Raw genomic sequence first — 72,072 nt, forward strand, 5'->3', positions numbered from 1 at the left:
GGCTCAGCTCCAAACCTTTGATATGCCAGAACATGGCACTTTCCCTGGTGCTTCTGTCCTCCACTGCGCCTGAGAGAGAGGCCAGAGGAAAGGTCTCTCTGTGTGACTTCGTGAGCCTGGGTGGCAAGAGGAAGGAGAATGGGAGAAGGATGCTTGCAGGGCTTTTCTTCTACCCTCTTTCTCAAACACTGGACAGCTAAGAACTGGAATAGGCACCAGGCTGGCTCTGAGCTAATATTTGCCCTCCTGGAATCAGAAGAAGGTATGATTTGCGTCTTGATCTGAGAATCAGAACTCTCCGGATTGAAGACAGCTTCGTCTCAGAATACAGCTGCAAAATCTGCCACATAGATTTCAACGATTACGACAAAGAAATGGATCCCAGATCAGCCACTGCTACTGCTCAAATCTAATGAAATGAATACAGAAACATGACTTCCACGTCCAGGGTAGATAGGATGGAGTGATGGAAGGAAATTAACCCACTGACACCCCACTCATCCAACCAGCGGTGGGCACACATTTATTAGCTATGGGCTGTAACCAAACTATCTGTGCCAGACAGACCCGGGGACTTGTAGGGAACATACTCATTTGTTGTCTCTCTTGTGACATTTTTAAAGCCACTGAGAAAATGCAGCCTTCCAAGAAACCCGGGGAGGACATTAAACATTCCAAGAGAAGCAAAGTAGGCCTTTGAGAATTTGAATAATATCTCAGGTATACGTAAACCCGGATGCAGAAAGGTGTCTTTCTTCCCTGTTCAGTACATTGCGCGGCACTGCAGTGCAGTCGTCTCTTTTACAAAACCTGGGCAACGAGAGGAAATCATTTACAGCTCTCTTTTGCATTGGGGAGAAGAAGCAAGAACGAACAAAATTCATCCAAACGCTGGTGGGAAGAGTCTAAAAAGCAGACAGGGAACAAAGCTAGCCTGTACCGCACAAGCGCTGTGCTTTCCTGGTCCAAGTACAAGACCTCCCCAGCCAGGAGAAAAGCAGGTACTCCAGGGTATCCTTTGGAGTTTTCTGTGAACTGTCCTCAGCCAGCACAGAGTCCTGAGGGGGAGTAGATGTGGCCCTCGTCCTTGGTGTGCTCCACCAACGCAGGAGAGCGCCGCCCCCTAGCGACCAAAATGGGAGACGCCTTTCAGATTGAGCCTCTCAGGAGCTGCGTGGAGGCAGGAACTGAGACGGTTGAAAAGGATGGGCGATCCTTTGCAAATGACTTGTTTGACTGGGAAAGCCTTGAGACCCTTTATGAACTCTCGAACTGTTTGTGATATCTTCCTAGGACGAGGGAGATAGGTACAAGCCATGGATGGATTAAAAGGGATGTGAGACAAACTGATAATAGATCCAAAGGAGAGAGATGCCAGGTAGTTAGTTAAAACAGCTCGTGAGACCAGACAGGTTAAAAGATTTCGCCCATTATTCCATATGATTCTGTCTTAAGCACCGTCCCTCCTCTCTCATGTGCCGACATAATAGCATGTTACCTCAACTGCCGTTTGACAAATAGAAAAAGACCTAAGATCTAAGCTTCCTGAATAATGGCCATCTACAGACCGGGGAAGTGAGGGAGTGGGCTGTTCTGCAAGCCCCAGTCAGCCTCATCTTCTGCATTCCGGTGGACAAGATGTGCAAGACCCAAAACAAGGCGTCCAGGACAGCGTTCCTCATTATTCCCTCCACACCAAACTCCTGACACACTGACATCACACCTCCCTGACCCCCGCCCCAACTTACTCATCAAACACCCCCCCCAAAAAAAAAAAACTAAAGCCACCCGGTGCAGCACACTGGCGACAGAAAGTCCTGAACCTAGAAGTCAGCCCAGAAAGCCCAGATTGATCCCTTTTGTGGTCCCCGGATAACACGCTTCCCAAAACCTGATTTTTGTTGGCTTTGTTTTGTTTTTACGGTTTCTTTTTGTTGGGGGGGGGCTGTTTTGTTTTGTTTTCTGTTACTGAGGTATTGCTTCTGTGGCCGGAGATCTCACTGATCTAAGGGAGAAAGTTTAGGATCCCCAGAAAGTTTCGAATATTGATTTCCATAATCATTAACTGGGTGCCTACTGTGCGCCCGACGCTGTTAGACAGCAAGAAAACAGAGGCAGATGGGTGAAAAATTAGGACGTCCCTGCAGAGCTCTTGGAGAAGGAGGTGGGGGGAAGGGGCAGCTTCACTGAATCCGAGGGTGTCCAGCTTCTCACCGGAACCCAAGTCCATCTGCCCTTTCAAACACCCCCGCCCACGGTGCCACCGAAGTGATTCATGCAGGGAACGCAGTTTCCCCTCCTTGTCCTCCCCAGAGTTCCTGACTGCGCGGTGGGGGGGACCTCCGGCGCCCACTCGCACCCGCCACCCTCGGGGGCCGCGTGCTGCGAGGACGTCCCCTCCCGCCAGGCGTCGGCGCGGGCTGGCGTAGGGCGTGCGTCAGCTGCAGCCCGCTGGCGATTGGGGCGCGGGCGACTCCTTCGGTTTGGGGCTAATTATAAAGTGGCTGTGGTCGCTGCCAGCCTCGGGACAGCAAGGCAAGCGCTCAGAGCCCCGCAGCCCAGCGACACCGAGGACCGCGACGGTGAGGTCCCGATCTGCCAGCCGCCTTGCCCAGCTCCCAAACGCGCCCGCCTCACACTTGCCTTCTTCTCTCTTCTTTGCAGGGTAGCATCTGGGACCCGCTCCTCCAGCAGCCTGCTCCATCCGTACAGCGGCAGCGTGAGTGCCTTAGCCCCCAAGACTCCTGCGCCGTGGCGACCGTCGCCTGTCCCCCTCATTGCATGCCTTCGCCCAACTTTCTCGGGATTCCTCTTTGCCATGGGGGTCCGTGTCCTATTTCCCAAGCGCCCGCTCCCGAGCTGCGATCTCCAGTGTTTGCTCCAGAATCTTGCCCTGGGCAACAGACGCCCGGGAAAACGGGACGCCCTCGGAAGAACAGGTTGCCATCGGGAGGACAGGACGCCCCCGGGAAAATAGCGTGACCCCTGGAAAACGGAATACTCTTCCCTGGAAAGACAGAATCCCCCCAGGAAGGCAGGATGCCTTTGGGGGAAGCCCCAGAACAGCCGGAGCCCCTCTGGCTGAGCTATCCCTCAGTCACCCGGGAAGATGTTGGGCTGTGGGCGGGGTCCAGGAAAGGGTGTCTCTGCGGGTCTTGCTCCACAACCTCCCACCCAGCATGGTTCCCTCCTAGGGAACCTTGAGACAGGACAGGTCCCCATGTGCGCATCCTTCTCTCCTACAGCCCATGGCGCGGATCCTGAGACTTTGCACCTGGCTGCTGGCGCTTGGGTCCTGCCTCCTGGCTACAGTGCAGGCAGAATGCAGCCAGGACTGCGCCAAGTGCAGCTACCGCCTGGTACGCCCCGGAGACATCAACTTCCTGGTGAGTTGAATTCTCGGTGAGGGGATATCCTTGGCCATGTTCGTGTGGCCAGCCTTGCAGACATCTACCGGTCACTCGCGCTGGGAGGTGCATGACAGGAGGCTTGGGTGACCTGGGTGACCCTGGCACTTCCAAAACGTTGATCCCGATATACTCTGTCTCCCAATTTGGAACCAGTCTATCTGGGACCCTTAAGAGCTGAGGTATCTATCTACACACAAACCAATTTCGTTTTGACCTTGGGGATATGGAACCCCTAGATGTGTTCTCTCAGTACCTCGGATGACACTTCATCTAGGCTGTCAGAAAGAAGTGGGCACCCCAACTTTAGAACCCAAGTAGGGAGCCCTTCAAACAAACATCCCGCAAAGAAGGTAATTTTAAAAAATGAGAATGCCCCCCCTCCGGTTACTCTTCTTAAGCTTCCTTAGCCTTGAGACCCTCCTCTCTGGATAGGGAAGGGATTAGGGGAGAGGTAGGAAAATACCAGAAGAGGCAGGGAAGAACTCCCTAAGAGTCCCACGAACAAGAGAATTCCCCCTTGCCTGGTCTTGACTGCACTTTTGTAATAACGGCTAAAATGACAGTTTGATTTGGCTGGGAGAAGAGCACAGAAGACAGTCAGCGCCCAAGGAGCTGGAATCAGTCCAAAGACAGCCTGCCCCACACAGGAGCTAGGGGAGACAAGATGGCTGTTCTCTTCTTCGTAGGTGACAGGCTTTCCAATCACAAGGGCAGTCCACTGGGTCTGAATCTGTATACATGAGTTTCCAGAGGCTTCATTTTTTTTAATCTACTCTCTAGGTGATCAACTGTCCTGTCTTTGAAAATTCCTTGATAGTTCAGAAGAGAGGGACATGTTAGTCCAAACTGCCTCAGCTCATGCTTGAGCCTTTGAGGGGAGCTTCACGCTGGAATGTTTTGATCGCATGGTCTATTTCAGTTGATGGAGACTAACTTGGCCTTAGAGAGGAATTGTGAGGGGAACATTGTCTCATCTCAGCCTTCTTCCTTCTCCCATAGTCATGAGCTCGTGAGGTTTAACCTTGTGAGGAATGGACTTTAAATGCAGGAGATTAAAACCATACTGTACTGAAGGTCACTGTCTGACCCCTGAATTCTGGGACACAGCCACGGGTATTTGTTGAGAGTCACTGACATTTTAGCTCTACCCTCTGTTTGTCGAGCAGAGTCCGAACCTAGGAACTCAACACGTAGCTTAAGGTTCTCTGCCAGCTATATAATGATGCTGTGAATTCTAGAAGAGTATGAGAGCCAGTAATCTGACCTCTAACGGTGGCAGACTTACTACATCATATGGCTTGGGAACTCAAAGATCACTGACGTTTAACAATCCCTGTCCGAGAAGATGTCACTCAACTGCTCACTTCACCGAGCTCGGAAATGATGCTCATCTTCCTTTTCCATCGCTGAAGAACATGAACAGAGGTCCTTGCATGACAAGTAGCTGCCAGACAGCAGAGAAACTTCTGGTTTCTCTGTTTCTTCTCAGCTGCCACTCATCACTGACAGCATTGCTGGTGGCAGGGCAGGTAGAGGGGTACATTGTATCCTTGTTACTGTAGCTCTCTGTCCTCTTACCAGTGGTGCAGATGAGGAAGGGCGCATGCAGTAGGAACAGGTTAGGGAACACTCACTATCCATTAAAACACCTTTTAGGAAGCCTTTGATGGAGTGATTTGTTTTCTCTTCGGTGTACATTTAATGTTGCTGTTTTCTCATTGGCAGGGAATTAGTTAATGGTCAAATGTTGCTAAAATTACGGCTGTTCTGGAATTTAAGCTAGAACTCATAGGCAAAATGAGGTTGCCTAGCCAAAGGTACAGAGTAAGTCAGTAAATATTTACCAGGTTCCCACAAGATAAGGTAATGGGCACCAAGATGAGAAGTTGCCCTGACGGTTGCTAGAGGTTGCCCTTTAGTGTGCCCTAGACCAGAGCGCTCAGTGTGCTTCTAAAATGACATCAGTGACATTCATTTTTGGCCACAAAATCATGGAAATACAGCTTTAGAATGGAAATCTTATTGCCTCTTGTACAGCTTAGCCTTTTAATGATGTTTTGGGTCTTTAATCATATATTTTCGAGAATGAAATGGCTTATTTTAATTATCTCCTCTTTATCTTTTACATGCTCTTGTATATTTAATTTTCTTCAACACAAAATTAAAATAACCATTATAAGTTGGTTAACTATGTTTCCAGAATATTTTATTGTTTCACGAATAAAGGCTTTTATTGTGAAAATGGAAATGAAACTTATCCATTTTAAAATGCCAAGAGCAGACCTAGATTTTCTGTCTAAATCAAGGGCTGTAGCCTGGTGTCGGTAAGGTCTTTTCAGAAGGCCATGAAGCCCCCCCCAGAAAAAAAAAAGCTTAGGAACATAATAGGATTTTTGCAATGTTATCTAAAATTCATGTTATTTTCATTATAGGCAGGCAATTGAATTGAAAAATTGTTTGAATGAGGTCATTTAAGATATATAGCCTAAAGCTGACTATAGCTTGAGTTTAATTTCTCTATAATAAGAAAGCATAATTACATGCTGCTAATTCCTCCTTTATTAAAGAATATGACTGAATTAGAAAAGACTTGTTTTGTACACCAATGACTTAATCTTAAAAAAAAGTAATATGAATAACCTGTGCATTTGCATCAGGTAATTAATAGTGTTTGGTTCAAAATGATGAAATCTATTTTAATCATCCTTGAAGGGGATCAAAACATCTCATTTTTCAGCTGATCAAACAATTCATATCAAATAAGTGTGGTATAGTGTTTTGAATGGCTTTCTCGGTAAACTTGTTTTGGAATTGCAGATTTTTTTCTTTAAAGGTTGAAAGTATGGAGGGGATATTTAGGGAATGTCCCTAGTCAGGTAAAGAGAAATTCCTCCCTTGGGACTCAAAAAGTCTCAAACCAAATTGCATCTCTAGTAGGAAGCAATGCGGCCAGATTGGGTTCTGGAGACAGCCATTTGAGTCACAGTTGAAGATCCCTCGAAACGATGGTATGAGGCAGCATCCACAGCAAGTCCACTAACAAGACTTTAGGACGCATTGGCTCCCTTTTTCCAGAGCTCTCTGGTTCACTGTTTGTTCAGTTTGAGAGTAGAAATAAACAGTGTGTGACATAGATAACTACGGTCCATCTTGAGCCCCAAAGGGTCTCTTTTGGTCATGCATCTCCTTATCTTCCCAGGCTTGCACTCTGGAGTGCGAAGGACAGCTGCCTTCTCTCAAAATCTGGGAGACCTGCAAGGACCTCCTGCAGGTGTCCAAGCCTGAGCTCCCTTGGGATAGCCCCGACATGCTCAAAGACAGCAGCAAACAGGACGAGAGCCATTTACTAGCCAAGAAATATGGAGGATTCATGAAAAGGTATGGGGGGTTCATGAAGAAGATGGACGAGCTTTATCCTGTGGAACCTGAAGAAGAAGCCAACGGAGGCGAGATCCTTGCCAAGAGGTATGGCGGCTTCATGAAGAAGGATGCGGATGAGGGCGACACCCTGGCAAACTCCTCCGACCTGCTGAGAGAGCTCCTGGGAACAGGAGACAACCGTGGGAAAGAGAGCCACCCCCAGGAGGGCACTGACAACGTGGAGGACGACAACGTGAGCAAGAGGTATGGGGGCTTCATGAGAGGCCTCAAAAGAAGCCCCCAGCTGGACGACGAAGCCAAGGAGCTACAGAAGCGCTACGGGGGCTTCATGAGAAGGGTGGGTCGCCCCGAGTGGTGGATGGACTACCAGAAGAGGTACGGGGGATTCCTGAAGCGTTTTGCTGAGTCTCTGCCCTCCGACGAAGAAGGGGAAAGTTACTCTAAAGAAGTTCCTGAGATAGAAAAAAGATACGGAGGATTTATGCGATTTTAAAGCCCTTTCCCCACAGTGACCCCAGGCGCCCACCAGCCTGCTCCACCCCCCAGTGAGCAACTGTCTCATCAATGGTGTTTGTTGTCATTTGCTGCTTGAGCTGTATAGTTGCCCCTGTGGTCTGGATAACTACACTGCCTGAAAGCTGTGTTGTGTGGGGTCTGTATTCTTTGGAGTCTTGAAACTCAGTACTGGTCAGTTGCAGCTAATCTCGTTATCACGCTGTAATAGCTTCCGTTACCTCATCCCTTGCGTATTTGACGAGATGTCAATAAATGCTTACTTGTACATAAATATAATAAACCCATTACCCCAACTGCACAATGTTCTTGCGAGAAGTGGCTGTCATTTGTCTGTGGGTTTTCGCAGTAAAGGCTCGGCTTGCAACAGTACCCTCAACTGCTGTCATAGCAGGATAATCAGGTCTCTCTCTCCTGATCCAGGCGACAAAACCTTTCTTATTTAACAATTTGTCTGCAAACTTTTTCATTTAACCATTTGTCTGCAAACTCTTAAAGAAATAAACGCAATGGAAAAAAGTTTATATGCAAGACAATTTACCCTGTTTTATACAGACAGAAAGTGGAGGCCACAGTGGTTAAGTACTTGGTCTAAATTTGCTCAGGAGTTGAAGCAGGAGTGAGATTAAAGCCCTACACTGTTCCCAGTCACTAACTCTATGCCCATTTCCTCTCCTCCCACCCAGATCTCCAGGAAGAATGTGGGAATGTATCTTGTTCACCATTGCACACCCTTCCCCATGACCATAGTAGAGCTTCTAATAGTTGATGAATGAATGAATAAATGAATGAATGAATGAGTGATGTGGAGAAATGAATGCATTCGACAACCAGACAATCCAGAAGGGGACTGTGGCCGGTTCAGGATACTAAGTCTCAAAACACAAGGGGCTGATGAATATTTCACATTAACAAAGGGATTTGAGGCATGTTTTCAGATATCAAAAATACAATAATCTTTCACTTTTCTAGTTGAAACTACAGGCAACACCACGCATCCACTCACCTTCCCAGAACCCTCACCAGCCCTCTCACCCTGTGTCCTTCAGGTAACCAGGTCCTATTGGTCTGCAGGGTCCCCACTCAGCATTCTCTGCTCCAGCCTGGGAGATGCACCTGACAAGGCAGTTCCACTGACCCTGGAAGCCCATTCCAAAGTCTAGCCCTGTGGAGACATGGGGACATCCTACTTCCCCCGACTAGCTCAAGGTATCACAGGTTCCCAGTCTCAAGGATTACTTTCCCCAAAGACCTTCTGAGCAAGAGCCTATTTCTTCCCGGAAGAGCCCTGAGAACTCTGCATTTTGAGTGAGAGGCAAGTAATAGCCACGAAACCCAGGAGAGGGCAAGTGGGAAAGAGCTGCCGGCCCTGGAGTTCTGCATCAGGGACCAAGGCTGCTCTGCTCTGGGGTTTGCAGCAGGTGCCCCCAGGAGCTGCCACCTCCCTCGGAAAAGCCAACTCCACACTGGCAGCTGTTTCCAATGAGATGTTAAACTTAGGTGTTTGTCTTTTTCTGTTCATTACTGGTAATCGGGCCCATTTAAAACAGTACATGCCCAGCATGTGTGTCGACACACACCTGTAATCCTAACCCTCCTGAGGCCGAGACAAGAGCAACACGTGTTGATGGCAGTTTGGGCCACGTGGCAAATTCCAGGTCAGTCTGAGGTAACAGCTGCATGAAGATAAGGTGTAAATCAAAGTAAAAACATCAAGTCAAATGAAACACAGCTTTAGATTCGAAAGACATGGAAGCTAATATTTGAGGGGGGGTGAGTCAATTAATTCTCTCCCCTGGAGCAAAGCATTTGAACCCTTGGAAGCAAGAATCCAACCTCCACTCTCTGGAGTGGCGGGTACGCCCTTCCTCCTTCCTCACAATACATCAGCCTAGGAGAATACAATATGTATGTCTGCGTGCATCGTGATCTGTCTGAGAAGCCAGCACAGGGCTAGGAGGCCAGGTTATTCTGCACCCACATCCAAGCAATCTTTCTTTCCTTTCTAGGGGTCCTGTGAAAATGGGGCACAAATGCTATTAATATACAGCAATGGACGGCTATCAGCTGCTCCATTCCACCTCCTGTCTCCTGAGTCAAGAACTACACACACAATGTCTACAATGGAATAGTCTCACACAATGGTAGAGAACCAGGAACTCAAAAAATCCTCTGAAGCTGCTGGGGGGAGGAATTAACAGAGCAGAGGGACAGGAAAAGGCGGTGGAAGGAAAAGGGTTTTTCTTTTTACGTCTAGATTTGTGGGACTCCGAGACCGGGGGAAACATCCCATGGTGCATACTCCTACCTAGAACAGATGACTCCAAGGTGCCTTGTAGGCCTGCCTTGGTACCCAGATACCCCCTGCTTCCCACCCTCCAACCTACAGTTTCATCGCTAGAATTTTACTTTAACTCTTAAAGACCTGGATATTTTCAAGAATGCTCTGTTTAAATTCTGAGGCGCTGTTGTCTAAGGCCCCCTTGGACACTCCAGTCGGTGCAGACACCTGGGCCCTGACTGTCGTCTGGGTGTGTGTTCAGCAATAAGCACTAGAGGTAGGATTTAAAATGAACATACGCCTCTGCTGCCTTTAGAGGGCTCAGAGAAGTGTAGGTGAAGAGGCATGAAGACCACATCACCTGCAGAGGGCGCTGCTGCTCTATTCTGTTCCTTTGCCGGGCTGTTTCTTCCCTTATTGCAAGGCACCTGCGTTTTCACAACCCCATCCTGCAGCTTTGGGGTTCCTTCTGAAAGTTAGCAAGTGTGAGCGCTCAGACCAGCTGGCCTGCATGGAAATTCCAGCTACAGCACTGAAGCTCTCCTGCCTAACTTTCTCCCTCGTCCTTCATTAGGTTTTCAGTAGTGCACTGTCAAAGAAATCGAAGCCCTTAAGCCTGGGCCCGCCGGCCTGCCGGCTCTTGGGCTGACAGGGGTGGTCCTGTTCCTTAGCCTTCCATTTCTTTAGGTGGATCTCGGATTCTCCACCATATACCCAGTCGAGCTTTGTTCTTTCAGAGATGTAGTGATGTCTGAGCTCAGAGTTGAACTCTTTTCTAAAGGATGTGTCCAGGTGACAGTTGCTGCTTGCAGAGCCCTCTAAATCCTTATTCATTGTTCCCCGTGTTCATCACACAACTGGGTAGACCTCGTGATCAGCTACTCAAACGTCACCATGCCTCTGTGTAAACCACAGAAGGACCAAACCAAGAGTGAACCTCAGTGTATACTGGGCACTGGGTGATTGGGCACCGCTTCGGGCTTCTTGACTGTGAAAAGCAGGCCATGTGGCTGGGGTGTGATGTGCAGCGGCAGTGTCTGTACTTTCCACTACATTTTACCGTGAACCCAAAACTGCTCTAAGACTTTATCCAAAGAGGGGCATGAAGAGTCTGAGCCTGGTGCTTGCATGGGCTTGGAGAAGAGGGCAACAGCCCTGTGATTCCAATGTTTGCATTTGCCATTTTCCCCAAACTTTATATAGCACCCACATAAATCAATTTATGTTTTCAATGGCCAAATGGATGAAGCCCCCTGCACAGTTATCTGGTGAGAGAGAGTTCCAGGACAAAAAGAAGAGGATGTGTAATGCCAGATGCAACAAAGAGCGCGGCTTGGAGTTCGTTCATACTTTGGCCCCATCACTTCTGGCCTCTAGAGAGGCCAAACATCATGGAGGGAACACATAGGGAAGAGAACTTGTCAGTCAGGATGCAGAAAGAGAGACCAGAGTCCTCTGGTCCCCATTAATGGCCTGACTCTAATGATGTAAAGACCTCCTACCGATCCTACCCACTCCCAGTAGAGTGGTGGGATCAAGGCTGGGCATCTGGGTGATGAACTCAATGCTGGGCATCTGAGTGGTGGCATCAATGCTGGGTATCTGGGAGGCGGGATCAATGCTGAGGACCTGCATGATGGACTCAATGCTTGGCATCTGGGTGGTGGAAGCAACAGGTGCAGGTAAAGATGCAGGCTCACCCTCCTACCCATGGGCTGCATGCACCCTGGGATGGCTATAAGTGGGACACCTTACTTAAAACATTATAAGCTGAATATTTTGTGATTTTTTTAAAATTATATTCTGTGGTTCTCAAGTGTGACCTCTGTAGATGACAACACTGTTGCAACATGGAAAGGCTGGACATGACTGCAGGCCAAGCCACCTAAGAGTTCTGGCCCTAGGTTTTGGCAATTGTATCAACAGTATTATGGAACCAGCCCCAAGCAGGCAATGTAAATGCTGTTTCTGGGCCACAACTGCGAACTATTTAAGGAATAACAGGAGGGAGAAGTGTGGAGATCAATTGTTGGTTTCCCAACCGCCCAGACCAGTAAGGTTCCCTGGCATCTTAGTCCTTCTGTGGCTACATTGTGTCTCTCTGACTCCTCCTACTCTCTCTATACATCTCTTTCATCCTAACTATATTCTGTCCTGTTATAGGCCCAAATCAGCTTCTTTATTAACCAATGGTATTCACAGCATACTGAGGGGAAGCCCACATCAGAGAGGCAAAAGCTGCTTCATACAAGCAACACTGTGAAATGCCCAAGCACATAAGAACAAATGCCGGGAAAGACAGGCAAAAACATGGAATGGCTTGACTCCTGAAGACAGTCAAGCACAAAACATGATTTTCCATATTTTCAAAGACATAAAGACAGGAATGTCTTCTGTTTAAAGAGGGAATGAGAAATTATGAAATATTCAGCCTATTTGAGCATAACTGGTGGCTTGTGTGTATAATTAATGCATGAATTCTATTTCATATCCTCTACTGCCTGTTACCCAGATCCCGGTATGCATTTTACTTGCTCATCATGAGGCTTACAGGCAAGGTGTGGCCAGTAATGCATTCTACTGCACTGCTCCATAGCTTGTCTTCCAGCCTGCAGCCTTCCCTCCGAGACCAGAGGAGCTTTAGCAAATAATGTATTTTTCAAATATGAAGAGAAGTGTTAGTGATAAATGAGGTGTACAGATATTAGAGAATCTGGTTAAACAGGATGCTATTTATTTATTATGAGTGTACATGTGTGTGGGTAACAGTGCCAGTTGGGGCGTGTAGAGGGCAAAAGGCAAGTTTGTGAGTTCTGTTCCCTCCGTGGATTAACCTCCGGTCATCAGGCCTGTGCAGCACACACTTTTAACCATTGAACCACACCACCGCCCCCTAAACAGCACAGATTTTATCTAGACACAGTTAATGATTTTCTGCATTTATTTCAAGTTGATGATAAACCAATTGAATATAAAACAAAGATTTTATCAAGGAAAAGTTATGCTTATGATAGTCCAACAAACACAAAATGAAAGCAAGCAAGTGCCTGTAAACCAGCAAGCAGGTAAATGAATTGCAGCATATCCAAAAATGTAAAATCACTCGCCAGTGAAAGGAGGGGCTGCCGAATGCAGGCTGCAACAGGAATGAACCTTGAATATGCTCTGCACATAAGTGACGCACAAAAGTCATATGATTTATGACTCCATCTCTTTAAAATTCTACTTTCTTTGTTATTACTCAATAAGTCAACTATTCACTAGAGTAGGTAACTCCATATGCCAAAAGCAGGTTAGTGTTTGCAGACATTGGTAGACCAAAAGATGGAGAATAATCACTAATGGTGGTACAATGTTTGTTGGGAGTGATCATTATTGACTACACGGCATTTATGTGTGTGACGGAGGGGGGTGATCAGTTTCTTCAGTTGCCTGCTAGTGGCGACAGCTGCACACGTTGGCACACACACTCCAAATACTGAATACGCCGTATTTTAAAAGAATGGATGTTACAGTATGCCAGCGATATCTTAATAAAGTTTTATTTTAAAAAAATAGCTTCTGAAGATTCTTTGGTACTGAAGACAGAATTAATTCAAAGATAACAAACATAAAAATGTTACCAAGCTGCTTAGATTAGTAAATCAACATCTGAACTAACACCATTAGCAAACATAAAATCTGAAAACAGTACCTGTAAGTGATAAATTGCCTGTGCTGAAGTAAAACTTGGACAGACTGCAAGATCTGTACCAGGTGTAACATGGGATAGAAGGCTCTGGAAGCTGCCTTTTAAGGATGGGGGCAAACGAGGAAGGGGTGGCCAGTCAAAACAAAATCATATAGTCACATAAACACTAGTACGTGACAGTCTAGAATGGACACACTTTTGAGCAGCACAAATATTTAAAACATAAATCCGCTTTGGAAGACTTAGTAAATCAAAAATTCAGCACAAGACCTGTGACTGGAGAAAAAAAAGGGGGGGTAAGAGAAAGGACGTAAGATAAGTCCGGAAGCGGGAAAACAAACAGCAAAAAATTACAATCAGCGTAAGACTCTAGAATATATCTTTTCCAAGAAGCACCAATATAAATGTTCACTAACTTTTAAAAAATATGCTTATTTTAAAACAAAATTCTGTATAAAAATAATAAGGGAAGTAGTATTTGGTGGGTGCCAGAGGCGAGACTGTTTTTAAGAACCAGCAAGGGTGAGAAGCGAGATTTTTCTTTATGAGGCTAGTGAAAATTAGAGCCGCTTTACTGGGGTGAGACTGTTAAGTGATAAAGACTTACAGGATGACAATTTTGATGAGTTTTTAGTGTTTTCAACTGCGTAGCAACCACAACCAAGCTAGTAAACTTAATTATAGGAAGTTTTCTAATGACATTTAATAAATGCAACCTTCCTTTCCCAGCCTTGCCTTCCCACACCAGACATTAGTCTTCATTTATAGAATTCAATGTAAATGGGATCATGTGGAAGATAAAAATCCTTCTACCTATCCCTTTTCAACCAGCATAAAAGTACAGAACTTCATCCATAATGCTGCAAGTATCAATCATTCATCCATTTTCATGGGTAGACTACAATGTGTTTCTCCATTCAGCTTTTGGGTGATTTGCACACGGATGCTTGTGCTCAGGTCTTTATACAACCGTGCTTTCATGCCATGAGGCTATGCCGAGCAGAAGAATCACGAGGTGTCGTGGGAAGTGTTCGGCTCTTCCACCAGCCCTTCCACATGCTCACTCTGTTTCACACGTTCAGTTGTGGTGCCTTGTCTTGTGTGTTTCTCTGTGGTTTTGCATGGACAGCAGCATCTGCATCTGTGAGCAGGTCAATTGGGCTCTCCCTTTCACGTCTGTGTGCACATTGATCCGTTTCCTTGCTCAAGTGCCTGTGATGGCGCATCCTCCCACGGCTTTAGACCCCAGAGCAAAGCAGGTGACTTTCAGCACACATTGCTATGCTAGCAGTGTTTCCAAAGTTACGCTTAACACTTGGGAAAGTGTTTAGCCTTCATTCACCGGAAATTTTAAGAAGGATGAATGGTGCAATTTATTGACACGCTTACTATGTATACTGAAATTTTAGTATATTTTAGTTTATCTTTCTCCTTTAGCCTGTTGAGTGGTTATAGTCAGTCAGTTAGTTCGTTACTTGTGTGTGTTTGCACATGTGCACATCTGTGTGTGTGTGCATGCGCACCAGTGAGCACTTGCATGCCCTACCATATATGTGGAACTCGGGTAGCTCAGATAGCCATTCATCTCCTTCCATCATGGGTTGTAGGGCTTTAAGTCATGTAGTCAGACTTGTGCAACAACATGTAGTTTTATGCACTGAGTCATCTCACAGGCCCTGATTTGATTTTCTTGTTAAAGCAGTCTATTATTTAGTAAAACCCATGATGCATGATGAATTCTAAGAGCAAGCAGGAGCCTCTAGCTGTGACTGTGGATTTGCCTAGGTCCCCTTGCAGTGTGATACAGCTTTCCATCTTAACATCTGTAGCATTTGTGGTGGCTGTAGCTTCCCGTCCGGTCCTGTATTAAACACACAGAAACAATACTATTTGCAATACTGTTTGGCCAATAGCTTACGTGTATCTCTGTCTAACTCATGTCTTAAAGTAACCCACCTCCATTAATCTGTGTATCGCCACGAGGCTGTGGCTTACCCAGTAAAGTTCCGTGTCTGTTTCTGGTGGGGGCTACATGGCTCCTCTTGATTCTGCCTTCTTTCTCTCAGCATTCAGTTTAGTTTTCCCTGCCTACCTCTCTCTATTCTGCTCTGTGCAGGCCCAAGACAGTTTCTTTACAAACCAATGGTATTCACAGCATACAGAGGGGGATCCCACATTAATCAGCAATTTTATTGTTATAAAATGAGCCCCTATGCTGCTTGTTCAGGCACCAACTTCATCTGATATTAATACAGCCGTTATAGCTCTAAACTATTGGGGTAACCTGTGTCTTTCCACCCTTTTGCTATTGCTTCCTTGTGTCTTTTCATCTTTTGTGTATGTTCATTTAAGGTGGGTTTCTCATGGATACAACAGCAGCAGAGCTTTGTGTTTCTTCCTCCAGTGCAATGCTCCTAGACTTTTTAAATTAAGAAGTCTAGATCTTCAGAGTTTATCTGACTATTTATACAGAAGAATTTGTTTTGCTATTTCTAGTTGCTATGTGGCAGCTTCATTTACTCTTTATTCTCTGCCTTTGAGATAACTAAGTATTTTAAATCATTCCTTTATTTCTTTTACTAAATTATTAGTAAATCTTCTTCTTTCTTCTGACTTTTCTTAAACTTCTCGCAATATAGCCTCAAACACATTGCATTACTTTACGTATAATGCAGGACCTTTCAATGCTCACTCTCCTTGCCTTCATGTTGTTATACACTTCACTTTCACACATGATATAAACTCTATAACATATTGCTATTTTTCTACCTTAAATGATCAATTATCTTCACATGAACTATCAAAAATAAATAAGTAAGTAAAATGCTTTTCTTCCACCCCAAAATGTTTGTGTTGTTTTTGTTGGTTTGAGACATCCAGTGTGTGACATTTTACCATTGCAGCTAAAGTAGAGCAACAATAAGAACAAAATATCAATGTAATTTTCATTTCAAAATATATATATATATATACATATATATATATTTGCTCTGCAAGGTTGCAGCAACTTATAAGTTCTTTCAAGTGACAGCCACATGCGATTTGTGATCTTAGAATCCTGGTATCTTTATCTTAAGCAGCTAGTCAAATACATATTCCACTGTCTAGCATATAGCGAAAACCAACATTCTGTTGATACATTAGAATCATACTGAAGCTACAGACCAATCTATATAGAATAAACATTATTAGAAGACGGATACTCCCATGAATGAAAAAGTATCTTTACATTTAGACTCATGTTTGTCTTATAATGTTTTACAAGCATCTCTATAAATAATTTTTATAGTATTCGTGCTTAGGTAGCTATTGCTTTGCTAAATTATTTGTTGTTAAATTACTTTTCATCTCCTATGCTTATGAAATCAAACTAATTCTTCTACTTGATTGTAACCAGCAAAATGCATCTTTTCTCAAACATAAAACAAGTTCAAATTGAGTTACCCTATAACAAAGCAACAATGTCCCCAATAGATACCAGAGGCTAACAAACAAAAAATCTAGTTCCATGAATGGTCCCCCTCTTTTGGAGCAGTCAGACAATGAAATATTGTAGACCTCCAAACATTACAGGCTATTACCAATGCTTTTATTTAGCCTTTCTACTGACTAGACCACTTACTTAAGTCATACATAGAAATCAAGCTGTATTCTGCAGAAATCAAGCTGGTACTCACCTAGAAGCTTTTATATCTACTGACTAGCTTTCCTATTGTTGGAAGATATTGTGGATACTACCACGGTAGAAACATAATCATCAAGCATACCCATCTGATCCTGAAAGCTCCAGTGATGATCAGCCTAACAAGGCATGCCCGTGGGTATAATAGTGCCATAAACATTATGGGATAGCCAACCAGTTCATGCTTGGATATCAGGCCCCGCTTACAAAATGAAAACTGTATTACTGGGCCAAGAATTTATGGCTAGACAGACAGTAGACCCTTCGGGAAGGACTACTGCTGTTGTTCTGCCAAGTGGACACAATACCAAACCAACTCCTAATGACTTACCTTTATACGCGTACATAAATGTAGCTCTCAAATCTCCTCCTACATGCAGTAGGTGGCAATTAATGCAATGCCATACAACTGTCCAGGGTGCAGCAAATAAGAGGCTTAGGAATCCTCTGCCCTAAATGAAAGACATATACTGTAGCCCTGCTTCCAAGACTCGGGTGTCATTGTGGAACCCAGGGGGCGGGGGAGGATGGGAAACAGAGGCAGTGAATGGCTACAAGAAAACGGTGTTTGTGAATACAACAGGACAGCTGCACATATGTTCTCACAGTGGTTGCTACAGCATGCACAAAACAAGGGCAAGCTCCATATAGGCCAAATCTCAGAGCAGAGATGGGAACTGAACATGAAATCCCACCCCTAGATGTGGAGATATTGCTTGTCGTTAGCTGATGGGAGACGGAACGACAAAAAATGTATTTTTGAAATAATGATCTCAAAGTACAAATAATAAAAAAATGACTTATACAGGCTAAAGATCCCAAAAATATATAAGAATAAAGTACTTACTAATAAAAAATTTAAATATGTCTTTCTTAATATGCAGCAAAACAAGGATATACACTATTTCCAGTTATATTTAAAACTGTACAAACAATAAAATAAGATGGCATCAATAACATTAAAACGTAAAAGAAATAAATTACTTCTGCCATATCAATAGATGCTACAATTATTGATGTGGACTAATTTCTCCTTCATGACTTTCTTGTTTCCTGAAGGGTTGCCTTTTGGGTTCTTCACTAATTGATTTAGTTGTAATAAATTCTCTCACCTTTGTACTTTTGAAAAAATGTTTGTGTAACCTTTGTCTTTGAAAATATTTTAGCTGGGTATATACATATATATGTATACACACACACACACACATATATATATATATATATCCAGTGCGATGGAGTTTGATGATATTTCTTTCTGTTCTTCAGAGATGTGTCATTGTTTCTAGGCATGCATGCCTCTTCCAATACTTCTGCTCTTGTTCTTATCTCTAATCTTGTGGATGTGAGATTTATTTTCCCTCTGACTGCTTTTAATAATTTCTACTCTACAACTTGTTTTAAATAATTTGATTGTAATAGGCTTAGGCACAATTATATTTCTCAGAACTAGGAATTTTGGATCTATAGATTGATGACTTATACTTTGGAACCACCATATTTTAGCTCTTTTTTTTTTCTTTCCTTTGGAGATAACACCACCATTTGACTGAAGTTATCCCGTAGACCACTAGCGCTCTGTTAATTTGGTTTTTGTGACTTTATCCCTGGGTCAAACACAGCTAAGCATTTTACATCTCTCACCTCCTTTTCTCTCACAATGAACTTAGAAATCAGGTGATACTATTGCCCCATTCAGGGCACCTGAGGTTATATGACTTGCTTAAGACTGAACTGCTTTTGCAATAGCAATACTGTAACCTGCGCATGAAATTATACTTATCTATTGCAAAAGAAAAAAGAGACAACATTTGGGGAGAGGCCTGGAAATGGAATACCACTCTCCTTTTCCGTTTGTGTCTGAGACTTGCTACTTAACACTTCTCAGGAGCAAAGTGAGCCCGCAATAGCTCAGCACACTCTCAGCAGCCCTTGGACTGCTCTCCCCAAATTATTCCAAGCATCTAAGACTGAGTGGTGTCAACAATGAGCTTGTGCCTCCTCTAATGCCCATCCTAGGATTCTCTTCAGGTCACAGAGGAACTGTCACTAGACTCAGGGCATAAAGAAGTCAACTCGAGCATTTATCTGGCTCTTGAAACTAGAATTTCAGAACAAAACACGAGAAATTTGATGTTAAAATACATTAGACATGAGCATCCAGACCCATAGTCCTCTCTCATTTCTCTCGTTTATTGCGATATAGCTTCACATAAGTCCTAAAGCAGTCTTCATTGGTATAGAGAACCTAACATGGGCTGCCACATCTGACAAGTGAAGGTGGATGGGCATAATAGCTACACTGAAATCTTCTCCAAAAGTGCAATCCAAGGGAAAAGTCAAAACTTCTTTAAAAGAATACCAAGGATCGGTGGTTACAAGCTCCAGTCTTCTTCAATGCGCCCTGCTCGTAAATTTTCTCCCCACTCAATCAAAGGAGGACAGAATGAAAATGCTCCCCCAGGAGGGCTGGGCAGGCTATTAACTAAGGGGAAAACTCGGGCAGTGGAAAGAGGAGTGCTGGCCAAACCAGAGCAGCAGGTTAAGCAGATGATTAGCCAAGACATGACCATGTTCCTTTCCTTAACAAATGGTTGTTAACACATGTTCTTCCAGGCCGTACCGACTTGGGAGGTTTTACAAACGGACCGCACTAAGCATGAGCCTGGATCAAGCTTGCTCAGCAGTTACCCTGAGAGGAAGGATCAGAAGTTAGAGACGGGCAGACAGAAATGCTGTCAGACGTCAGAAGCCTTTGCCTTAAAATAAGTCAGGTTTCACCTGAACTGACGATGGCACCGTGCCTCTCCCCATGCATTCGGTTTCCTTAGAGGCCTGTGAGTCACCCTCTGGTCACCCACCATGCCATGGGCCACTTGCGTGTGGTTTGCCTCTACCAACACTCATGTTGAAATTCTTTGAAACTGCATCTCATTCTATGGCCCAGGCTGTCCTTGAACTCTTGACACTTCTGCCCTAGTCTCCCAAGTTCTGGAATTAAAGGCGGCTTGCTTTGCTGTGTTGAAATTTAATCCTCCTTTTGATAAGCTGAGATGAGACCTCATGAGAATTTTAAGAGGTAGTTATGGCTCTGTCCTCACCTATGAATTAATCTATCCGTGTGATTGCTGTGCTGATAAGTTACTACGTTTACCTCAAGTATGGAACTGGTACAAAGGTCACTGTGGATAGGTCTCTCTACCCTAAATTATCTCAAAAGTACTAGGGAGAAGACAGTCCCCAGACATGTGCACTCGACTTTGAGCTAGAGCTGCCAGCCAAAATTCACTTTGGGGTTAGGCATGTTTCCGTTACTGCGGCAAAATATTTGAAATAACAAGTGTATAGGAAGGAAATGTTTCTTCTATCCAACAGTTTCTAGAGTACCAGTATGAGGCTGGTTGAGTCCATTTGGGGCCCGAGGCAAGGAAGTCCACCATGGTGCCACTCACAATAGGCAAAGCTGCTTACCAGGCAACAGCCAGAAAGCAAAGAGCCAAAGAAGAGGGGGCTGTTTTTCCGGTAACCTTCTCAAAAGCACGCGCCCCCCACCCCGCAGTAACTGTTCTTCTTTCTAGCCCCCACTTTTGTGAAGTTCACCATTCTCAACAGCTCCACAGACTGATAACCAAGCTATTTAACACATGGGCTCCAGGAACACATCCAAGTCACGCCCTACCTCTTCTTTCTTCTCAGTTTGTGATGTTAGGTTCTAAGAAGAGTGCACTGCCTCTGCTTCTCATGACCCAACTTCTCTCCTCGGCTTTGTAACCAGGGGGCACTACCTCACCAAGTCACATCACTGGGCAGCTGTGCTCCCTGGCATCCTGCTAGCTTTCACTAACAGAGGGCACTGGCAGACAGTAATTGGTGAACTTGTGGTACCTCCAGCTCTGAAGGCTGGCTACATGGGCACCATTATTAGTAAGATTCCAGGAGGAAGTCTTCTCCATGATGCTGCTTTGGATTTGGTTCTGGTAACACTCCCTGTCTGTGCTAATCTCAGACCTAGAAGTGGCAAAGCAGTTTGCTGTCATCAGTTCCTGGGTATCACATCTCCCCAGCTGGCTTGTTTGTGCCCTCCCCATATCTCTCCAAACAGAGTCGTTCTTAGGATGTTTGAATCACCCAACCTTGAGTGTTTCCCTGCTGGAATTCTAATAATACGACTGAAGGGACCTAATGTGCCACGACGAACAAATGAAAATCCCTGAGACAAAGAGAAGCTCTCAGAGAAGCAGAGCCGGCTCTCAGAGAAGCAGAGCCGTGCTGCATGGATCCTGTGACTGAGCCAGGTGGTCCAGTAAGGGTGGCATTTTCACAGCGATGCTAATCGTAAGGTCAAGAAACTGAAGAATTCCAGATTCCTCAGACAACCAAAACTGAGATTATTCGTATCTTCGTGGCCCCTTCAAAACTGAGGTTACTCGTATTGTCCTGGTAACCAACCGTTGTCTAACTGCTTAAGAACCACTCAACAGCGAAGAAGCCTTGTCCTAGAACAATGTGATGCTTAACTGCCTTCTAGAAAGTATCTGTGTGCCCACAAATGAGTACGGCACTCACACCTCACCAAAGAAACTTCTCTTTGCAGCAGAGAGAGTCAATTACAGAAAACCACACCTGGCTATAATGCAGAGATCAAATGAGCGTATGATGTCCCAGCCCAGTGGATGCAGCTACTCAACCCCTGAACATGAGGCTCAAGAGACATCACAAAAGAGGGAGAGGACTGTATGAGCCAGACGACCAGGAAGTTCACTGTGAGACTATTTCTTAAAAATGGCAGGGGAGCTACATCCATGACACCACAAAAATACAGCGGTCAAAGATGGCAGGGGAGCTACATCCATGACACCACAAAAATACAGCTGCCAAAGCAAGGCCCGAATGATGGCAACACTAACAGACATTTTAAACTGGAAGGGGGATTCTCATGGTGTTCCATGCCTAGACAAAGAACTAAAAACAGCTAATGATTGACAAAAGAGAGTCTTTCCCAAGAATGAGGCTCCTGATTTGTTATCTAATACCAATTGGTCAACCCTGAAATCATATACATAAAGCAACTCTAAACAGACTCAATGGGTTTTATTTATATATCAATGCATGTATAAGAACAGTAACAATAAGAGAAAAAGAGACTATCAATTTGAGAGAGGGGTGGAAGGGACAGGGAAGAGATTTGAGGGAGGAACAGGATAGGGAAGTTAAGTGATTATATTTCAATTAAAAACATTTTTAAAGTTCTTTAATATTGGTAATAGATAAAACAAGAAAATCCACTTAGGTCATTATTTCCATTCTTAGAGTAAGTCAAACTATACCACACCAGCACTCAAAGCTGCTTGCAGGACAATCATGGGAATTCATGGATGAAAGCATACATGTGATAATTTAGTGAATTCTTTTCTTGAATTCTGTCTGTCTAGTGCTCCTAATTCTTTGTAACTTTCCAGATATAAATTCCTATAGATTGATGCTATCTGCAAACTCAGGGAATATCTGCTTTAGATTCTCTGAATCTACAATACATGTGTGCCTGTCCCATGTAACTGCTATTAAATGTTCACACTCAATTATCTGTTTTCTAGCTCTACCAATTCTTCTAAGAAGCAAAACAGCCTTGTACTTGTCCCTCTGTGCCCCTGGAGCCCAACACATGAAACCAATGAAACAAACATTTTAAAAGTCATCTGTTGAATAAAATGAATGTCTTAAAAATTAAGTCATTTGTGGGGGAGAAAAACACACTCAATTGAAGTTAATTATCAAAAGAAGCAAAAATGCACCCATCCTGAGCAGCAGAGTAGAGCTGGCCCCATTGACAGGGATGCAGGTGATTCAAGACTACAAACATGTGTGGGAGATCTGACCCAACCCTTCATCTGCCATGTACTGGAGTGGGAGATGGATAGATGATCTCCCAGTATACTTCCCCTCACCACTCATGGTGGGTGGGAGAGCTGGCTCTAAGGTCATGAGCGTGGGAGAATTGGCACGTCATCCTCTCACCAGCTGCAGCATATGGGAAAGCAGGCCCTGCACCTCACCTGGGCAAAACAGTAGAGCAGGCCGTGGTGATAAGAGTGCAGAAAGCTGTACTCAAGGGCATGAGAGCAGGAGAACTGGCCCCACTCTTTGCTGTCTGCCTTTGACAAAATCTAACACCCCTTCATAATGAAAGCATTGGGGAGATTAGAGAAACAAGGGGGGATATCTAAACATAATAAAGGCAAGTTTCAACAAGCTTATAGGTAACATCAAATTAAATGGAGAGAAACACAAAGAAATTCCACTAAAATTAGGAACAAGAAAAGGTTGTCCATTTTCTCCACATTTATTCAATATAGGACTTGAATTTTTAACTACATCACTGAGACAACTGAAGGAGATCAAGGAGGTACAAGTAAGAATGGAAGAAGTCAAGGTATCATTGTTTGTAAATGATGTAATAGTATATATAAGTGACCCCCCAAAAGTCTACTAAGAAACACCCACAGGTGTAAAACATTTTTAGCAAAGTGGCAGGATACAAGATAAACTTGAAAAAGCTGTAAGCCTCCTTCTATATACAAATGACAAATGAATCGAGGAAGAAATTAGAGAAACAACACCCTTCACAATAGCCTCAAATAATATAAACCATCTTGTGGTAACTCCAACAGAGTCAAATAAAGACTTGTATGACAAAAAATTCAAGTACAAAACACAAAAAAAACTATATATATATATATATATATATATATATATATATATATCAAGTAACCCAATTTAAAATGGGGTAAAGCTCTAAAAAGAAAATTCTCAATATAGGACTCTCAAATGATTGAGAAAGAAAAAATGCCCAACATCCTTAGTCATCAGAGAAATGCAAACCAAAACTTTGAGATTACATCTTATACTCTCAGAATGGCTATGATCAATAATACAAGTGACAGCTCATGCTAGTGAGGATGTGGAACAAGGGGAACATTCTCCCGTTGCTGGTGGGAGTGTAAATTTGTACATGCATTATGGAAATCAATATGGTGGTTCCTCAGAGCAGAGGGTTACTCAATGGAATTGAATTGTCTTCTAATAAGATACAAAAAGGGGATTGATCAATGAAATCAATTGAAAATCCAGGCATAAATCTCCATACTGATTTTTTTAGGATATCTGAGTTTTGATAAATAAGCCAGAAATATACACTGGAAAAGACAAAATCTTCAATGAAATGGTGCTGTCAAACTAGATGATGGCATGTAGAAGAATGCAAATATATTCATACTTATCACTCTGCACAAAACTCAACTTTAAGAGGATCAAAATTAAACCAGATACCTTGACTCTGATAAAAGAGAGGTGGATAATAGTCTTGAACTCACTGACATAGGAGAGGTCTTTCAAAACGGGACCAAGGTAGCATGGGCACTAACACCAACAATTAATAAGTGGAACCTCAAGAAGCTTTGAGGTCCTAGGTAGAGCAATAAGACACCAAAAGAAGATCAAGGGGATACAAATTGGAAAAGAAGAAGTCAAACTCTCACTGTTTGCAGATGATATGATAGTTTACATAAGCGATCCCAAAAATTCTACCAAGGAACTTCTACAACTCAAACACGTTCAGTAATGTAGCAGGATACAAGATTAACTCAAAAAATCAGTAGCCCTCCTGTACACAGATGATAAAAGAGCTGGGGGGAAAAAATCAAAGAATCAACACCCTTCACAATAGCCATAAATAGCATAAAATATCTCGAAGTAACTCTAACCAAACAAGTGGAAGACTTGTATGACAAGAATGTTAAATCTTTGAAGAAAGAAATTGAAGAAGACACCAGAAAGTGGAAAGATCTCCCATGCTCTTGAGTAGGCAGAATTAACATAGTAAAAATGGCAATCTTACCAAATGCAATCTACAAATTCAATTCAATGCCCATCAAAATCCCAGCAAAATTCTTCAGAGACCTTGAAAGAATGATACTCAATTTCACATGAAAAAGCAAAAATCCCAGGATAGCTAAAGCAATCCTATACAATAAAAGAACTTCTGGAGGCATCACAATCCCTGACTTTAAACTCTACTACAGAGCTGCAGTACTGAAAACAGCCTGGTATTGGCATAAGAACAGACAGGGGGACCAATGGAACTGAACAGAAGACCAGGATATCAATCCACACATCTTCGAACACCTGATTTTTGACAAAGAAGCAAAAAATATCAAATGGAAAAAAACAAAGCATATTTAACAAATGGTGCTGGAATAACTGGATATCAACATGTAGAAGAATGAAAATAGACCCATATCTATCACCATGCACAAAATTCAAGTCCAAATGGATCAAAGACTTCAACATAAAGCCACAAGTCACACTGAACCTTATAGAAAAGGAAGTGGGAAATACACTTGAATGCATTGGAACTGGAGACCACTTCCTAAATATAACCCAAGCAGCACAGACACTAAGAGAAACAATCAATAAATAGGATTTCTTGAAACTGAAAAGCTTCTGTAAAGCAAAGGACATGGTCAACAAGACAAAATGACAGCCTACAGAATGGGAAAAGATCTTCACTAACCCCACATCAGACAGAGGTCTGATCTCCAAAATATACAAAGAACTCAAGAAATTGGTCATCAAAAGAACACATGATCCAATAAAAAAAATAGAGCACAGACCTAAACAGAGAACTCTGAACAGAGGACTCTAAAATGAATGAAAGACACTTAAAAAAATGTTCAACATCCTTAGTCATCAGAGAAATGCAAAGCAAAACAACCCTGAGATTCCATCTTATACCTGTAAAAATGGCCAAGTTCAAAAAACACTGATGGCCACTTATGCTGGAGAGGTTGTGGGGAAAAGAGAACACTTCTGCATTGCTGGTGAGAATGCAAGCTGGTACAGCCCCTTTGGATGTCAGTGTGGCGATATCTCAGAAAATTAGGAAACAACCTTCCTCAAGACCCAGTAATACCACTTTTGGGTATATATCCAAAGGATGCGCAATCCTGCCACAAGGATATATGCTCAACTATGTTCATAGTAGCTTTGTTTGTCATAGTCAGAACCTTGAAACAACCTAAATGCCCCTCAACTGAAGAATGGATAAGGAAAATGTGGTACATTTACACAATGGAGTACTACACAGAAAAAAATAATGACATCTTGAATTTTGCAGGAAAATGGATGGAGCTAGAAAACATTATTTTGAGTGAGATAACTCAGACCCATAAAGACAATTATCACATGTACTCACTCATAGGTGGTTTTTAAACATAAAACAAAGAAAACCAGCCTATAAACCACAATCCCAGAGAATTAGACAACAATGAGGACACTAGGAGACACTTACATAGATCTAATCTACATAGGAAGTAGAAAGTAGAAAAAGACAAGATCTCCTGAGTAAATTGGGAGCATGGAGACCTTGGGGGATGCTTAAAGGAGGAAGGGAAAGGCAGGGAGGGGAGCAGAGAAAAATGTAGAGCTCAATAAAAATCAAAAAAGAAGAAGTGTAAAAGCTTCTATACAGCAAAAGTCAGTGACATTTAAGCAAAGCAGCAGCCTACAGAATGGGGAAAAGTCATGAATATGATAGAGGGTTAGTATTTAGAATATATATAGAACTAAATCAAGATACATATGTGCACTAATAAAAGTCTAAATCCTCCAAAGATCCCAGCTTTGTTATAATGTCATTTTTAATAACAGTTCAGTTTGTCTTCTCCTAACTGGGCTTTATAGGAATATGGTGGGAAGAAATTCAATAAAGCGGGTTCCATCTACCATAGTTTGGAAAGGGTAAATGCATCACTGTATCCCCGAGAATATACTATTCACTCTATAAATATCCCTTAAAATGCCTCAAAAACCCACCACATGGAATTCAGCATAGTGAATTTTACACTCTCTTCAGTGAGTCCCTCCAATCTCTTTCTGGGGTGTGTTTTGTTTTCCTGAATGAACTTCTGATTAGACTGTCCATGGTTCTTGGCAGAATACTTTCCATTGAGAAGACGAGATACAAGGAGAAACCTAACGTGCTTTACACAGCAGTCATAACAGACATTTCATTGTGCTGCTAAAATGTCTGTGGTACGAGGTGTAGCAGGGAGGAACAACACAGAAGAAGAGTATATAGGAACTCATTCTGAACAATTTTCCTATGGCCTAAAATGTACATTCTAATAAAGCAAAGAAAAAACATCCTGTAATTCACAATCCCAGAGAACCTAGACAACAAAGAGGATCCTAAGAGAGACATACATGGATCTAATCTACATAGCAAGTAGAAAAAGACAAGATCTCCTGAGTAAATTGGTAGCATGGGGATCATGGGAGAGGGTAGAAGGGAAGGGGGAGAAAGGGAGGGGAGCAGAGAAAAATACAAAGCTCAATAAAAACAATTTAAAAATATACAGTTTAAAGAACCATTATGTGAAAGATTGTAGGGATACCTGTTGCCCAAGAACTATCTTCCTGAGTTTTAATGATGAAACGCTGGAAAGTTGGACTTTGTGATAGAGAAACCTAGGCCTTCACCTTGGGACTGAATCTATCCCACTGCCAATGATATCATCAACACTGGACATCATGGTGTGCAGCAAGAAACAGTTCAACATGAGATATTTCCTTGCCAAAGAAGTATTTCATAGGAATGTAGTAAAGCCCCTAAATGTAACTTGGACTTGAAGGAGACCCATAGAATGAAAATCTAAGTAACTAATGCATGGGGAAAAAATCAGAGAATGTGAGCCATTCTACAACAATGCCTGCTGATTCTATAAGAATCTTCTCAATAAATTTGAATTTATTAGGGCAGAGCCCTTTTAGGCAAAAGGTACTAAAGATACAACCAAATGCAGTGCATACCTGTAATTGATATTCAGGTCAGGTGGGGACACTTGAATGTGGATTACAAGCAGGTGCTGATATGTTGTTGAGGAAGGATGCTCATACATTTTCTGACCACCCTGACTTAAAATAATCACACAGAAACTATATTATTTAAAACATTGCTTGGCCAATAGCTTAAGTGTATTTCTGGCTAGCTCTTATATCTTAAATTAACCCACTTCTATTAATTTGTGTATCACCATGTGGCTGTGGCTTACCAGCAAGGTTCTGGTGCATCTGTCTCTGGCAGAAGCTAATTGGCTTCTCATTGACTCTGCCTTCTTTTTCCCAGCATTTAGTTTAGTTTTCCTGCCTAGCTCTATTCTGTTAAGTCACTGGCCAGAAAAGCTTCTTTATTAACCAATGGCAATAAAACATATGTACGGTAGGCAGAGGAGATTCCCATGTCAATATGTATTTAATTTTATTAGGGCTAATAATTTTATTGGGGCTATGTGATATGCCCTCCTTGTTAGAAGACACTTGAGTATACCCAGAATAGCACCATGACCTCTGAAGTTTACTTAAAGTAATTCTGCAGAGGGATAGAGGAAAAGCAGATTCAGTAAAATGTTTGGTCTAGTTGCTTGAGCTAAGTATATGTTCTTGGGATGTTTATGTGACCTTTCCTCAAGTTTTGTGACTGCTAGAAAATTTCATAATAAAGAACTGGAGGAGGGTAAAAATGTATTCTGACCATCCAATTGTTTAAATGAGTCAGCAACATTATTCATATTTACCTTAATAACCAAGGAAGTGTTTGCATTCTGGGCAGAAATGGTTTGGGGGATGCATGAAGGCCTGATGGCAGAGGCACAGTGATACCAGGGGCAAAGATAACCAAGCATAAAGGTGAGGTATTCCCTCACAAAGCTTACAGAGCCCTGCAAAGCTCTCTGGCGTGCATGCTTATTTATTGGAGAAAAGCTGTTGCACGCAAAGGCACATCCTTCACCCCAGGCTATTTTGACAGCTGAATTTACAAGATATGGGCCATATATTGCAGCACTGATAATATTGAGGAAACAAGAGGTACATTCCCAAGGTTGATGTTTCTGGGACAGGTACTAGACAGATGTCAAAAATGTGGGAGGAGCCATCAAACAAATCCACATGAAGCACAGCTTCCAGCTATGGCACAACGTTTGCTTCATCTTCTCTGAGGACACCTTTGCCATCTGTCTTAGGATTTCTGTTGTGATAAAAATACCATGATCATAAACAATTTGGGGAGGAAGGGGGCTTATTTTGCTTACACTTCCACATCACAGTCTCTCATTATAGTAAATCAGCACAGCAACCTGGAGGCAGGAGCTGATGTGGAGGCAGTGGAGAGACTGCTTACTGGCTTGTTCCTTGTGGCTGGCTCAGCCTGCTATCTAATAGCACCCAGAATCACCAGACCAGGGACAGCACCACTCAGACTGAAGCTGGGCACTCCCACCTTGTTCACCAGTCAAGAAAATCCACCAAAGGCTTTCCCACCAGCCAGTCTGGTGGGAATATTTTCTCAATTGAGATTTCTTCTTCCAAAATGACTCTAGCATGTGTCATGTTGACATAAAACTAGCCAGCACATGATCTGAATGCAATATTTATCAGAGTATAATTAAATCCTGTGGTGTCAACACACGCTGTGTATCATTGTTAAGAGTTGTTTTTCTCAGTATGACTGAGTGAATTTCCTGGATGGGACCATGAGTTGGCATTTACTATCTCCAATGGCTCATTATTATTCCTTTCTAGTAGATTTCCCTTGCTTTCTGTGGCCTTTGTCAAGCTAAGGAGAACCTGAGATGAAGGAAGGAGGAAAATATCCAGGGAATTTGGGGACACACTTGTAGGACTTGCATGGGCTAGTTGACACCCCTTGAACCACTGCATTTGGCTTGTGTATGCCACAACATATGCATACAAGAACTCATAATTTTTCTCTTACGAGGATCTCACACTTACCAACAGACAGAAAATAAAATGTGACTTGGGTGAATTCCTATACAAACTCCTCTTTCAAGTTCTCTTGGTCAGTTTTATCGTGTAGGCCCAGCTGCAAACCCCAGAGATGTTTCTCGGGTGTTGTTATTGACCAAGTATATGGACAGATGACTGCAGATCTGATGTCATCATCAAAGAGGAGTTTCTGAAGGGGACTGGAACTCTCTTGGCAGTACATTTGCAGTCGGCAAAATTCCCTTTTTACCCTTTATATTTGCTGTTCTGTTGCATGTGACATCCTGGGGATGTCAGTAGCGTGATTACCTCACAGATGTGGAACCCAAGGTTCAAAATAGTTAAACATGTCTGAAATCCTTCAAGGAGTAGACAGCACTGGAATCCATGCCTCCAAGTATAAACCTGCTTATTTATTTTAATCTCAAAACCCATGTGAAAGCAGTACCAATAACTAACAGTATGTTCTCCAACTTGAAGCCCTTACTATATACCTGGAAAAAATGAAGGTAGGCCCTCATGAGTTAATGCCTCGCTTATTGAAAGTTATTTGAGAAAGTTGTCTTTATAGCAGCCAGACGAGGAAGGTTTCTACAATTATGGAGTCTGGAACACAATCCAAACCTCTTCCTGAGTGGTGCAACCCTTGACTAGTTGTATACCCATGCGACCTTTCTTATTAATCCTCTGGACTACAGAGTGTTAAATAATAAGGCAGGGAAATTAGGTCATGACACCTGGCATTTGATAAGGGTTTACTCATCATAATGACATTGTTCTGATTTCTTTGTTGTCCCAAGTGTCCAAGCACCCACCTAAGAACAATATAAGAACAATAATTCTTATGGCCACCACTAGCTACACCAAGATTTGTGTGTATTTATAAAACTTAGATCCAAAATTGAATGCTTTCTGTAGTCTGAAAATGCAGTTCAGTGGGCATTTAAATGATCGGCCCTGTCTTAAAAATACAAGTCTCTTGTCCTCCAAGTAGTTCCAAGCCTAATATGTTGACGAAGTAGAAGATAAATTTATAGCAAGATAAATTGAATTCCTTTCTAGATACTTCCGATCATATCCTTTGAGAATCAGCATTCTGAGAAGAGACCATTCAGAGGCAAGTCCCAGACCTCACTGGTTCCCCTGTCCTGTCTGGTCCAACACCCCTTCTCCAGCAAACCTGCAATTGTTTCTACTAGAAGATCAGATATGGTCTTCTTTCATCACTGAAATGCAGTACTTATTATTCGGGGTTGTGCTTGACTCAGAAAGGACTACATACACTTGGAGAAGAAGACAGTGGATTTTCTCTGTCTTGATCTTGTTCCTAAATAGAAACTGGCCATCCGCATTAACTCTAAAATTAAGGTACGTGCAAATCCCTCGCATAACCTCTCAGAATACGTTTAATGTTTTCCGTAGATCCAGGTAAGTTACTGGAAAGGAAATCTTCTGGGTAAACTGTAAGCCAATCCTCTTTAGACACTGTTCTTCAGTGCCCTAATAACTACTCTCCTTGCCACTCCCCTCTGAGGCCAAGCTATTTGCTTAGGTCACACCCTGTACCTCTTTACCATGCTGGAGCCTTGTGTTTACCTCCCTTCCATGTCTCAGAGCTTCACTCTCTTCCTCAGTGATATAGACTATAACTTAGCATCTTTAAAACACCACACATTATTTGAACCTAACTCTCTTCCTTTCCTTCCTTCCCCTCTGAAGTCCACATATTTACAGTGATGATTTGGAGAGAGAACTCTTCCCTTTCCATCTTCTCTCAGTGGAGATTTTTGGGAGGATAGGGCTAAGAGCAAGGTGGCACCCCCTTGGGTCTTTTGGCATCCTCAGTAGGACATCTCCAAGATAATTCCTGACAGGTTTAAAACAGAAAGTCTTGGAAGTCAATTCTCTTAACAGAATCAACTTTTGTCTTTTGCTGAGTTATAGGAAAGCATTGCTATCACTTAGATTTAAGGACACAAGCACTGAGGTCCTGATGTAGAGTCAACCTTTTCTCCCCTACTACTAACTAGGGTTTCCTTAGCCTCTTATTGACTGCACTTTCTTCAGTAAGATGGCCATCCCTTATGAAACGTCAATGACTTTTTGCCTGCCAGCACTTGGGATTTGCCTGGCATGTAAATTTCTATAGCATTAATAACAGTAGTTAACAACAGTATGCTATATGCATTCTGTTGAGGTCCGAGGGCTACAGGACAGATTTTATATGCTCTATATTTAATGGCTCCATAAGATGATGGTCTAGGATTCTTAAAGTATGACAGAAGAAAACTATCAAAAATCAGGAAAAGATGACCAAATATAAAATCATCTAACTTTTTTTAAAGGTGACTGTGGGCAAAAGACCCATTAGTTCCAAGAACAGCCTATCAGCCTGTTCTAGGTGTAAATACTGGAGAGAGCAGTTAGGCAGACTTGTGTTCTTGATTAGCTACCTGAGCGACACCCCCTTCCCATGAATGTACTTGTATTTGCTGTTTCGGTATAAGACAACAACACTTGGCTTGTTCCTCTCAAAAATTATTAAAACAAGCAGGTGAAAAGATATGGAAACTTTATTTTGCTTGCTTTGTTTTTTGTTTTGCTTTTTTTTTTTTTTTTTTTTTTTTTTGTCAACTTAACACAAGCCGGTGGCATCTGGGAAAAGTGAGCATCGGTTGAAAAAGCTCCCTCAATCACATTGGCCTACAGGCAAGTTTGAGAGGCATTTATTTTCCTGATTAGTGATTGATGTGGGAGGGCCCAGTCCACCGTGGGTGGAGCCACCCCTGGGCATAGATTGTATAAGAAAGCAGCCTGAGCAAACCATGGTAAGCAAACCACAAAGCAGCAGCCTCCACAGTCTCTGCTTCAGTTTCTGCCTCAAGTTCCTGCCTTTAACTCCTGTTCTGACTTCCCTTCGTGACGAAGAGTAAGCTGTAAGGTAAATTAAGTCCTTTCTTTCCCAAAGTTATTTTTAGTCATGGTCTTTATCACGGCAATAGAAAACCGGGACAACACAGTAGAAAGTGACTGGACCAAGTGTCCAAAGTCTTGGTGTACTAGACTTTGTGCTCTTACCTGCAGAGCTTCTCTTATCCTCTGGGGCCTACCTATCAATCAGAGCATCTGGAAAAGAAATCCTATAAATTAAGATGTTTCTTGTTAATATAAAATGCTCTCATAATCTTTGTTGTAATTCCCATCCCAGCAGTTTTGACAATTTCTGCTTAGGCACATAATCTGAAAACAATGTCTCAAATAGAAAGCCTTTGCCCTCAGAGATGCCCCACTGTAGTGTCGCTGTTGAAATGAAATAGTTTCGCGCTGCTTTTCTCCTCAGGAGGACACTTCCTTCAATCAACCAGCATGAACGCAGTGGCAGACACAGCCGTCTTTTTTGCAAAGTTTCTATATTACTTTTTAGAATCGTTAGTTTTCAAGGTAATTCCTAAAAAGAAAAAGGATGTTGCTGGAGAGATTGTCCTTATCACAGGAGCCGGAAGTGGACTTGGACGGCTACTGGCCATGCATTTTGCCAGCCACGGGGCCATTCTAGTTCTCTGGGATATTAATCAAGAAGGCAACATGGAAACATGTAGACTGGCCAAAGAAAAGGGTGGCGTGAAAGTCTTTACCTACAAGTGTGACTGCAGCAACAGGAAAGAGGTCTACAGGGTCGCCGATCAGGTGAGCTTATTGCTGCTCTTTGCTTTCATTCTGAGAAAACTGCTTCTAGCCTGCGCTTCCCCTCAAATCAGAGGGAGCAATCTGTTAGGGGTTCTTCTGAAGATCCTTGAGTACTTCCGGTTTAATTCTCTTTGCCTTAAGTGTGACTCCACGGCCTCCAAAAGCAGCATATACAAAAACAGGGGGTGTTGGGCTCGGTTCGGCTTCAGAGCCCAGCACCCCCCGACTGATTTGCTTAGTAGCTCACTTACCTCAGAGGCCCGTCCTGTCTTGTGGCTTTGCTCAGTGATTCACCCGACCTCCTCAGTCGGTAGCCCGACTGATTTGCTTAGTAGCTCACTTACCTCAGAGGCCCGTCCTGTCTTGTGGCTTTGCTCAGTGATTCACCCGACCTCCTCAGTCGGTAGACACTCTGACAAGCCCCAGCTCCTCTGCTTTAGTTGTGCAACGTTTACCAAATTATTCACCTTTCTACACCCCTGTTTCCACATCCATAAGCTGAAAGCTAGTGGCTGGCAGCATCACACGCAGCTTTAGCTTCCTATTGTCTCAAGGCTTTAATGTCTCTGAAATCCGCTCCCCTCTTACAGCAAGACTACTTCCATATTGTGTGTTTTGGACATGGTATATGGAGTATAAGGGAGTTCTTCTCACACTTCACCTACTGGCATTATCTGACTTCTCGTGGGATGTTCCACTTTACCCACAGTTCCCTTGGCAGGCACAGCACAGCACACAGGGAACCACCAAAATGGAAACATCGGTGTGGCAGGAAGCAGGAGAAGGGAAACTGGAGGCAGACGCCTTTATTATTGTTTCCACAGAAAAGAGCAGGAAAGCTACTTAGTTACTTACTAAGTCATTTCAAATGGCTCTAGGGCATAGGGACATCTTGGTATTCTAGTTGGTGACTCTCGCATGATTGAGGTAGACGTATCAGTAACCTACACCATGGTAATCTTGTGAAGGGAAGCAGTCGGACGTACAGGATTAATGGCTTTCTCAAAAGGGTTAATGTACCCGTTTCTAGCCAGAGTCACAAACAAGCAAAAACAAAAGAACAAATAAAACTCGATATTATCTTTATCGTGTTAGTTACTATCTTAAACGGTTTGTGCCCCTAACAACTCAGTTAATCAATGCACCTCAGCCTTCTGAAATGTGTGTTGCTCCCATTGTTCCTGCTAAACAAGATGCTAAAGTCAAGGAGCGCCGAACATGCAGCCTACCCAAGATCACGAGGCAGAAACTGGCGAGAGACAGTCCTAGCCAGGCAGCTGGCACATACAGTGTGAGCACAGCATCTGCAAGGGGTTGCTTTGCATCCAGTTTCTATTTGCGGCATTCATTTTTGACTTATTAAAATCTAATTATCGAGTTACCACACCCTGATACATTATGAACCTCTCTCTTCATGCTTCTTTGCTTTTCTTCTTCCTCTTTCTTTGTTTAGGGACCCACAGGTTTTGGGTTTGTGTAACTCACTGATAGCGAATAACATTGTGGGTATTGTAGCTCCCTGGATTTAGGGAAAGTCAAGGTTGGTCCTCATTTTGAAAAAGGGAAAGAAACGTGGCAGGAAGAGCTCCCAGCAGAATGCATTTGGAGTGAGCTTAATGTGATCTGTTTTTTTTCAGGACCAGGCAGCAGTCAGATCTATCTCTGATCATATATAAACTTCACAACAAAGCAGGAACTATGGTTCTGCTACTTTGTCAATAATGAAACAGAGGCAGGGAGAGCAGCAGGAAATCATGTGTCAGGCATCTTATAGTTATTAAGTGGCCTGGAGACCTGCTACTTTGTTGCAGGAGCATCTTGAGAGAACTGTAATCAGTGAGGGCATTCCCCAGCCTTTCCCTATACTGAAAAGCACTCTCATCTCCTGCACCACCACCCCGGTCCCCTCCAAAGCATTCTGGCCTGGTTAAAATTCCCTTGGTGTCCAGCAGGAAAGCATCCTAAAAATTTGAAAATATTTGCCGTTGGAATATATCTGAAATGCTTCTTCTTTGCCACAACATTATATGTGCCATTTTTCTATGTTTATCATTCTATCCCGTTTTTGGCTTATTTGTTAGTTATTAAGTACTGGGAAACCCAAATCCTTTGTCTGTAAGACTTTAACAAGTTGCAGACATCATCCTCACCCTTGAAACAAGCTCACATTCAGCACGACAGCACGCCAACGGACCCATTAATTAGCTTTCCACAATTCCATCATGCAAAGTTAACATTTTCAGTCAAACATAGCACACATGCTTGTAGCCCCATCATTGGGAAGGTTGGGGAAGGAAGACTGTGAGTTCACGGAAGACTGAGGTGATAATCTTGGTGAGGAAGAAGAGTAAATTTATGTAAAAGCAGGTATTGCGTGTGCCTCAAGATTGGGCATGAATCAATGTTCCTCTCAGCAGTGAGTCTTTTGGCAGGTTAGTTTCCTGTAGCCTATTTTCTCACCTGTGGCCTAGAATAATACCTTCCAAAATGTCTTCCCAAAGTAGAATAAAAATTAAATCCCAAAATCTAGACAATCCTCCTCTTGCCATAGTGTCCCTCAGAGGCAGGACTTTCCCTTGGAATGACCTGAGTGACCATTCATTGCCTGAATGTTTAGAGATTTTACACAAAAGACTTTACCTCCTTAGACCCTTTGCTTTGACCAGGCATCCCTCTCTAGTCTAGGACTGAGTCCTTATTTACTCTCATAGTCCCACTAAACCAGTAAGAGGTCCTTAGTCTCTCATGGATATTTCCTTAGGCCTATGTGCTTCCAAAACACAGAGGTCTAATCCAATAAGTCAGCATTATTACGTCTCCCTTTAACAACCCACCCCCACTTACCTACATCAACAGCAGTGTTTCTCCATCTATCCAAAGCATCTTCAACTGGTAGGCTTAGCTTACAGCGTGGACCAGGAGTAGAAAAGTCAGGGTAGGCAGCACTTCTTGTTTGGAGGGAAAAAAGAGTCATTGTATCTGCCAAAAGGTTTGTTTCGGGATTTTAAAAAGATGTATGACGTTTTCAAGTCATTGCTTAACCTGTTTTGTACTTGGTCCCAGCATCAGCTTTGTCCCTGTGACCTTCGAGAGTATAATCTGAGACAGCGTGGTAGGAGAGAGAAACAGTTTGCTTAGTATTTCCTGGAGCATGCTTTACTCCAAACAAGACTCAGGTGTTTACTGGGTTTTGTAAGCAGGTGAAGTGGTCTATTGGGGGATGTAAAGGGGATGAAAGCTTGTAAAAACACAGTAGAAGATAGCATTTAGATTAGAGGTAGTCTTTAGAGCAGAGTGCACAGCAACACCAAACTCTCTGGGCACTAGACCAAATACATCATTGAATGGGATATCTTCATCCCAAGTACTGACTTGACCTACTCAAACGGGAGCCAGGGAAGCAATGCCGATAAATTCATCATTCAGGAATCCGCATGCGCACAGTAAGCCTAAGGGCTGCAAGAAGGGATATGCTCAGAGACACACAGGCAGAGAGTGTCCCCACACTTCACGGTCACTAAAGACCAGCAGAAAAGAAAAACAGAAGAACAGAAATGCAAGAAAGGAAATGGGCTGTGCTGGGTGTGTGGGCCACTGGCTGTTTACCCAGCTACCCAGGAAACAATGGTGAGAGGATCACAGCCTCAGATCCTGACTGGGCTGCAGAGCAAGAACAGCCCCGGTTGAAGCCACTTACTGAAGCCTCAAAGTAAGAGGGCTAGCAAAAGGTTTAGGAGTAGACTGATTGCCTGGCATGCACAAGCCCCAGATGTTAATCCTTAGTTTGAAAAAGAGAAAGAAGAAAGAGGGAGAGGGAGATGATTGCTGCCCTGTATAGCAGGCCATCTTCTTAAGGAAATCATATTACCCGGTTTATCACGACTCATGACTTCAGTCCACGGTGACTGAACCACAGAGGCCTGTCAGGAGGCAGTAGTTCAGCAGAGGGAGCACAGGGCACAGCAACCTTCCTGCTTACCATGTGACCAGGAGTGGAAGAACAATACCACACCCCACAATTCCCCACTGAAAATCCCTCTAAGGACTGAAACGCCCCACTAGATCTCACATCTCAAAGCTTCCCCCCATGTCCTGAGAGCACCGAGTCTCAGGGAACTGCAGATCCAAGGTGGAGCAAACAAGAAAGGGGACATAGAAACACTTCTGGGGTCTTGGAACTACGTTTTCTTTAAAGTAGAGGTTACATGGGTATATGAATTGACCAAAATTCATCCAACTTGATGATTAAATGGTGCATTTTTGTAATTTAATAAAGGTTTATAGACACAATAAGTTTTTGCTGTTTTGTGGGTTTTTCTTTCTTTTTCTTTCTTGTTAAAATATAATTATATAATTTCCCCATTCCCTTTCCTTCCTCCAGCCCCTCCAGTGTTCTCCCATTTACTTGTTTCCTTTCAAATTCATAGTCTCTTTCTCTGTCAGTGTTTAATACATGCACGCACATACATACACACACAGACATATTGAATACCCAATTTGGGGCCTCATCCATGGAGAATAGCATTTCTCCCTCTCTCAGCTTTCCTTAGTGGTCTATAGGTTTTTGTTTAGAGGTGGGCCCCATGAGATATCCCCCTTCCCTGTCAGCACGTCTGTTGGTGTTGGCCTTGCTCAGGTGTTATGTATGCTGAGATCTGTCATGGGGGTGACTTCCCTGTCAAGTCTAGGAAACATAATCTCATATCAGACTTTCTGGTCCTCTGGCTTTTATGATCTTTCTGCTTCCTCTTCCTCATTGTTGCCTGAGCCTTAGGTGTAAGTAGCCCCTTGTCAAGTATCAGTTGGAGCTGGGTACCCCACAATCAATAGCTCTCTTTGTGTTGACCGGTTATGGTTTATTTTGTAATGGTCTCCACCTGTCATAAAGAGAAGTATCTTTGATGTGGGATGAGAACTTATCTGGAGTTTAAGGATAAGTGTTTACAATGCTGTTAGATATTGCACTGGCTTACTAAGTGAAGGTGGTGGATGCTCCTCAAAGATCCAAGTTGTCAAAAGCCCCTGGAAATTGTCTAGATGTCCAGTACCAGGAATGACTGTCTTCCTGCTAAGTGGGCCCTAGGTCTAAGTGCCATTGTTGTTCCCTTAGGGATATTTTGTCCTGCTGTGGTCCACAGGTGTTACCATTGGGTAGTAATATTGGTTTCTCCCTCTTTTAGCAGCTTTCAAAGCACCTTCCATTACTATGGAAGTAGGTCCTCAAAGAGGGGGATTTGGGGATGCAGCTCTGTTTCAGATTCTTCCGGTCCTATGTCCGGACTGCATGGTGTCTTCACCAAGGCAGTGTAGTGATATGAAGAAGGAAATGGTAAAAATGAGGGAAGGCTTTAACTGGGTGGAGGACAAGAAGATCAATACAGAAGGAAAGGGATGCAGGATGGGAAAAGTAATACCAAGGATGTTCAAAAAAGCCATAAGGAATTATATTACTTTTTATTTATCTAAAATTGCATACTATATGTGTGTGTGTGTGTGTGTGTGTGTGTATAAACATATATAGTTAAATGAAGTTAAGTCACTAGGGCTGACAATGCTCCTAACAAGTGTTGTAGAGTTCCTAACAAAAACCCCAGTACCAGACATGAGAAACCTTTTTCAAGTTGTTCATCCAAGGAATCTAAGAGATTCTCAAAACAATATAAGCTATTTCTATGCCCTTGGTGGCCTTCCAGAGGAAATCATCTTCTTTAAGCAAAATTCCCAAATTGAAGTATTCTTTTCAAAACGTATGATTGGCCATAAGATTACTTTTAAATGGCTGAATTTCTTCATGGGAAACAATAACAATGAATAGTTTTTCATGAAATAACAGTCAAGTATGGTTGACTATGGAGGTGTGCTCTGAAGAACATATTGCTAAGTGATTTATAGTAGTGGGAACATCACAGTCTCCTTACCCAAGCAAATATGACTACAGTGTCACTAGACACTTCAATCTTGGACTACCTTTATCTGTCAGTGAATTCCACAACTGCACTTGAGCAAAATAGGGGAAAATGTGACTTAGGAAAGTAAACGTCAAAAATTCAACACTTTGCCGGGTGGTAGTAGTACACGTCTTTAATTCCAGGACTTGGGAGGGAGAGGGAGGTGGATCTCTGCAAGTTCGAGGCCAGCCTGGTCTACAAAAGCTAGTTCTAGGACAAGCTCCGAAGCTACAGAGGAACCTTGTCTCAAAAATTAAAAAAAAAAAAAATTCAACGCTTCAATCGATGTTATGTTTCTCTCATTTCTGGCCAGGTTAGAGAAGAAGTAGGTGATGTCACCATTCTCATTAATAATGCAGGTGTTGTAACAGGGAAGCCCTTCCTTGATATTCCAGACCACATGGTGGAAAGATCATTTCTTGTCAACGCCATCTCTCATTTCTGGGTAAGTCTCTCTTTCATTTTTATTAGTGAGTCTAAAAATCCCAAGCAACGGTTCAGCCATTCGTCTGGGAATACAGCATTTGGCTGTTTCCTGTTGAAGCAGGTGGTGGAAGTCTCATCCTCCCCAGGCTCATCTACCTAGCCTAGATTAATTTTTCCTGGTCTTGCCCTACTCCAAATTCTCAGGGATATCTCTAACTGCCTTTGACAATAAAAATGTTCTCTATCTGATTCCTAATATGGTAACCACTTGAAACACGATTGATGCAAATGAAGAGCTAAACCCTTAAATTTATGCCCTTTGATAGTAATATATAATTTACAACAATTAATGTACATTTAATTAGCCACAAATGCCTAGAGGCTAACCCCTTGGACGGTGCCACTCTGCAGAGAGAGTAAGAGACGGAAGAAAGCTGGGATTACCAAAGTCCTCTCTACTGAGGGGGATTACACTTGTTATAATACAAAAATAATCACCAGCAACTGGTGGTGCATGCAAGATGCAGGATGTTCAAGTAACTGAAGCCAGGGCTGTGGATAATATGCCTTGCAAGGGGAAGTAGGGCCTCAATCATTCTTGCCTCTGAGAGACCTGGGAATGGATTCGTTTCGATCTCCTAATTCCTATTTACTGCAGTTCAAAATTTTTGCAATGTTTATAGTCTTAATAACATTTGTCTTCTTTGGTCACCAGGAAGTGGTATGAAATGACACTGGATCCCGCAAATTTATTTCAGTTGACAGTAACAAAGCAGCCAACACAGTGCTTCCATATTTAGAGTTCCCACAAACATTTCCACAAGCTATTGGCTTCCTTACCTGCGTAGGCATCCTAAGCGCTTACCTTGGTTGATGGTCAGTACCGTGTTGGTGGGTGGAACTAGGGTCCACACACTCCCGGTAATGTCACAGACCGAGAAACCTCCCTGGATTCCCTTCTTCTCTTTAACACTGTCTTGCCTGTCATACAACTCATGCTCAAGTACAAGTCTCTCCACCCTCTATGCCAGCTGTCCAAGCCATCTCTTCCCTTTACTGACAGTTTATTACAGTTTCGCATCTTCAGCACTGGTGCCTTCTAACTTATCTTCGTATGGAAGCAAGTTGGTATTTCTGCTGTATTAATCAAACAATCTCATACAACACATAACTCAAACAACCCTCATTCGGAGGGCGCCAAACACATCGAGAGCAGCGTACACTTCCATAGCATAGACTGTAAACCCCAGCGAGACATGGTAATGGCCTCTCGTCTGCCTCCCAGTTCTCATCTTCATTTTCTGCTCATGTTCCATTTACTCCTGAAATCCTGACTAAAGCCTAGTCAAACTCTCCTCGGGGGGTCTGCGCATGAGCTGTTCTCTCTGGCAAGATTCTTCTTTTCCTGATTTGCACCCTTCTGGCTTCCTGTAGTCGTTGATGGTGTACTTTTACATTGTGTGCAAGTCCAGGTGTAGCCTTAACTGGTTCACACAATTAACAGTGGAAGGAATCAATAAACACACATAAGCCACTATGGTGTGTATCATCACATTTAGATGTGATTCTGAGCAACCAACAGAACCGGGGAATCCACTTCCATCCAAAACTAAGGACAGCCATCACTCATTCCTAAAATTTGAGAGGCTCACTATTTGGTGTATTTCTCCCTTGCCCTGGATTCATCTGCTCCAAAGTTTGATGGCCAAGCTCTCTATATATCTCTCCAAATGCTGTGCCCATAGCACTTTGAGAGAGAGATTTATTTTTCTCAATCTATTTAAGATTCCTGGTCTGTCAAAAACTGTCTTCAATTGTTACTCAGAAATATGTTTCACTGGATTATGGTAGCACCATAAAACGAATTCACAGAGAATTTCACTCTATCTTGCAAGTACTTACAACTGCATAAATAGAGGATTATAAGTAAACAAAGATAGCAACATTTAACTCACATTATAAACTAGTTCAAAAGTCTCCTTATATAAAAATAGTATTGTAATAATTTTTAAAGAAATAAATCAAGAATAAAGGGAAAGTGCTTTCTCACACATCTGCCAATATACTCAACAGAGAATAAAATATTAATTACCCCTCACTAATTCCATACTCTACCTATTTACAGTCTGTTCATATCTACAGAGTCAATCAATCATTAACTGAAATCATTTGAAATAGAATGTTCTATCTGGTGTGAACATGTAAAAACCCTTGCTATTATTACATAAGCAGTAAATATTTTACAGTGAGTTATGTGTTAAAGTAACAAACATTTAAAATTTGCAGAAGAATGATCATGGAGTATACATAAGCACTATATCTTGCTATATAAGAAAACTGTAGGACCTTGAATTTTGATATCGATTGGAATCTGGGAGTCAACATTCCTCCAAGACTTGGTCAGACTCTACTTCTCCATGACCAGTTGTCTAAGTTAAATTCTAAGCAGTATAACTATAAAATCCCATGTCTATCTTTCAATGTAGCATCAACAACTAATCTCATGATACCTTCAGAAGATAAGGTATACACAACACTGAACTCACCATCTCAATTCATTGTTCTTCTTAAAAAGTGAAAACTGTGCTTGGTGGCTCAGTACTTGTTTACTATTGGTCTGGGATGTCCACCAGAGAAGGCTGCTCAGACATGGGTTTAAGCCAATAGAAAGTCTTTATCAGCTGGCAGGCAACCAAACTGGGTGTTCAAAATCTCAGTGTAGCCCTGAGCCTTTCTCAGGATGAACTTGAAAGGACAAAAGCCATGTTCTGGGTTGACATACTTCAATAACAAGAACAGTTAGGCAGAAGCAGAACTACAGAATCTCAAAAGCAAGATTATATACACACAAAACACACACACACACGTGCACTTCCATGCATGTGAACACACACACACTTGTACCCCATGCACATATATAAGCAGACACAAAAATTTTTCACAAAGTTTTTTAAAATTCTTTTTTAATGATTTAATGACAAATGAACACTTCTCTGTTCTTTTTCTTCCCTTTAATCACACCCATAGAAGAGTATGGACTATTTATTTCTAGGATCAATTCATCTTCAGAACATCCTTTAAAAAGCCTCCACCAATATGGTATGGGTACAGTCCCAGGAGGCCTCTCACATAATAGTCCCTTCTTACATATAGTTCTGCTTTTTAGTTTTTGTTAATATTGCTCAACCACAGTTTGAATATATTGTATGGAAAATTAGAGACATAAGAGTTCTTGGGCTTCAAATTATGTGCTATCCTGAGTTGCATGGTGAAATCTTATACATATCATTTCAACCCAAGGATTCATTTCTTTGTCACCGTATCCACAATACATGCCTCCTACCCATCAATCACTTGGTCATGATCTCAAAGCCAACTGTGAGGGTGCCACTCAGCTTGTGCTCAAAGAGCTCTTAATTTACTGAATAATGACCTCAAAGTACAAGGTTAGTGATGTTGTCAATTTTTATATGTCAAGGAGAAGACAAAGTATTTTCTTCAGTAAGGAAAAAAATCATAAAGTTGCTAATATATATAATATGCTAAGATGTTTTGAGCAAAGAGAGGCCACACTGATATAACTGTCACAGCATATTGTTATAGGTATTCTGGCTTATTATTAGTCACTCTTGTTTGTCTACTTGCTTAATTTATAAATTAAATTTATCATAGGCATAGAGATATGCATGGGAAAATATATCCCACAAATACATTAACAGATGTCTTGAAATGCGGCCCTATCGATAAGGGGTGAGGGCTCCTATAAAAACCCAACCTTTTTATCTTCCATTGAAAAGACAGAAAAATAGCAGCAAATCCAACCCAGCACAAAATAAAACTCTGAAAATGGTTAAACCTTTGCAAGTTGTTTGGCTGTTTGGCACACTGCTGTAGTTAAAACCTTTGCTCATACCTGGGAGCTTTCTCTGCCTCTGTGCATGTGATTTCACCTCCACGGGGCAATGACCCACACATTCAATGCTTCCATTCACTTCTCTTTCTTAAAAATTGTTAAATTCACAGATGCAAAACTGGTATCACAGTGAGACCTCTACCAGGGCTTCCAGATCCTGTGTTTCACAAGGTCTACTGGATGGTCACATAGAAAAGCCATAGGACTCAATTAGAAGCATCAATCTTTTGGGCTGAAGGACAATAACTGGCTCTTGCTATTTCCAGCCAACACACAGTCATGACCAGGTTTTTGTCATTTAAAGAGAAAGACGCCATAACAGTAAGGAACAGATCCTTTAGCATTCGCTGTGCATGGACTTGAAATGTTAGAACAACACAATTGCCATCAACCACACAGAGACTAGGGCCTTAGCTCAGCAGCCACAGAACGAGTTCTGTTGGGGGGAGACGGCCACTTGTTGGTTCCAGGCTGCTCATTCCTGAAATAACCACACAGAGACTGTATTAACAAAGTCACTGCTTGGCCCATTAGCTCTAGCTTCTTATTGGCTAACTCTTACATATTAATTTAACCCATTTCTGTTAATCTGTGTATCGCCACATGGCAGGGGCTTACCAGGTAAAGTTCCATCTGGCTCCAGCAGGACTACATGACTTCTCCCTGACTCCGCCCTTCTTTCTCCCAGCATTCAGTCAAGTCGTCCCTGCCTAGCTCTGTTCTGCCCTGTCCTGCTCTGCTATAGGCTCAAAACAGTTCTTTATTCATTAAAGGTAATCACAGAATACAGAGGGAAATTCCACATCAAAGGTCAGTGGAACAAAATGAAGCCAAGATGCTGGCTTTGGTCTAGTGACTTCTCTCTGTTAGGCGAGCACACGGGGCAGCCTCTTGGAAACTGTGAAAAGATGACATTGGTAAAATCCTATGCTTCCTGGAAACAGTGATGCATGATAGAACAAGTGATGTCAGGATTTCACTGGGCTCCTTTAAGAGTGAGCCAGCTAAAGACAGAGCTGAAAAAATGGTGACATGAGAAACTTGGACAAAAGGGGGCAGAAACAAGATCCCTGAACTCTTACCTGGTATTGATCTTCATGGGAATGTATTAGGACAGTTTCTTGTGGGCTGGAGAGATTGTTCAATGGTTAAGAGCTCTTGGTGCTCCTGCAGGAGATCTAGGGTCAATTCACAGAAACCACATCAGGTAGCCTATTCCATAGGATCCCAAACCCATTTCTGTGTCTGTGGGTAGCTTCATGCAGGTGGTACACACACACACACACACACACACACACACTCAGTGTACATACACACTCACGCTGTGCTGATTAGTTCTCATCAACTTGACACAACCTAGACATAGCTGGGAAGAGGAAACCTCAGTAGAGACAACGCCTCCATCAAGTTGACCTGTGGACAAGTCTGTGGATCATTTCCTTGATTAACGAAAGATGTGGGCAGACCCAACCCACTGTGAGTGACAAGTGCCACACCTAAGCAGGCTACCCTGAGTTACATAAGAAAGCAGGCCGAGTGAACTATGGGAAACAAACCAGTAAGCCACAATCATTCATGGCCTCTGCATGGGGTTCAGCCTCTAGGATCCTGCCTTGCGTTCCTGCCCTTTCCCCCTTTCATAAAGACTATGGACTATAAGAGTCAAAATCTCCCACGATGTAAGAGTAGCATAGTGTTTATCAGAGCAATAGAAAGTAAATGAGGTTATACATGAAGACACACAAACACTAAATGCATACATACATACATACATACATACATACTTTTTAAAAATCTTTTTAAAGAAAACATCCCAGTATGCTACAAGTCATACCATTATCTCTGCTTTATTACCACAATTTTTATAAATTATTTATGAACAGAGTCTAGGAAAAAAAGAGCCTGTTATTGGAGTTGGGTAAAGAGCGTGAAACTTCCCTGAGGGAATATATGAGGAACGGGAGTAAGAGAAGAAAGGGTATTTGTGACATGGGGACATTGCTTAAAGATAATTACCAAAACACACAAATAAAGGTCACCAATACACACTATGCTGGTCCTGGTAGCTCCAGAGCAGCCTTCCTATCAGCAGCTGCAAAGCTCGCACTTGAATCAAGCTCCTCTAGCAATTGCTTTCGTTTCTGCTACTTCCTGAACATGAAGGCAAATTGCATTGATAGTAAAGTCTGGAAGGTAAGTGTGATTGATTTTAATGCAAATTGTCAAAATTATATAAAGAACTCTGAGTACTTAAAAATTGCTACAATTTATAGGAACCCAACAAGTGTTGGGTTAACTTAACCCAAAGCTCATTTGTTTAAATTAGTAAGGTATACTTCAAAGGAAAAAGAAAACATGCACTATTTATTATATTTGAATGTATAATAAACTCTAATTCACTCAGTAACAGTGACTCTATGCTTCCTACTTTTGTGCTGCCATGGAATTTAACACCCCATGAGTATTAGATAAAAGTTCAATGAGTGGACTAATAAGTTCATCAAATGCTTACAGAATACTGAAAATAATTAATCAACTAATGTGTTTATATTTCCCAGACTTGTAAGGCCTTTCTTCCTGCCATGATTAAAGCTGACCATGGTCACCTGGTCTGCGTTTCAAGCATAGCAGGACTAGTGGGTACTAATATGCTCTCAGGTGCGTATTTCCATTTACCACACATTCTTCCACTGCTCTGGGAACCCGTGGGCCCTTCCAGAATGCAGAGAAGCTCTTCCTGCCTCAAACGGAACTCCTGAAACATTCAACCCTACAAGAAGGGTTAAGAAGGCCAGGGGCACTCCTTCCCATTCATGTACCTTTGAAAAACACATAAACTGATATGTATGTGTGTGTGTGTGTGTGTGTCTGTGCACGTGCACACATGCGTGCACAAGAGTGCATGCACACACACGCTTATTGGTTCATTGGTAGTCTTGGCTTAAGAGAAACTGAAAAGATTTCGGTGTTTTTCTTGGCCACACTAGGTATGGAGTTACTCTGTCCTCAGTAACGAGCCAGAAAAGAAGAAAAGGTTTATTTTTAAATAATTATGAAAATTTTTCAAGCTGTATCATTTTATTTCAGATTATTCTTCAAGCAAATTTGCAGCCTTTGGCTTGGCTGAGTCCCTCTTCTTTGAATTAACTATGCTACAAAAATCTAAAGTAAAAAGCACCATCGTTTGCCCATATTTCATCAAAACTGGAATGTTTGAAGGTTGTGAAACCAAGTAAGTGCGCTCTTTCAGCAATCTTTACTTTCCCATAATTTTAAGATATAACAGAAGTTGGCAGTGAGAAATTACTAAGATTGCTTTGTTTTATTGATGAACTAATTCTCTTCCTATATAAAATATTAAATTGTGGATACCCCCAAATAAACGGTTTTGAAAGGATTGTCCCCATAGACAGGAAATGTTGCAAGGTGATTTTTATATGAAGATAAGATCTATCTAGAATAACTTGAACTAAAATTCTAATGCAGCGTGAAGACGTTTGCACAGGGAGCAGTAAACTACAATGACCTTAACGTGAGAACCGCGTGGCTATTGTCATTGTTAGGAAATGTACTGACATAATCCATAGTAAGAGAGTCATCTGTGCTTAGAGAAAGACAGAAAGCCAGCCAAAAGACCATGAGGATATTCTGAGTCCACAGAGGCTATGAAATTAAGTGAAAAACTCCAAAACAGGAGGTAAAGCATTGTTTGAATGACATTAGTGGCGCCATACCTTACCAGTCTCTATGTGGTGGCCTCTTCAGTGGGCATGGTAACTAAGCAACAAGTGTCACCTTTCTTCAGCCCCTGCAAGAGAAGAGCTGTTCTCCATAGGCTACCAGCAGGCAGGCCTTGTCAAACGTACCTTCACAGCTCTGTACAGTAGACACCTTCCATGAACTATGCTGAACGAGTAGCCTCATCCAGACAGGGCTTGTTCCTCTGACACCAACTGTCTTGAGTGTGGAAGCTCTGGAGAGGCCTTTGGCAAGGAGGCAGCGCCTGTTTCTAGAGTGGCAGCTTGTTCCAGAGCCCCCAATATCCTTAGCTGTCAGACATTAGCTCCCATGTCTTGAAGTCTCCTTCAGATTTTAGGTAGACTTACCAGAGAGATGGCATTGCTAGATCTTGTCTTCCTGGGCTCTGGGTTATGGAAAATCCATACAGGATGGTGACCCCAACTGTCACCTCCAGTTCCTTCTACCCTCCTCCAGAATAAAATGAATCGAATTGAACAGAATTAGTCAGGAAAAAGCAAGGACCCTCATGCTGTGCTCTGTAGCAGAGGTTCTACCAGGTGAAAGACAAAGCCAATCTAAAAAACAAAACAAAAAAACAAAAAACAAAAACAAAAGCATCTTTTTTTCCTGTGGACCTGCCTTCCGTTAGACAGGACCACTGATTAGAATGTTTTTTAAGAATAGCATAACCAGTTAACCACTTAGCAACTTTTGGAACTGGGTGTGATGTGATAACAGCAGACCAACCAGAGAGTTCACTAGCACAGTAGTGAAGAAGCTAGGACAAGCATGCCGGCTGGGGCTAGGAAGGGAAGAACTTCCTGCACGAGAATGGGGAAGAGAGCTCAGATCCCTACCACCCACCTACACGGTCAGAGTGACAGCAGGGACCTGCAACCCCAGGGCCAGGTGGTAAAAAACTAGATCCTAGGGACTTGCTAGCCAGCCAGTCTGTCTGAAATAGCAAGCCCCAGGTTCAGTGAGAAATCACATCTCAGAAGAATACTTAAGACTGAAAGGCAATTGAGAAGGACATCCTGGTGTCAACCTTTGGCTTCCACAAGCTCTCATGCTTACATGCACGCACGCGCGCGCACACACACATGCACAAACACACACACGTACACACATGTACACACATGCACAAATGCATACACACTCAAGATTTTTGGTTAAAACCACAGTCACCAGTGACACTTGACAGCTAGGAAAACTTTGTTATACCTGAGATTACTTTCTCTGAAAATGACATCAAAATTACATATTGACAGCATTCAGTCAGAAGAGATAGACTTCCCTGAACTAACCAATAAAGCCATTAAACAAATACACAGACATGTACAACAAGCCCTACAGGAGAGTACTGTCCAGTGCCGTTGATGTATCTGGAATGTTGTTGCATTTATTTGTTTATTTGGGGAATAATCCCACGATATAGTTCATGTCAGCCATAACTAGTTATGCAGCCTGTAGTTTCAGAAACTGCTCAAAATCAATCTGGACTAGCGGACCCACAGACATCTTTGTTAGATGCTATAGATAGAGAAATCACAAAAACAATAAGCCTTCATTTTGAAAATTTTTATGCCACCGAACTTTCTGAAATTATTGTCCAGCAGCTTCAGAAGGAACACCACCAAGTGTTGTTTATAATGAATGAATGGCAAAATCCAGGTTCCAGAGTGACATCTTCCGGAGCTTGAACTTGGCGCCACTGTGGTCAGCTCCTGACTTTGTTAAGGATGTCTGAAGTGTTAGAAGACAGGTCATCCCCACCCAGTCCTTCTCTTTTATCCCTCTGTGGACCATGTAGGGGGCAACTGGGAGAAAAACATCAGAAATTTGGGGAATCTGGACAGAATTGGGAACAGCAAGTAAATCACCCTCCTAATGTGTTTGAAAAGGCTGGCTTGTCATTAAGATTTCAAGAGACTGTCACATAGCATGAAAGGCAGCAAGTACAATGATTACAATGTATTAGCCATAGCGGCCTCTTTTCTCAAGGCAGTTTAAACACACCGGAAACTCTACCCTCCAGAAGAGCTGAGTGTAGTTATGTGACAAGGTGTCTCTGGGGACTGCCATTTTAAGCAGCAGATAGGAAGCTAAAAATTAAAATTCTGGTAGTGTGTAAAATGAATATTAAAAAAACAGTGGATTTTCATCAACTGTTTACCCGGGATGACTGAACAATTGCAGGTCACTCTTCAACTAAAATTAAGGTGATATTCTAGAGCAGTTTGCTAAACCAGACTGGTTCCTAGACAAAGTAATAGTCATGTTATTATGGAACCAGTAAATGGATCTTTTAAACGAAGTGAAGGCAAGCTGTCCATTTGATTCCAAATATTGGAATATTGTCTTCATATCTCAAATTCTTTGTTATTATAACTAAGGTTTAGTCATGATAGTACACTTCATTAGAAATTTTCTAAAACCTCAGTGAGCTCCAAGAAAGATAAGCACTTGGTGTTCCACACACAGATATGGCATAGCCAAAGTACTGAAAAACAAAAGATAACCTGATACGCAGCAGGAAGAAAAGTGTTTCTCCATAAGAAAGCCACCTGAAGTTCAATTGACAGCTGAACTTCCAGCAGAAACAATGAAAAAAAGCACAAAAGACTTCATATGACACAGTCAGGAAAGTAAAAGAGAAATCAACCAAGGATCTTTTCCAGCAAAACCATGTTGCGAAAGTGAAGACCACTAAAAACAGAGTTGATCCTCCACCCTACAAGAAACAGAAAAGGAAGTTCTCCAAGGTACAGCAGGTGAGAGCAGAGAATAAGCAGGTTCACATGAGAAGACCATCAAAATTCATCAGAGCAGATAACTGTGTAGAGGGCAATGCAGATGTGTATATTTTTCCTTCCTTGAGCTAATTATGAATACACTATCATAAACAAGACGTACTGAATAGCGTGTTGCACACTCAAGTGAGATGAGTGGGAACAAAGTGACATCACACTTAGAAAATGGTAGCAGGTAGAAAGGGCCAGCATGGAGGGACTCTGGAATACATGCCAGGTCTCCTTTGTCCCTTCGCCTTCTTCAAAACACAGAACTTACAAAGTAATAACTGCAATGTTGCAATAGATATGCACAATTATATGCTAAAGTATTTCTCTAATAATATTATTGTAGCATAAAGGAAGGAAAAGTAATGTAGCTATGTAGGAGCAAAATTTCTGTATCACACCAAAATTAAGGGGATATATATATACCAAAAAATGAATTCTGCTAAATTAATATGTATAGTATATACCTCAGAAAAACTGAATAGCAAATAACTTCAGAAATAAAATTTTAAGATAAATAAAATAATTGAATAAAATAAAATTAAAAGATGCTCTTGCTAACAAAAGGCCCCAGTCAAGCAGGAATAGATGCTGACAGTCACTCTGTTCAACAAAAACAAAGTGCACACTTGTGCTGAACATGCCTCAGACATTGCCCAGAAGGAAGCATCTGCCTGGCTGTAAAGTACCGCCAACAAAATAACTAAAAAAATAAAGTCATGTGAAGTATACTGTCTAGCTAAAATTGAATAAAATTATAAATCAAAACAAAAGATAACTTGAGAAATTTCCAGATATGTTGAAATACACATACAAACTTTTATGAGGTTCAGCTACTCAGGAACGTTTATAACTGTAAGTGGCTATATGAAAATATTGGGTTAATACTTCATCTTCTCCCTTCAGAAACTGTATAAACTGAGATCACAATGAATCCAGTGCAAACAGAACTAGTAAATCTCGCTATAGAAATAGACTGGAGTAGAAAATTAGAGGAAAGTGATTCATCCGAAAGCTGGTTAGTTGAAAAGATTACTAAAATGAATGAACCTCCGGCTATGCTAGCAAATGGAGCCAAGAGATGACTTGCTCGAGCTGGAAGCAAGAGCTAAGCGAGAACACCGTCACTGCCATTCCAAACAGGACAGAGAGAACACCATCACTGCCATTCCAAACGGGAAAAGGGCAGAAGAAAAAGTATGGGAACTTCCACACCCAAGCCAGATGTCGCTGATGCAAGGGCAAACTGCCTGGCAGAACTGACTTAAGGGAAATACTGAATTAGTAACCTAGAAGGTTTCCAAATACCAACAGCCAGTAAAGATGATCTCCTGGAGGACTTACACCAAGCATTGGACGAATTAAACACCCAAATTCTGAACAGTTACTGAAATCAGACAGAAACCAGACATTCTACAGCTCACTCACTAAATGTAATATTACCCTGATGCCAAAGTCAAACAAAGCACCTCAAGAACATAAAATTAAAGATCAACACCTCCTACAAACTAAACAAGAAGTCCTGGATAAGAGACCAGCAAACCAATACAGTGCCATCCATGAGAGATGTGTACCGTGACCAGAGGGGATTTACCCTCAGGATGCCAGGTTAGGGTCGTATTTTAGATAATTTCACATGTGCATTGTATCAATAGCGAAAAGGTAAAAGCTACATGGTCATCTCATTATCACAGAAAAGGCATCCACAAGATCCCACCCCTTCTGTGACAGCACACAAGAGTGAGAAGCACTCAAGAAACAAGAAATAGAAGGGAACTGCTTCAACCAGAGGCGTGACATCTGTGAAGAAGTCACAGGTTGGCTTGTATTCAATGCCAAAAGCATTGCCTTGCCCCTAAGATCAAGAATAAGCCAGGGGAAGTATAGCATGGAGCAGTGGCAGAGTGCTTAGCTACCATGTGCAGCGTCCTATTTCCAACTCCAGCACAAAGATATAAAGGACAGAAAGCAAAGCAAGTGCGTGTATACTCATGACATCATATGAAATAATGATAAAGAAGTGAAAATGGAGAAGAAAACCTGTTCTGAGATAACATGATATGGCATGTAGAAAACACTAAGGCATACACATGAACACACAAGCTGAAGTGCACACACACACAAACACATATACATTTGCAAATATTATGCATAAAACTATTTTGTCTAAGAAGTGAATTGAGTAAGATCAATATACAAAATCAACATAAAAATCAGTTGCTTTTTTATGCATTTGTAATTAACAAGCCCAAAGTGAAATCAGTAAAAAACAATCCCATTTCTAATAGCATAAATGTAGCAAAATAGATGGAACAGATTTAACAGAAAGTAATCCATCACACTATTCTAAAAAATTATTTTTAAAACATCTTTGACAGAGATTAAAGCAAACAAAATCAATTCCATGCTCATAGATGGAAAGACAGTACTGTTAAGATTCCATTTCCCCCAGATTCAATGCAATTTCTAGAGGAAACTCAAAAGGCCCCACCCACCCTTGGATGAAGAACAGCAGGCAACCAACCAATGGCTACTGTGAGAGGGTAATCAGCTCCTTGAGACGTCCTCCCATACAGAATGGTCAGCCCTAAACCTGTGTCACTAATAGACTTGGTAGATTACAAAACCATACATGTAAGTATGTGTGTGTGACATATGTATGCATATAACATATTATTGTTACATGTATATGTATATATATACATATCACAATAGTAATTTCTGGAGAGGTCATGAACTTGAGAGGAGGCTATTGGAGGTTTACAGAGAGGAGAGGAAAGATAAAAATGATGTAAATACAGTACCCATATATGAAACACTAAAAATTAAAGAGCTCAGACTGACTTCTTTTTAGGAATCACCAAGGTGTTGCTAAAAACGTACGTGGAGATGCGAAGGACTAGAAAGGTTGACTGAACCTAAGCTACCCTGACTATGCAGAAGGAAGATAAACGAAATCCCTGTTTCCAATGTCAAGCTCAGTAGAAGCTCAGAAGCACACAGTGCATGCTCGGACAGGGCAGACTCACAAATCAACAGGATAGACTTGATGGTCAAAGAACTCTTTACACTGAGCCCCCATTAAATTTCAGTAGGGGCGTCGGGACAATTTGGTAAAGCAAGAGTGCTTTGATGGTGACATGGTTCAGCCATGAAAGGCTAGGCTCACAACCGAAATGTCAAAAATAGCAGTTTGTTTTCAACGAACAGGGCAGGGACAACTGGAAAAAAAAAAAGCAAAGTTGAACTTAAGAACCCCATCACACAAAAGTTGACGGAAGATGTGTGAAAAGTTAGATCATAAACCTCTTTCACAAATGAAAACTGAATTTTGACGGCCTTGGCTTACGTGGCGATCTACCAGCCGTGACACCAAAAAGTACAAATGGCCACAGAAAACAAGCAGATCCATTGAATTTTAAAAGGTTTGTGCTTCAGAGGTAATCGTTAAAAGAATTCAGACTCTGTGGGGTTTTGTCCATTCATGTATCTTAGATTTTACATGAATACGTAAAACCGTGTGTGTGTGCACACACGTGTGCATTCATGCATAGGTGTGGGGAGGGGGCACATGCACATGTGTGTGTTTGATCTGAAAGGAGAAGTGAGTCTGTCTGAAGAGAGGAAGTTGAAAATGGAAGGGAAAAAGCAGAGAAAGAGCAGGGGTGACGTTGTGGAGGAGGTGTGTACTCCAAGTACATTATCTGCTTGTCTGAAAATGTCCTCATGAAGCCCAGTATCACATACAATTAATATGCACCAGTTTAAAAACTTACTGAAAAAAAAAACTTCTGTTATTCAAAGGACATCAATAAAGTAAAATAAACAACTCAAGAGAATGAGGGAAAAATGATAAACCCTATAGATTATTAAGGCCTTCTCTCTAAACTACATAAAGAAAGTTTAGTAACAAATTAGTAAAAAGAAAAATGACCCAAATTTCACAATTGGAAAATCCCAATAAACAATTCCCCGTGTGTGAGTAGTGACAAATACCCAGTTTGCCTTTGCCATCTGCCTCAGGGTTTCTGCTGCTGTGATTAAACTCCGTGACCATAAGCAACTTGGGGAAGGAAGAGTTTCTTTCTCTTAACTTCCATACCACAGTCCTTTGTCAGAGACAGTCAGGGCAGGTGCCTGCAGGCAAGGACTGATGCAGAGGCCATGGTGCTGTGCAGCTTACCTGTTTGCTCAACCTGCCAATTACAGCACCCAGGACCACGTCCCTGGGAGCGGCACCACCCAGAGTGAGCTTAGCCCGCCCCTACCGATCATCAGCAAGAAAATTTACCACTGGCCAATTCAGTAAAGGCATTTTCTCAACTGAAGTTTCTTTTCCCCAAATGATTCTGGCTTGTTTCAAGTTGCCATAAAGCTCCCTAGCACAATATCTTAGCTATTTTATTTCTGATATTAATTTAAAGCAATATCAGTAAGAACTGGTAATAAAGTGAGCAAATACTTTTTAAAATTTTAGATTCACCTATTTTATTTTATGTATGAGTGTTTTGCTTGCATGTATGTACATCATGTGTAAGTTACCCTGGTGTCTGAAGGGGTCAGAGGAGGCCGTCAGAACCCCTTGAACTGGAGGTACACAGGTCTGTGAGCACAACGTGAGTGCTAGGAACAGAACCCATTCCTCGGCAAGAGCAGTGAGTGTTCTTAACCTCGGAAATACTCGCTAGCACCAAGTATATGCTTTTAATGCCAGCTTGTCAAGGTCACACAAGGAATATAAATCTAGGAAATTGCAAAATGGTAGCGACTAAAAATTTGATGTTAAACAATGGATATTATAAGCTTGGCGTACCTATGTACAGAAAAGCAAAAAAGACGTCTCCAGAAAAGAAAGCTCCTTAGTCCTAAAGCGACCTTAAAGGATGAGATGAAACTGGTCTGTAGAGCTTATATCTCAATGTGTTGAACACCAGGCACTTTCAAGAGTTGTCAAAATCCAGTCATGGAAAAGTGATTGCTTTCTAAAACCCAGCTGAGAGAAACAGTGTCTGAATGCTTATGGTTCAAATGATTGAAAAAATATAAAAACATGAAATATGAAAGAAATATAGAATCTTTGCTTTCAGTTTAGTCTACCACTTCCTATGGCTTCCATAACTCATTTCTCTTAACAATGTAACAATCGTCTGTCTAAAATGATATATTGCTCATGCTCAAGAGATCGCTTTGGTAGATGATTTTTGCAATTTTACTTTTAATAACATACGGTTTTGTGTCTATGATAAATTCTGTATGTTTGTGAGGAAGGAAAGGAAAGAATGACACAAAACTCTAAAAGTAATTCTATGAATTTTTGCATTGTGTGCGTATTTCTTCAAGGGTGGGTGGGTACACATGCACATATGTCCATGGAAGCCTGCGGTTGACGTAAGGAATCATCATGGCCACACTTTCATCTTATCATTGAGGCAGGCTCTCTGAATCCATCCCAGAGCTCACTGATCTGACTACTCTGCTAACCAGCTTGATCCCATCTCAAACTTCTGAGGCTGGAATGACAAGTGGCCTGCCGTGCCTACCTTGCCTTTATGTGAGTTCTGGGCATCAAACTCAAGTTAGTGAAGCAAGCACTTGAATCACTGAACAATCTCCCAGCCGTAATTTCATCTTTATATTCAGAGCATAAAGCAGAAAACAAGTAAGGACTGGGCATTCACATGAGGCAGTAGTGTTGGCCACGAGAGAAAACACAGGGTAACCCCAAGTATTTGTGTTCGTCTTTTTACTGTTTGCAGCCATTGTTTCTATTGTAATTCTGTGTCTGAAATCAGCCCTCAGTACTGATCGCCATAGGAAAGAGCACTCGGCTGACTCCACCGCTGCCTTCTCTTTCCAGGTATCCGTTTCTGTTACCTCTACTGGATCAGGAGTATGTGGCTCGAAAAATCTTCACTGCTATTTTAGAGGAACAAGTTTTCCTCCTCATACCCAAGTTTGCATATTTTGCATTATTTCTCAAACAGTAAGTTAATGAAGACCTAATCAACCTTTGGGTTGATTGTGAACATGTTGTCTGATCATTGCTACTTTTCTATCTTCAAGGTAGCTTCTCTGTTATTTAGCATGATGACCAAGAATTTTACTACTACAAGGGACAAGTTATTGGACTATTGTGAACTATGTCTTTGTTATTTTAGGTTTTAACTAAATTAAGGAATTATTTAGGCCTTTCAAGAGCACAGTGTACTTGTTCTTACAGAGAACCAAACAGCACACACATTCTGGGGTGGGAGACATTGGGGGAAGTTTTAAGGTTGTTTTCTGTTGCTTTGTTCTGTTGGTGATGGTGGTGGTGGTAGTAGCGGTGGTAGGGGTGTGTGTGTGTGTGTTTCTTTATTCACTTACTTGGGTTTTTTGAGATAATATCACACTGCATATTCCAGGCTTTCAACACCCCTTCCTCAACTTCCCTGATTACTGTATACAACATAACATTCAATTATTTATTGTTGTTTTTTAATATCTGTTTTGTTCAATTAATTTAGCTTATGTAATATAGAGTTACATTTTTTGAAATAATGGACAAAAATCCTGATTTTTTTCCCCCCTGGGAAAATGCTAAGGTATTTGGTAATTTCTCCATCTCATTCTGCGAAAGAGTTCCTGCAACTTCCTTGAAGGCCACCACGATGCAGTCTGGGGTATTTGTGAGCAGACTCTCACAGGCCCACATCTAGCATGAATGTAGTTTCTTCCATATGTTGCCTCCATCTCTGATGGCTATTCAAAAATAGCACATCCAGAGTCTAGAGAGGACAGAGAGTCTGCAAGCTGCAATGGAAGTGCTGAAGCTTCCCCACCAGACCCTTCTCCTGCTGTGTGTACCAGACTGATGGCCCTTGTGAACAGCGCTTGGGATCAGAAGTGCTCGGGACTTCAGATTTACTCAAATTTGGATGAGTTTATATATAATGAAGTATCTTGGGGATAGAACCTAAGTCTAAACAGGTACCCACATGTTTCCTACACACCTCCATATAATCCAAAGGCCATCTGATGACGTGTTTTTATTATGACTTGACATATGTGAGCTTCAGAGATTTCCTCTTATGGCATCATGCTGGTGCTTTGAGTTGAGGCATGAGCATTGTGCTCCTGGGAAGTACAGGACATTCTTTCCTATTTCCACCTACTCATTGCTATTCTTCCTTGGCTGCCCTTACTGCTCAGGAAAGCCAACATTCATCATTATGTGACCCATCACACTTGCATGGCCTTCTAGCATCTAACATCTGGACACTTGCCAGCTTGTGTGTTCTCTGAGGACACAATTTCTAAGTTCTTTCCTGGTCTACACTTACATCCAGGACAGGGCCTGATAAAGAATAAGCATGCAGACATGATTGCTCAGTTAAGTTGAGCAGAGCTGAGCTGATCCAAGCCGCAGTGATCCGAAATCCAACATTGCTTTGAGCAGTGGTTCTCAGTTGGCCATGTGCGTTAGAACCATCCTCACGCCTCAGACCACTGAGTCACAAATCATCTTCTTAGGTGGTATGCTTTTATTCTGATGCTTGCTATTCCTGTCTAGCAAATAAGGATATACTGAGTGAATAAGGAGTCATCTGGTCTCTCCAATGAGCCAATGAGTGTAGCGTGTGGAGAAACTGGGATTTTGTTCAAAACTTGGGTAATGACTCCAGGTGTAGGAAAGGCTGAAAGCATCCGCCATCGTCCACGATGTTAATGGCCCTGAACTACGATACGACGGTATCCTTCCATTCATCCGCCCCATTAGTACAGATGCGAAACATGGGTCTTGATCTTACAGACTTTATTTTATTTGCTCTTAGTCTTTGCAAAGAAGTCTTTTCCATGACTTTTGCGAGTCTTAAAGGATCATATGTTTCCTCTGCTTTTCTTTAGAATGATATCTCCAAAAATGATGATCGCCCTGGGTGAGTACCTTGGCATAGACACCTGTATGACGTCGTTCCGAGGGAGAGCAAAAGCGGAACTACAGGCTGGAACAGAAAGGAAACAGCAATAACCCAGGCCTCGGGTGTGGTGATCACACACAGGGATGAGCGGGTACGCTGTTTGGAATCCCCCTAGCAGTTAGATCTTGCCAGCCTTCCTAGAATCACCCAGGCTTTTGAAAACTTGCAGCTTGTTTTCCCAGGAGACACTTTGCGTTTGGCTCTTTCTCTTTTCTTCTCTCCCCTTAGTTTTTTTCTTCCTTTTCCTCCCCCTCACTCAGGTTCTTAATATGATTGCAGGCTGGATTTGTAGACATAGATCACTGCTATTTTTCTCAACGTTTTTCTTATCTATCCAGATTCCCATGTAATTCCTCAGTTGGGTAAATAAAAGCATTACAGTCCTTCCCGTGAACTCTGATAATACAGATCATATATTTATAAAATGGCAATGCAAAGTGGCCCAAATCTTGTTTAAAAATAGAATATGAGACACTTTCAGGAAAAAAGGTGGTTATAAGTAATAAGCTTGTAAATCAGTGTGGTGGACTGATAATTTTTCAATATCCTATTTAAGCATACATGTTAATTTTGTAGTTAAAAATGTTTACTTCACAAAATGAAGATTGATTTGTATTGCCTTATTAATCCCTACTAGGTTTCGATGCCCGTATGAAGACTGCTAAAGGGACTGAAACTGAACACGCTTGTTGGATTTTAGAAAGTCTGCAGTGCCAGTTTTATTTGCATCCCAGTGTGTTGAAGAATTCTTCGCTCTTTCACGCCATAAGGAAAGCAAACACCTTAGACCCTCTACACTCTGCTGGCTTAGAAATAAAATGTATTTTTGTAATAGCATCAGGAAATACAGCTTTAATTAATGTGTCTTAATTCAACTTATTTTTCAGATACCTAACATGGGAATTTGCACTTTGTATCTGGCCATTTCACTCGCAGTCCTAACAATGGCACTTCTGGTGACATCTGGGCTAGAAATGCTTCTTCAACTGTAGTTCCTGCATACTGATCTCATTAACCTCTCTTACGTTCAAGGACTAGTGATAGTGAAATCAGAAATGTACATTTCTGCTGCAATGCAATATGCCTTCTGTTAGTGAGAGAACTTAGTGCTAACATCGATCCTTATATTACCGGGGACACAGTCCTCATACACTTTTGCATCTAAAGCACAGTTTACCCAGAGGCAGGGGAAAAAAAGGGCAAGGTTAGTTTAACAGAGGAATAAAACAGTACAGAAAGGACTTCAGTAAGATGTTGGATAGCTTCGGGAGTTTAAAAATGGGCTTGCTTTGTTTTCACTGTGTCGTCTAGGGAGAGTCTTCTTATCCACTAGTTCAATACATATTTGCCAAGTACCTGCTATGTACTATGCTATAAACAGAGAGATGAGTCAGACACTCACTAAATATAGAACAAGAGCTTTCTGGGAGCTGCTAACCACACACAGACCGGTTTGGTTTGGTTTTGCCCTTTTCCTGGTCAATATTGTTGTTCAATATTGTAGACTTGGAGTATTTGAAACTGCACAGTCTGTTCTCCTGCTTTTTATTTGTATTGACATATTCTGGATGAAACGTTAATAAAACCTTTACCTCTCTGCATGAGAATTGCCTCTACTCCCTAGTTCTACTCCCCTACCAGCCCAGTGAACACTGCCCATCATCTATGTTTCTAAGAATCATGGCTGATAAGGATGCATGGTTTGTAATTTGACAGGGGTGATAAATGAACCAGATGCTGCTGATGGGGAAAGACACCACACTCTGGGCTTCCTGGAACTGGAAGACTCTGCTCACCTGCAGGGGCTGGAGGGCTCTGCTCACCTGGACCGCAAAGGCTCTGGCCATGAAAGTATTGAATCTATGAGATTGTAAGACAGACAATACACATGGCCCATTCCAAAGCCCTGTGTGCCGACTTCTACATAGACTATTGCTCGTCCAAGATCCTGGCAAGGGAGAGGACAAGGAGATGTAGGAGGAGGACTGTCACTACTCAGTGGTGGAATGACTTTCCTCCCTCCCTTGGAGCCAATTCCTACTTTTTACTTTGCAATGAAATGCTGTGTTGAACATAAAAAGCCTTCATAAGCCATTGTGCTTTTCTTCTTATGACAATATCTCTAGGTCCTCATAGTAGAATGTCCATTGTGATCCATCCAGGACTGGTACAAGATGCCCATGGATAACAAAACCCAAGGGTGCCTCAACTGTGTGTATGTGCATGTGTGCGTGCATGCACACGTGTACACATGCACACACACCCATGCAGTGGTGTTTGTATATGACCACACACATTCTTCCATGTGTTTTAAGCCATCTTCATAGCAGCAGTAATATCTAACACAAAGCCTTACTACCTCAGCGTAAACTCTGGAGAGCATTCTGCCTGTAGCAAATTGACGTTTCGGCCTTTGTCCCTTTCTGAAATTTTTTTCCTGAACCTCTTCTGTCTTGAGATATTTACATCTGAACCATTGAATAAGGAGAGCCAACTACATATAGCAGGCACCTGGGTGATGTTGCCCACGTTTTACATTGATCGTGAAACTTAGCAAATTCATCAACACTGAATTGTGTGGGTCTGAAACTTGGTCACATAGGATTTCTTTCTACCAATGTCTCAAAAAGAAACTGCAATTAAAACATTTCATATGCGGCCTGTCTGGGAAGCAGGGGCCTTTGGAGAATGATGGCCATTAAAACACAAGGTTCTCTCTCTCTCTCTCTCTCTCTCTCTCTCTCTCTCTCTCTCTCTCTCTCTTTCTCTCTCTCCTTTCCTTTTTTTTTAGAACACTGTAATTGGCAATAACCTAAATCTTCCAAAAACTTTCTTAATCCAATGTAATAAAAAGAGCTGTGTGCCCAATGGTGGACTGTCCAGTGCACAACCCCAAACCCATGTTCATGAAAATTGTCCTGGATAAACCAAAGAGTCACAAAACAAACTGATAAGATAGGGGTGTAAGAATGGGGTTCGTGGGAAGGGAAGGGTGGACAGGGATGGAAGGGAGACAAAAGGGGGTGAGTGAGAGTAATCAAAACACATTAGATAAATCTCTGAAACTGTCAAAAAAAACAAACTTAATTATTAAAAATAATCAAATATGCTAAAAATTAAAATATGTGAAAATAGTATTTAATAATTAGTCATTTAAAGTCAAAGGCTTGGGGGAAAATATTAAAAGCTAATGAAGCAGAATTTTTCTATCACTGTGCTAGAATTGCCCAGGGACTTGGAAAACTGAGCCTTTTCTTAATACTGGAAAGGATATTTGACTTCACACTAAAAAGAACTTCCTGATAATAGCAGCCCAAGACTAAAGGCTGTTTGAGTGTTAAATGAGTTTTCCCGGCATCAAAGAGAGCAAGTGACCTGTCACCTGGACCTGCCTGACCCTGGAAACCTGAGTGGAGGAGTGAGTGAGCTTTCTTGCAACCATCTTTATGGAGAGCCTAGGAGCAACAGTGCTTGTGAAATCACCAAATATACTTGGCATTATAGACAGAGTTTGGTTTGGAAAAAGAAAACGGAGAATCTGGGATAACTTTGCAGAGTATGAAAGAAAAGCAAGGGATTGGGGAGAGGAAAAGAAGCGGAGATAATCTTCTCTTAAAAGAATTATGCCTTTTTCCTTCGAAACTTGGAAAAGGAAGCCCAGCTGCGGGAGTGCAGCTGGGCTCGTGCCTTTGGTCCTTAGGTCGACTTGAGAGCTCCTGGAGAGAGCGTGGAATAAAGAAGCACGGAATAGCTGGAGAGAAGAGGAGCTTCTAGCGGGAAACAGGCATCCGATGGTCCAAAAGTGCTTCTGCTCGGAGACACAGGCGACTTGGCAGTCATTTCTAGCAGTCTTTAGGCCCCAAAAGACCCACGTGTTCTGAGTGAAGCAACTAACATAAAGTGCAAAGTACGGCCTCAAAGTGCAGTCGAGAAGTAGTTGCCCCGTGAAGATCCTACACTCAGACCATGCAGTTGGCGGGAAGCAAATCAGGCACTGGGCACGGTGGCACCAGTCTGCAATCCCAGCCCTAGAAATGGGGATCTTGAGTCTGGGCTACACTGTACAATTCTGTCGGGAAGGAAAAGAGAAAGGGGAAGCAGATGGGGTGGGGGAAGACACTAGAGGCAAATCAAAGCAGCGGGAAGAAAAGAGCACAGAATGCATTCAGGTTTCTCAGAATGAAACGCTGGTGTCTCCAGCGAGCACCGCGGTGTCAGGTGCAGGGGTCCGGTCTGAAACAATGCGTTCTTGCGGTCTCCCATCAGCTTCAAGGCACCCCATCGCCAAAAGACCCAATCATGCAAAGCTGGGGCAGAGGGGACCTCTGTCTGAACACAGAGTGGGAAAAGATTACTGAAGTAGAAAGTTGATTCCTATTTAAGTGTATATTACTTGTAAAGCGCATTTATGACCTCTCTGACACGTGACTATCAGACCCAGGTGGTTATAACAAATGTAGAATTATGGCTCCGTGATCTTACATAATGCACTGTGGAGCACATGAGAAAACTCTAGGTTTGTGACTTAAATAACTCAATCTATGAATGTGAAAACTTGGCTGATGTTAGGAATTTTCTGCCTCATGTTTATTTTCAGCAGGTTCTTGTCTAAGGACATGATAAACTGTTCTCCCAGCAGATATATATATATATATATCTATAAATATAGATATATATATATATATATATATATATATATATATATATAGAGAGAGAGAGAGAGAGAGATAGATAGATAGATAGATAGATAGATAGATAGATAGATAGATAGACATAGAGATAGACATAGAGATATTCCTACTCAGTTTTTAACTTGAATACATCTACAGTGAGTTCATATCAGGGATAATTTCTCTGGAGAGGTTAGCTCTGTCTGTGCTCATTTGTTGCCTTGTGTGTGTTTACTGTGGTGAGCACTTGTTCCTTGGCACAAGAGTTTCCTGAGTTGGCCTGTGACTGCCGGGTGTTAGATAAAGAACTCAAAGTGACTTGGGGACATTTTACTTAAATGCCTATTTGTGCATTAAAATGTCTTCCATTGCCAGGGAAAAGCTGATTGCAGAGTGTCTTCCTCTCTTCTCATTGATTTGTGTCAAGTTTCGAATTAAACCAGTGTTCTTGAAGCCAAGGCTGCCCTCCACATCCAGTTTCTGTGTCTAAGTCTATGGATAGATCTTTGTTTCGCAAGGAAGTTTCAAGCTTCAGAACTGGGAATTATAAGTCTTTGAATAATTCTGGTAATGGTTTGACATACTTTATTAAAAGGTCCAGACCAAAATAAAATTGCTTTGTAATGATTTATTTCGAAAGTTTCCTAAGAGTTGGCAATCCCTTTTGTGCATCAGAGGGAAGCGTTACTATTAGTGTGACTGCTCCAGGGACAGACTGTGATTGGCAAGCCTGCCACACATGTCTCGGTGCCTCTCCAATGTAGAGCCGTTCTCTCTCTTAGAGGGAGAGCCCCTGTCACCATGAATTATGTTAATGTTGACATTGTGAGCATGATGGTCCTGGGCCTAGATCCAGACCAGATGTAACCTTCAGGCCCAGGGACACTCTGAACTTTCCCAAGAGTTCACTGTTGTGTGGCATAAACCAAAGCCTACTGTGAGGATTTGCCAACCTGCGCAGACTAACCTCTGGAACACATCTGTGCTTCTAGGCTGCCTCCATTGCCCACTGACTTCACTTTCAGAGCAGTTCAAAGACAGGTTGTGCAGAATGTAAAGACAGGGAAGGCAGGAGGGTAACCTGGGCTCTCCCGAGAACAGGGACTTGTGCAGTCTCTAAGCCAGCCCTGCCCTTAAATGTCACATACAAGGCCATATTTTCTCCAGGGAAGCTTAAATGGTAGAGCCAAACTCCCAGCTTAGGAACTTGGTGATCTTCGTCAAAGCCCCTGAACCTTGGGGTTTTTAACATGTAAAGTGAGAGCTATAACTTATCGCGATTGAATTGCTATAGAAAGGGGCTTTACAGCTGTTTTAAAACTCATCTGACATATTGCAAATGCCAAGTAAATTATAGCTTTTGATACAAGGTAGAGCATCATAACCCTGTTTGAAATGTAATCAATACCAATGATGTCTAAACATAACTCTGGGCAAGTAAATGTTTCAGAGCCCTTATCTGTAATGAAACTTATGAATTAATGCACACAAAGAAGTTAGATAAGTTCCTGATATATATTAAATACTTAATAAGTGTTTTGGAAGTATATTTTCATTATCATAGCTTTTTCCTGTCAACAACTAGAGTAGGCATGTGGTATTATGTTCACTGTACAGGTGAGCCTACTGAGCTCATAGAAATCCAACAAGAGTTTGCTCAACATCAGAATGACAGAAATAGGGAGATGTGCACACCAAATACAAGATAACTCAATTTCCTTCCAGATCAGGTCATTCCAGTGGCTGATAACTCCTCCTAACTCTTGCTATTCTCCAGAATAGAAAGCACGGGAGCAGAACTCCCGTTCTTTTGGTGGTCATGGTCCCACAGCTCTCAAGTTACTTCTGCAAAGCCACAAATAGAAAACTTCCAGGCTTAATAGATTTGCAAAAGTCTCCCCAGTTCTAACATGGGAAATTGGTTCTCTATCACTTCCTTAGCTCTCTGCTTGGGAATTTCAGCCACCTGAAGTCCACCATGTACACAGACACTGCTGGCCCACCCTCAACAGATACCAGCAGACCAACAATGATATTATTCTTAGTGATGTTGCTCATTGTGTCTGAACAGAGTGGCTGGTTACATTTCCTCCAGGGCTTCTGCTGAGGCAGGGTTCAATCACCATTGTGTCAGCCCCCTCCCTCTCTCTGTCTCTCTCCACCTCTTCTTCACCATCTGTTATAGCTTAGACATTAAACGTCCCCACAAAGGCCAGTGTAAAAGGTTTAGTCACCAGCCTGCTGCTGTTAGGGGTGAGGCCTCATGGAAGAAAGTTAGGTGATCAGGAGTATGTCCCTGCAGGGATATTGGGCCTCGGCCCCCCCTCTCCATTTCTTTGTTCTCACAGGTAAAGCATCTTTCTCCACTGTGTGCTCTCCGTCATGGTGTGCTGCCTCACTCCAGGCCCAGGAACGACAGTATCAACCACCTGTAGGCTACATGCTCTGAAACTGCACGTCAAAATAAACCGTTCCTAAGGTATCATGTCACGGCAGCAGTTAGCTGACTGAGACATCTTCTGTCCCTGGGACTGTCCTGCTTAAGGAGTACAAAAGTTTCAGAGACCAGTGTCGGCTCTATACTCACTCAGGAGTGCCACGTGAGTAGGGACAGAGAAGGAAAAGGAAGATTCCATAACAAATGGTAGAAGTTAACTCCCCTGGCTGCTGATCCAAGCAGGGGACAGGTGTCCTTGATCACACCAGAGACAACAGACCTCCCCCTATCACAAACCAGCAGAACACATCCTTGAGTTTATTACTGCATTCATCTTCAGGCTGTGATTGATAAAATATATGCCAAAGCTATGCATCTTGTCGAGCGGAAGCTCTCTCAATGAACCTATCTCAAGAATATAAATCGGCTGTCAGGTCTTTAAGGAATTGGATCTACTATCAAGAGATTACCTATCTCGGTGTTGCAGGTTAAGGACCTGCTACAGAGCACCCAGAAAGCAGCAAAGAAAGTGGAAGACCTGGAATGCCAAGAGTAGAGATCTATCTTCAGTGGACTGCAAGGAGGGATAATGTTAGTATTAACAAGAGTCCTGTGCCCCTCTGCCTACAGTTCTGCCCTATGCTTGGATTTGTCTCTGGCCCCAAAAAGCCCATAGGGAATGTTCAAAGTCTTAATAAGATGGTAACCTCATAGTTGAAAAAGAAAATCTTCCCATGGGTGTGGTATTATCTCAAGCCCTGGTTCTAATCCCACCAGAAATGAGAGATGGTGCAGGCTACACAGTCAGATAAGAATGTGTTGCATAAAAGCCCTGCACACAATTGCACATGCCCAACAAAGATTGCATCAGCCAGGTCTGCAAACAGGCTTGAGCCCTTGACCAGGTGGAACTTTGCCAAATAGAAAAACAAACAAACAAAAGCATATGCCCCTGGCTAGGACTATGTATTCAAACTGGTCATTTTTCACCTGAGTAATCCCAGCAGCACAAAGAACCCATGTTTGTATGCATAGACTTAGGTAGGCTATACCTTCTCACTGGTATTTCCAGAGAAGGACTGCCTGCAGCATCAGCAATAAAAGATAAAACAGACAAGGGTATGATCTCGTGGAAGACACTCTCCAAGCACACAGGAAGCACTGGCTCAATTCTCCATATAATTAATTCATTAACTAATTAAGTAAGTAATTAAAATAAATGTTTTGGTGACTGGAGAGATGGCTTGATGGTTGAGAGCATTTGCTGACCTTCCAGAAGAACTCTTCCATTCACATTGGGTACCCCACAACCTTCTATCATCCATGTTTTACACATACACACAAAGGTACATGCATTTATACATAAACAAATTAAATTTTTAAAAAATTTCTTAGAGCACAAAAAGTAGTCTTTCCTTTTTAAGTAAAGTTTTTACTGAAATAGAATTTGCTTCCAGGAAAAAAAAAACTGTGTATAGATCAGGTGGGTTTTACATACTAAACACAACTTTATAGACACCACCCATGTCCAGTTGAGGACCTCGAGATGACTCCAGAAATCTTTCAGTCTTTTTCATGTCCCTCTTGCACAGAAAAAAGAAAAAACCACCTAATGAGCCTGGCTTAGACAGTAAGACTGCTGTTCTGGATATTTCTGCCTCCAATGCTATGGAGACCTGTGTATGACTAACTGTATATGAACTCTGGTCCCTGTCATTTTTAATAGATTCAGAAACTATTTAGTCTGCATTCAGATATGCTTTATTTATCCTTCTGAGATCTCCGATAGTATTAATGGCTAGGGCAATTATAATGTCAGTTAACAGCAAAAGGTAACCAGATTCTTCTACAAAGCTATAGCCAACTTGTTAGCTTATTATAAAGCTACCATACATAGTTCTCTGGATAGTAGAAAAACATACATGTTTCTAACCAAAATCTGTAGTTTTTGCTAGGACTCAAAGGTATTGGTTTATTCCTTCTGTTTACAGATACCCATTATCGGCTCTTTTTCTACGGTGTGGGTGTTTCTTTAAGTAAATAAAGATTAACTTCTGTTCTTACTTTAAACTTATCTCAATAGGCTTCCACTTGGCTGGCAGACGCATCTAAGCATCAGTTGCTGACTACAACCTGCTCTGAATGGTGATGAGCCCTGGACTTCCTGAAAGCTGATGTGGACCAATCCAGCTGTTCCCTGTCCCTTCAACGAAGTCTGATGAGTGCCCCATTGCCTAAATTTCCTCCCTACCTTTGTCTAACCTTTCAACCCACTTAGGCCTAGGTAACAATGCCCCAATGTCAGCTTGAAGTAGTTGTGGAAAGGAACACATCATCCCATGCCCCCTGCTTAAAATAGATTGAAAGGCTGAGACAAGGGGGAGCTCCCTGGTGTGGGGGGCAAGATAACTACCTATAATGCCTGTTAATATACTAGGTCCAGAGTTGTCAATTAGTTTAAGTAGTTCCATGCCTCCTTAAAACCAGGGGTAAGAAGACCCCAAGATTGGGTCCTGTCATCAGTGCTTGTGAAGGGAGAAATGTAGGAGCCAGCCATGATAAGCTAAATATGAAGAGATCACCCAAAAAAAGTTCTTTACTTCCAACCATTATCACCTGCCAGAGTAGGACTCAGCCATCCATAAGTTTAATGGAGGCCTGAGTCTCAGTAGTTTACCCTGAAGCAATACCTGGTTGCAGGAAGAACCACAAACTGAGATTACCGGAGCACCACCCAAGAACAGACCATCCAAAGGAAATGCCTAATGTTCCAATTGCTGTAGATAGGACCACCTGCCAAAACACACTCACCAGGACACTTCTAGACAAATGTCAGCCAATCAGGGGTCCTGAATATCAGAAACCTCTCACCCCCACCTTTACTACTATAAAAACCCAACTCTAACTGAGCTCAGGGCTTTCCATTATTCTAATACATTGAACATGAGGAGAGAGCGAGTTTGCAAACTTGCATAAAATAAAGGCTCTTTGCTTTTACATATGGGACTCGGTCTCCTTGTTCGCTTTTGGGGGACTTCGTGGATTTGGGCATAACATTGTTCCCCAGAGCCCATGCCGGGGGGCTGCTGAGTCCTGAAGTTGCCCTCTGACCTCCACATGTGCACTGAAGCATGAGTTTCCACATGCACAGTCACAAATTTTAAAGTACATATGTTTCACAAATTAAGAACTAGAAATCCCAAAAAATATTACTAATATTATTAAAGTGATGAAATATTAAAACAAGAATTATGAAAATAAAAAGACCTGACATTGAAAGAAGAAAACACAGTATGTGCCACTGGGATTCAAATATGACTACCCCGAAAATGATTTGTCTATCACTTCAGATGTTTTTAATTTATCACTATTATAACTGAACGATATGCATTCAATCTGATGTGTATTTCATATACTTTAAGAATGTTCTTCATTGTAACTTTGAAACTATGTATGTAGTCTACTCAATTGGTGTCCACAGTGTAACTTAAAGGACAATTCAAGTCTCAGTGTTGTGTTGTTTTGAATGAGAATAGCCTCCATAGACTTACAGAGTTAAATAGTTAGTCACCAGGCCATGACACTATTTGAAAGGATTAAGAGGCGTGGCCTTGTTAGAGGAACTGTGCCACTGGGAGTTGGGCTTTGAGGTTTCAAAAAGCCATTGTTTTTCTACCTGCTGCCCCACTAATCTGGGTGTAGAACTCTCAGCTCCTTCTCCAGCACCATATCTATCTGTGCGCCACCATGCTTCCTACCATGATGGTAATTGAGAAAACCTCTGAAACTGTAACCAAGCCCCAATGAATTGATTTCTTTTATAGGAGATGCTGTGATCATGGTGTTTCTTCACAGCAATAGAACACGGACTAAGACAGGTGTCAAACCAAAGCACCACATAATCACACTCTTAAACTATCTCAACAAGTTTGATTTGAAACTGGGTGTTAACATGCCATCCTGGGACGACAAGTCCACTCAACTTCTCACTCTGAAGATGGACTGAGAACGTATCCAGAACCACAGTGAAAAATTGGGTGCAGGATTTCTGTGTGGCAGTTACGAAGGCTGGGGAGGCAGTTACAAAGGCATTGTGTAGCCCCGGTGTATTGCTCTCTGAAGTACACAGACCCTGAGGAGAACAGACCAAAACATGAAAAATGTAGGTGGTCATGCATTTCCTATGGCTCTAACAGACTTCAACTGGAAACAATACAGAGAGAACAAATCTTTCGAACATCACGGAGACTGGGAAGCCCAGCTGACAGCCTTCTGGCTGCACCCTATTGCGGTGGTGGGCATCTGTCTTTTCCCCCACAGATCCCCCTGGAGGAGACAAAAAGGTGGGTGCCCTCTTTAGCACTTTGCCACACAGCTAATTTTGGGTTTGCTCCTGCTGATTTCCTCGGAAGTTTCTTGGATTCCTGAATTATTCAAGAGTCACTCACACACATTTTGTAAGAGGTTGACTCCGAAAAGAGAAGCGACATGAAAACTACCTGAGACCTCAGGCTTTTCTCTGGCGGACCTGTTTGAGGAGGAGGACGTGTTTAAAAACCTACAAACCAGTCTCCTTCCTTTCCTCTAACCATCTGAATTTACCCCCACCCTATCCCAGCTGTGTCTTCTTCGTGAGTCATCTGCCACTATCTCAGAATACCACACTCCTGGTAAAAGACAGAGAAAATAAATTTATCTCTCAGGTCTGGAGACTGGGAAGTCACCAACATCTGATGAGGCGATCTTAGCGTATCATCACGTGATGGCAGGCACTCATGAGACAGGCTCAGTGGCTCTGTTGTGTCCTCTTCTCATTGAGCCAGTATTCCAGTCATAGGGGCCCTCTCTTACAAGTTCAATACCAGCAGCAGCTGAATGTAGGCGTTCACTTCCCAACACGTGAACAGCTAACAACAAACTCAGATCCTAGCAGCCTGTGACATGAAAGACAGTAGACCTGAAAACATCCACAGGAAATGGGAATCCTGGGATGTTCAGACTGTCCGAGGGTTAAACAGCAGAAAAGGAAATGCTAAGGGATGGCCATAGAGAGACACATCGAAGAAGCCCATCTCAGAGTCAAGTAAAAAAGAAAACTGGTAAAAGCAATTCTTTTTTATCACAAGGTGTTTAGAGTCTAAATCTTTATTGTCAATTTTATTCCTACTACCCAATAAAATTTAAGTCAATATGTGGTTTAAAATGTCTGCAACAGAACTTACTGGCAAAGGCGTTAACACAAAACGGCGCAGCATACTGACACTCGGGCTGTATGCTTAAAATGCATGAGCTTTATAATACAGTATAACAAAACCAAGAAAGGTAGGCAAAGGGGCAGAGAGCGTCTTGCTCCTCACCTCGGTCACTTATTCCCAAATCGTTCTTCCCACAACCGATACAAAACAGTTAAAGTCCTTTGTTAGTAGTATTTCCTCGGATCAAAGATTCTAAAAGGAAAAGTAATCTCAGAAAAGAAAGGGAGAACGAAGAGGGAAACTGGGCCATGGGACACTGGCTCTGTCTGAATTATCTTCCAACATGATGGAAACACAGCGATCTAGGTCAAATCCCATAAATTCATTACCATGCCATTCATACTGCGATTACTCAAGGGGGAAATTGTTAGCAGTGATAATGATCTTGAAATAAATAGGAGAACAAGAACCAACATATAACAATGCATCCTTTTGTGCTTGAGTGAGGTGAAATGAACGTTTGGCTTCCTGCCCGGCCATCCCGAGAAACATAGCTCATAGTGAAGTCCAGTCATGTGCCTGGCCCCGTCACCACCGTCCTCTCCTCTCAGGTTCCTGACATGTCCACAACTCTGCTGTGCACTGACTTTCCCCCAGTGAGGAAGCAGGACAGACACCCCCGTCGACTCAGCCTTGATGACTCACACAAACTCGCCCTAGTCTTTCACAGGTCAGATGTGTTTCTCTCGCTCTCCAGCCAATCAGCAGTGCTCTCCTCTCATCCCAGCACAAGCGAAACAGACATTTTTGACTAATCAGTTCTCAGAAAGTGTTTGAGTACCCCCTTCTATCAGTACAATGTATTTTGATGAAATGGATACATCTTTAATATATCAGCTGGTGACTGTATTTCTTTAAGTATTTTATAAAGTATTCCCCCTGAGGATATGTTCTTAAGTTTTAAAAAAAAAAAATAGAAGGTTTACATGTTTGATTTACTGTTGTTTTTAGTATCACAGACCAACTAACGACTTTTTAAAAATACCAGACGTCATAGAAACAGATGTTAAAACATGGGAAGCAACCATCCCCTCCCCCCGACTCAATCTGTTCTCCACCGTGAGGAACGCAAAGAATCCTTCGAGGAGCAATGCTCTGTGCGTCTGCAGGCATAGTAAACACACCGGCAAGTGTACGCAGGCACAAACAGTGTGATCGTGCAGTGAACTTGATGGAGCTATTCCTTGCTGTTTTTTTTCTTAGCTACTTTCTGAAGCTTTCCTGCCAGTAAGGGTAGTGTTAACCTCATAGTTCTGTTGCCGGACTACAGCACGGTTAGTGAAGCAGAGGTGGCCAAGTGGTCCCTAGCTCGTTTGCTTTCAGAAAGAAGCCCCAGTGAAAACTCTCTACGTCCAGGGATCTATTGCACGCGCTGACATAACAATCAACAGACATAACTACGGTCCTACTGTCATCCATAAGAGACACGCCAGGTTAC

At 42.2% G+C, this 72,072-nt stretch overlaps 2 protein-coding genes across 2 annotated transcripts; both read left to right on the forward strand.

The window, feature by feature from the left end:
• The first annotated feature begins 2,453 nt into the window (after window positions 1–2,453).
• On the forward strand, window positions 2,454–7,640 carry Penk (proenkephalin). Its single transcript, XM_057790866.1, has 4 exons — window positions 2,454–2,582; window positions 2,665–2,719; window positions 3,246–3,386; window positions 6,610–7,640. The coding sequence occupies exons 3-4, from the start codon at window positions 3,249–3,251 to the stop codon at window positions 7,282–7,284; spliced, it is 813 nt and encodes a 270-aa protein (XP_057646849.1). The 5' UTR covers window positions 2,454–2,582; window positions 2,665–2,719; window positions 3,246–3,248; the 3' UTR covers window positions 7,285–7,640.
• Window positions 7,641–33,161: 25,521 nt separating this feature from the next.
• Sdr16c5 (short chain dehydrogenase/reductase family 16C member 5) lies at window positions 33,162–58,954 on the forward strand. The gene is made up of 7 exons (XM_057790996.1): window positions 33,162–33,482; window positions 39,744–39,875; window positions 46,328–46,427; window positions 46,857–47,001; window positions 56,169–56,294; window positions 58,199–58,363; window positions 58,910–58,954. Exons 1-6 carry the CDS (start codon window positions 33,162–33,164, stop codon window positions 58,320–58,322), a joined length of 948 nt encoding a protein of 315 aa, XP_057646979.1. The 3' UTR covers window positions 58,323–58,363; window positions 58,910–58,954.
• Window positions 58,955–72,072: the final 13,118 nt, after the last annotated feature.

The sequence above is a fragment of the Chionomys nivalis genome, chromosome 16 (genome assembly GCF_950005125.1).
Source record: "Chionomys nivalis chromosome 16, mChiNiv1.1, whole genome shotgun sequence".
Lineage (NCBI taxonomy): Eukaryota > Metazoa > Chordata > Mammalia > Rodentia > Cricetidae > Chionomys > Chionomys nivalis.

Bases quoted from the DNA above. Each gene is read 5' to 3' on its own strand.
- Penk (XM_057790866.1), top strand. From the start codon at position 3,249: ATGGCGCGGATCCTGAGACTTTGCACCTGGCTGCTGGCGCTTGGGTCC. The intron at 3,387-6,609 runs GTGAGTTGAATT...TTATCTTCCCAG, and splicing joins CCGGAGACATCAACTTCCTG to GCTTGCACTCTGGAGTGCGA.
- Sdr16c5 (XM_057790996.1), top strand. From the start codon at position 33,162: ATGAACGCAGTGGCAGACACAGCCGTCTTTTTTGCAAAGTTTCTATAT. The intron at 39,876-46,327 runs GTAAGTCTCTCT...TATATTTCCCAG, and splicing joins ACGCCATCTCTCATTTCTGG to ACTTGTAAGGCCTTTCTTCC. The intron at 46,428-46,856 runs GTGCGTATTTCC...ATTTTATTTCAG, and splicing joins GGGTACTAATATGCTCTCAG to ATTATTCTTCAAGCAAATTT.